Consider the following 72,089-nt stretch of genomic DNA (forward strand, 5'->3'; position numbering starts at 1 on the left):
GTTTCGGCAGCAAGTTGAATATTGCTCAATTTATGGTGATTACAGAGAACTCTTGCAGTACCTCATTATTGACTCTACTGAAGGGGACCAAAGACTATAAACCGACTACTATTATGTTTCTTATTATTGTTATGAATATCTTGAGAATAAGTAAACTTATGAATAAATAGATAAATAAATAAATACGTTTGTAAAAAATATTAAAGATGTTTTTAACACTGCTCTTAATTCTTCTGTTTCCTTTAATCAACAAAAACTTGTAAACAAAGCTAGTGGGGGGGGGGGGGGGGTGGCTTTTACAGTGGTGCTTTTACACAGTCACAATCTAATGTAATACCACTGAGAAAATAATGTAATGGTTTTCCTTGTAGGCTAAATTGTTTTTATTTACAAACGGATCCATGTACTTTAGGATGCATAAGAATGAATAAGCAATATGAAGTGTTACATCAGAAGCAGAATGAAAAACTAATTTTATAGAAATAGAAAAAGTTCATCTAATCACATAGGATGGATGAAGATATGTTATGACTGAGGCCTGTTGTGAAATTCATAAAGATGAGCTACAAAATTAATTATAGCTGCATAGAAACTACTGTGTAACAAACACATAACTCATTAAATATAATGTACATTTACAGTAGTGGCACTTGATGTACAGTACCAGTCAAAAGTTTGGACACACCTACTCATTCAAGGGTTTTTCTTTATTTTTTACTATTTTCTACATTGTAGAATAATAGTGAAGACATCAAAACTATGAAATAACACATATGGAATCATGTAGTAACCAAAAACGTGTTAAACAAATCAAAATATATTGTATATTTGAGATTCTTCAAAGTAGCCACTCTTTGCCTTGATGACAGCTTTGCACACTCTTGGCATTCTCTCAACCAGCTTCATGAGGTAGTGACCTGGAATGCATTTCAATTAACAGGTGTGCCTTGTTCAAAGTTAATTTGTGGAATTTATTTATTTCTTAATGCGTTTGAGACAATCAGTTGTGTTGTGACAAGGTAGGGATGGTATACAGAAGATAGCCCTATTTGGTAAAAGACCAAGTCCGTATTACGGCAAGAACAGCTCAAATAAGCAAATAGAAACGACAGTCCATCATTATTTTAAGACATGAAGGTCAGTCAATCGGAAAATTTCAAGAACTTTGAACGTTTCTTCAAGTGCAGTCGCAAAAACCATCAAACGCTATGATGAAACTGGATCTCATGAGGACCGCCACAGAAAAGGAAGACCCAGAGTTACCTCTGCTGCAGAGGATAAGTTCATTAGAGTTACCAGCCTCAGAAATTGCTGCCAAAGTTCAAGGAACAGACACATCTCAACATCAACTGTTCAGAGGAGACTGAATCAGGCCTTCATGGTCAAATTGCTGCAAAGAAACCACTACTAAAGGACACAAATAAGAAGAAGAGACTAGCTTGGGCCAAGAAACAAGAGCAATGGACATTAGACTGGTGGAAATCTGTCCTTTGGTCTAAATGTGAGATTTCTGGTTCCAACCGCCGTGTTTTTGTGAGATGCACAGTAGGTGAACAGATTATCTCCGAATGTGTGGCTCCCACCATGAAGCATGGAGGAGGAGGTGTGATGGTGTCGGGGTACTTTGCTGGTGACACTGTCTGTGATTTATTTAGAATTCAAGGCACATTTAACCAGCATGGCTACCACAGCATTCTGCAACGATACGCCATCCCATCTGGTTTGGGCTTAGTGGGACTATAATTTGTTTTTCAACAGGACAATGACCCAACACACCTCCAGGCTGTGTAAGGGCTATTTGACCAAGAAGGAGAGTGATGGAGTGCTGCATCAGATGACCTGGCCTCCACAATCACCCGACCTCAACCCAACTGAGATGGTTTGGGATGAGTTGGACCGCAGGTGAAACTGGTTGAGAGAATGCCAAAAGTGTGCACAGCTGTCATCAAGGCAAAGGGTGGCTACTTTGAAGAATCTAAAATAGAAAATATATTTTGATTTGTTTAACACTTTTTTGGTTACTAGATTATTCCATATGTGTTATTTCATAGTTTTGATGTCTTCACTATTATTCTACAATGTAGAAAATCCCTAGAATGTATCAGTGTCCTAACTTTTGACTGGTCCTGTACAATATATGAATTTATGAAATGATGTAGTCCATTTGAACAAAACATGAGCATTAACAGTGCCCTCTACTTGGAGCCTAATGAACAGAAAGACCTTAATGTTTCCAGTTTAAAGGCCAGTAGCAGGATTAGCACGTTCTTTCCACCAACTGCTTACAAATGTGAAATTAACAGAAAAAGTTAAGAATGCATGCCGTTTTGACTACTTCTACAAAAGGTCTCTATATACAGAATCTTTACACTGACAGCCATGTGGTGCTTTCCTAAGCAGAAAGCTGGCGAGGGAGGGAGCATGTTGTGGATGCTGCCTTTCACTAACACTGGGCCTGCTGCATCCCCCAGTAAGCATACTTGCTGCAGCACAGACAAAACTACTGATGAGTGTATACAACAAACAAGAAAGAGAGCAATGTTCACCCCCCAAAAAGAGATCAAACAGGATATTTTCCATGTGTAGAGAGGGATGTAAAGGGGGAATGCTACAGATCATTATGTAAAATCAACACTACAAGAGCAAAGCCAAGCTGTTCATGACCTTATTACCTAACATAATATGGCAAAAGCTGGGCTGCATTAGACACAAAAAGCCCCTGTAAGGCCAGAGGGCTGTTTCAAAAATACAGAACACATGTCGCCAGATCAATTCAACACTCAGGAAAGACAGCACAAAGGCTCTGTGAGATGTTACTCATACTGCAAGTGAGAGAGATAAGTCAGTGTCACCATGCTAGCAGCTAATGTACAGTGTGCAGGAAAGACGATTGCTGGGAGTGAAGGAGGTCATAGAAGGGAGGTGGCTAACCCTGCTCATCCCCAGCTTCAGCTGCTGGTTGGAGGGGAGTCGGGGCCTCTCCGTTACACCGTGACAACGGATCAACCTGCTCCGGGGCAGGGGCTTCCACTGGGGCCTCCACTGGGCTGGCCTCCTCAGGGGGCGGGGGTAGAGCTGTGACCTCTGCTGCAGCCTGGGGAGTGGCATCACATGTCACGGCCTCCATGCCAGCAGGGGGCTCTGTGACGGCAGCAGGCTCCCCCTCTGGGGCTGCAGCAGCGGTGGCTGCTGAGGGGTCACTGGGAGCCTGGGGGTCTGCTGGGGCTGGGGCTGGTTCTCCTGCTGCAGGGCTGGTTGCTACTGCTGGGATGGTTGCCCCCGAGTCAGCACTCTGCTCTGGAGCTCTCAGTCGCTTCATGATGGTAGTGACCCGCACCGCTTTCTGTGGGAGGCAGTCGCAGAACACACTCAACCCAAGGCACCTAGTTACTATATATTTTAACACTTTTACAGAATATGTAGCCAATTCTAAAGCCTTATACTTGCACTGTTACAAATAATTTATCCCATTTCAAATTCTCAAGGCCCATAAAACGTATATAAAAAATGTGTGATAGTTTCCGCCAATCTCTCCTTCAGTGATGAAGAAATGGAACAGATAAAAATAGAGGCTTACCTTCCACTTAGCTTTGGCAAAGTTCTTCTCTATCTGTGCACAGACATTATCCTTAATATTCTTATTTGAGGCTGCATTTCCAGAAATCCTGAAGAGATAAATGGGGAAAAGGGAACTTCACTATAATGGGGCTTTGTAATCTTCTCTTGACATTTACAAGTGACAGCTCAGTAGATGGGGGTGAGTAATACTAATAAAACAGCATCACTAACAACCTTTTTTAATGTATTTATTTTTAAGAACACACGGACACATCATACTTACACATCAATAATCTAGATTAATCTGGTTTATTTTCACTTCACTGTGGACATCTGGTATATCTCCATAGTACTGTGGCCTTGTGGTATATCCCTATAGTACTGTGGCCTTGTGGTATATCCCTATAGTACTGTGGCCTTGTGGTATATCTCCATAGTACTGTGGCCTTGTGGTATATCCTATAGTACTGTGGCCTTGTGGTATATCCCTATAGTACTGTGGCCTTGTGGTATATCCCTATAGTACTGTGGCCTTGTGGTATATCCCTATAGTACTGTGGCCTTGTGGTATATCCCTATAGTACTGTGGCCTTGTGGTATATCCCTATAGTACTGTGGCCTTGTGGTATATCCCTATAGTACTGTGGCCTTGTGGTATATCCCTATAGTACTGTGGCCTTGTGGTATATCCCTATAGTACTGTGGCCTTGTGGTATATCCCTATAGTACTGTGGCCTTGTGGTATATCCCTATAGTACTGTGGCCTTGTGGTATATCCCTATAGTAGGCTACTGTGTTAATGTGTATTTCCATACCACTCATGGTTGATGGCCTCCTGAGCAGTCAGCCTCTGATCCTGGTCTACCTCCATCAAACGGGCTACCAAGCCTTTTGCTTCAACACAATAAAAGCAATATCTCAACAAACAGCAGTTAATACTCCTGATGGAATCAGAAAACAAACAGGATATGGTTTTGAACGTGAAAAGTGAACAGATAAAATCCTCCCTTTTGAATTTCTGTTTATCCAGTAAGCTGTTGTTTATACAGTCTACTGTGTATCTACTTCATCTTAAAAGTACCTGACTCTGAGATGTCGTCCCAGTATGGAGAGTCAAACTCATAGTCCCCTGCCAAGATCTTCCTGAACAGGTTCTTGTCGTGGTTTTCATAATCATCATCATCAGTTTCCTCATAGAAAGGAGGGTTGCCTGAAAGCCTGAGGACCACAAGACAAAAGGAGCTCTTTATCAGCTTGCATTGTCATGTGCACAAATGTGATGTAAAGATTTGATGTATTGCAGCAGGCAATACCCTATAAATAAGATACCCGTACTGCTTTTGAGCATACCATGTGGAGTAGAGTGAAGATGGTCTCTTTCAGTAAAGTACAGTCAATATTCTTGTTGCCCGTCTGTATAATTTCAAATCCCCCATCCTCTGAGCAGACTCACAACCCACCCCTCTTGTAGTAGTACAGTTGAAGTCGGAAGTTTACATACACCTTAGCCAAATACATTTAAACTCAGTTTTTCACAATTACTGACATTTAATCCTAGTAAAAATTCCCTGTCTTAGGTCAGTTAGGATCACCACTTTATTTTAAGAATGTGAAATGTCAGAATAATAGTAGAGAGAATGATTTATTTCAGCTTTTATTTCTTTCATCACATTCCCAGTGGGTCAGAGGTTTACATACACTCAATTAGTATTTGGTAGCATTGCCTTTAAATTGTTTAACTTGGGTCAAACGTTTCGGGTAGCATTCCACAAGCTTTCCACAATAAGTTGGGTGACTTTTGGCCCATTCCTCCTGACAAAGCTGGTGTAACTGAGTCAGGTTTGTAGGCCTCCTTGCTCGCACACGCTTTTTCAGTTCTGCCCACACATTTTCTACAGGATTGAGGTCAGGGCTTTGTAATAGCCACTCCAATACCTTGACTTTGTTGTCCTTAAACCATTTTGCCACAACTTTGGAAGTAGGCTTGGGGTCATTGTCCATTTGGAAGACCCATTTGCGACCAAGCTTTAACTTCCTCACTGATGTCTTGCGATGTTGCTTCAATATATCCACATTATTTTCCTTCCTGATGATGCCATCTATTTTGTGAAGTGCACCAGTCCCTCCTGCAGCAAAGCACCCCCACAGCATGATGCTGCCACCCCCGTGCTTCACGTTTGGGATGGTGTTCTTCGGCTTGCAATTCCCCCTTTTTCCTCCAAACATAACGATGGTCATTATGGCCAAACAGTTATATTTTTGTTTCATCAGAACAGAGGACATTTCTCCAAAAAGTACGAACTTTGTCCCCATGTGCAGTTGCAAACCGTAGTCTGGCTTTTTTATGGCGGTTTTGGAGCAGTGGCTTCTTCCTTGCTGAGCGGCCTTTCAGGTTATGTCGATATAGCACTCATTTTACCGTGGATATAGATACTTTTGTACCTGTTTCCTCCAGCATCTTCACAAGGTCCTTTGCTGTTGTTCTGGGATTGATTTGCACTTTTCGCACCAAAGTACGTTAATTTCTAGGAGACAGAATGCGTCTCCTTCCTGAGCGGTATGATGGCTGCGTGGTCCCATGGTGTTTATACTCGCGTACTATTGTTTGTACAGATGAACGTGGTACCTTCAGGCGTTTGGAAATTGCTCCCAAGGATGAACCAGACTTGTGGAGGTCTACAATTATTTTTCTGAGGTCTTGGCTGATTTATTTAGATTTTCCCATGATGTCAAGCAAATAGGCACTGAGTTTGAAGGTAGGCCTTGAAATACATCCACAGGTACACCTCCAATTGACTCAAATTATGTCAATTAGCCTATCAGAAGCTTCTAAAGTCATGACATCATTTTCTGGAATTTTCCAAGCTGTTTAAAGGCACAGTCAACTTAGTGTATGTAAACGTTTGACCCACTTGAATTGTGATACAGTGAAATAATCTGTCTGTAAACAATTGTTGGAAAAAGTAGATGTCCTAACTAACCTACCAAAACTATAGTTTGTTAACAAGAAATGTGTGGAGTGGTTGAAAAACTAGTTTTAATGACTCCAACCTAAGTGTATGTAAACTTCCGACTTCAACTGTATATAATGGGCTCCCTATGCTGATAATCAAACCACTCACAGTATGTACATGATGACACCCAGGGCCCAGCAGTCCACTGGCCTGCCGTATCTCTGTCTCCCAACCACCTCTGGTGCTGCAGGGACACAAACACAGTTAAAGATTCTTCTCACATATGCTTTCCTGCACTCCCATAAACTGCTCCCCAAAACCTACTCTCGAAGATACCCACAAGTCCAAGTGAGCATCCTGTGTTGTGCTCCCTCTCCCAGGCAGTCTGTACTCCCCCTTAATCAGGTACTAATCCCTCCCCCACTCCTTCCCCAGTCCTTACCAAGGTACTCTGGGGTTCCACAGGGGTCTTTGATGAGCCCGGTCTCCAGCTTTGCCAGGTGGAAGTCACTGATCACTATTTTGGAGTGCTTCAGGCGGTTAAAGTATACCAAGTTCTCCAGCTGAGAAAAGGAACAGGACGACAGTCCAAGTTTGCTAAAGTTTTGCTAAAGTAATCTCATTCAAAACTTACACAGACTTAGAACAGACTTCATCATTGGTCAATATTGAAGCAGTCAAACTCTTACTTTAGCGTCACACAAGTGTCTAAAAATGACAGTCCAATTGTTTTAGTTCAAACAAAGCAAGATCAGTGTGGTGTCAATCTGATCAACCACATTTGCATAAAACATTTGTATAATAACATGTGCCTTTTCAGAAATGTTTGCTTAAATATATATATATATACTTCAACCCAATTAAACAAGTCAAAAATTACTTTAAAAGACCCAGTGGCGTTTAAAATAAGCAGTGGTGCTCAACATTCAGGCATTTACAGTGTATTGTAGTCCTCCTCTTGACCATCAAAGGGCCTAGGGCTAAGTACCTTGAGGTTCCTGTGGACAATGTGCAGGGAGTGAAGATAGGCCACAGCCTCCAGCACCTGACGGACCACATTACTGGTGTCACGCTCTGAATAGTAGCCCTGGTCCAGGATCCAATCAAATACCTCTCTGCCTGTAGCACTGTGGGGAGAACGTGAGTGGCATGAAGCATGGTGCTGACGTACAGTAGGTGCTTTGAGCCTGACAATGTCTCTGGTTCAAAGAATCCACAGATCCTTTTCAATAATACAACTTTATTTGAAGTCTCTGACACAGACACTTTGAATGTTTGAAAAAAAAACTGTTTGCATTACTATGCAATTACCATAAAATGACACCCTTGCCAAGAGCGAAGACATTAAAACGTGACAAAATCACAGAATCCACCAAACCTGCTTAATTTGATGATTTCAATCATTTCAACATTCGTTTCTCCTCTGATCTCTGATGGTTTACCTCATGATCAGAATAAAAGACCCACAAATCAATGCAATCCTGGAGGAGATGAGTATTATATATTTGGTGAATTTGTGAATCAGTCATATTGACCCCAAAACACATTTATAGTTTTATACACTGCTGGAAAGAGGAGATTCTTAGCTTCAAAACGATTTAGAATTTGTGTATTAACTGTTCAAATTGAGCGCAGCATAGCTAGTTACAACAGAGGTCTCCCTGATCAGCTGTTTAGAGAAAATCACCCCCAAAGTTTGTTGTTGGTTTTCATCACAGTGCCGATTGTAATCTGCACTTTGCAACGCAAGTCCCACTGTACAAAACATATTATTTGGCATCCCTTGTAGCTGGCTTGCTACTCATTTAACAGTTTGACAAGATAATGTGCTACTAGCTAGTTAATATGTTAAAACATTAGTTTGTGGTTGTATTAGCCAGCTAAACAGCTAGATAGCTAGCTTGTCAGTTGACTGTTAGCTAGCCAATGACTCGTTTTGAATGGTGGATTTTCTTATCATCTGAGGCTTTAAAAGTGTACTGAAACTATGATTTCGACATTCAAATGAATTGAGTTGGCTAGAAAACATGTTGTTCTAGTGAATTCTGTTTTAATCCAACAACAGGCCATGCCAATATTTTTTACGAAATATGCATGTTTTATGCTAATGAGCTAGCACGACTTACAACTGATTATGATAGAGCACGTCACATTTAATGTATCTATGGTAATGCATCAAATCCCCAAGAACACAGACTGATGAAAAACTGGAGCACGCAGAAATGAATCATATCTGAATACCAAATGAAGGCTGCAGAAGGGTAGTTCAGAGCAGTGCTCATATTTACAGGGCCTTAGGCTACTACAGCTCATTCCCTATGAGTGCATAATCAACACATAGACCCCTGCTGCCACAATGACAGGAACGCAATCTCAACCAATCAGATTACTCAACTCACAGTTCAAGGAAGAGGAAGTACTCTTTTCTGGTCTCATAGAAATCCACCAGCTGAAGAATATTGGGGTGCTTCACCCTGGAGAGAGCAGGCCACAGGGGGAGAGAGGAGAGTTAGAAGGAGTGTAGAGGTGGAGAGAGATGGGAATGCCTTCATTGAGACACACAGTACGGTATAACGGTACATTAATGCTCATGAATAAAACACAACAACAGTCAGCCATGCCGAGAGGAACAGCAACCATGTGCAGGAACAAATGCAGCAATAAATATAATCAATTTAATTCAAAAAGAACTGTGAGATCTGCATGCTTAAACATATGTTGCGACAGCCTGGGTTAATAAAGGAAAAATGTCTATCCATAAATAATGTACTGTACTTTATGCATGAGTTGAATTGATGAGGGCATTTATGTGCAAGGACGACCACGCGGCAGAACAGTATGGTGTGTTTGATCGTGACCATGGTAACGTTCACACCAGCTAAGAAACTTCATGGTGAGTTTTTTTGTCAGCGAGGCAATGAGTAATGAAGACTTTAACGCTACACATAAGGTGTTAGACAACATGGAAACCATTGGCCGTATGTGGTATGTGTGCTGCTGGCTTTCAATGGTGCTTCAGGGGATTGGACTGATGGAATGGTATCTTTTCCATTCACTGAATATTTATCAAATCCTCCAGTTCCAGAGCTCAAAGAAACCAATTGAAATAGCAAGCCCTATGAAGGTCATGCTTTTGTGTATCGGGAGAAAAGACTCCACGTATTAGATAACCCTTCAAGAAATGACACTTTCATCTTCCATTTCGTGCATTGGCTTTTTCATCTGTATTCTTTGAGTTCCCTTCTGCCTGTAACAAATTGTTTGATAATGCTCAGGTTATGCTAATGTTTACTGGAGAGGGAGGTAATGAAAGGGAGCCTGCCACACACTGATGATGAATAAGAAGCCTAATGTGAGAAAAATATTTGGAGATAAACAAAGTTGGAGTAAATGATGCTAGCTCTAATGGATGTCCACAGATTCACATAGCCTACTAGAACAATACACCATCTCTTATAAAACAAAAAGTATTTACAGAGAATAGTTTTGTGAACGCAGATGTAAAATGACAGAAAGCTGAGTTTAAAGTTGATAACAAAAACTCACATCTTTAAAATGAGGATCTCGTTTTTTGCAGCCTTCCGAACTTTCTTGCCATCCTTTTTCAGGAACTTTTTACAAGTAAACATTTTCAGTGTATTTTTGTCCTTGGCCCTGAAGATCTCACAGAACTCCACTCTGAAAAGGAAATGCACAAAACCAAACATTTATAAAGATCAAAGGTAAACTTAAATGGATTTCTAAATTAATTTAGTAAAGCCCTTGATTACAATTTCATAATGATGGCCATGGTAAGAGCATCCCTAGGTGGACTTGAATAAAGCATTTGTCCTTATTTAAGTATTTTCTTTAAAGTTAATTCATTTTCTAATTATCTGGTACCATATCGGACAAAGAAAAAACTAAGACTAGAGGGCTGATATTGGGTTTCCTGTATTTCCTGTTGTTCAGTCAGGTGGACTACTAACAGAATACTTACGATTTAACAATCTGTCCCAGGTCATATTTATCGGTCACCTCTGAGGGATTGTTGTAATCCTTCTTTTCCCCGAGCGTCAAACAGCCAAATGGCATGGCAACTCCTGCCCTGAGGGAGAGTGAGAGAAAGACCTGGCATCATGTAATGTCACACACTATTAGCCATGACAGTACATTATTACACACCACATCAAACAGAATCCCTCAATCATGAAACATTGCACCGCGCCGGTGACGAGAAAGTCTTTCCAGAGTAGAGGGACTGATAATCAGCCAACGCCAGCTGATGCTATCACTGTTGAGCCGATGGTTTCACTTGAATACTGTAACAAGCCTTTGATAATCCTGTGTTAACAAACACCACCTTGATGAGCTGCAGAGCGTGATGTGAGGAGCTGCTAAGGGACTTAACTTTAAAAGCAGATCTAATTTACAGCAGGCAACTGACTGACAGGGGGAGGGGTGTCGGTCAGCACCAGGGTTCCTTTGAGGAGTCTGAACTGGGGAGCCGGGTGCTAATGAAGGCAGAGCAGGAGAAGATAAACACTAATGCAGTTGTGCTCCCTCAGCGAGGCTGCTAGCCTGCCACATCAACAAGTGAAGCATTTCCAATTAGGGAAGAGGAGCGCCCGTTTATGGGCAGAGCACCCGAAAACACAGAGACAAATTAAAGCACTTTATGAGCTCCGCATCACACTTATGGACCTAATTGCAGTGCTGCTTCACTCTCTCTAAGAGCTCTGAGTGAAACTGAAGAACAACCTATCTAAGTTTACTGCTGAGGAACAGGATTTTATGGTCAGCTTAATTGGCATGTTGTTGTTATGTTTGTTGGGTAGTTTCTATCCCCTCTTAAAGACAGGATCATAGAGTCTAAAGACCAGATGGTAACATAGTTGTTTTAATAGTCTGCAATGATGGGACGTTCATTATTTCCTCGAATAGTGATGCTACAGTATGCAGTCATGATAAGAAAGGAGTGTATGGACACATTTAGCCAGAGTTTCAATGCAGCAACATTTCGACATACTGTGACTCTTCACTGCAGCCTCTGCAGTATGCAGCTGTGAAGTGGTCAGTTTGGAGAGAATCTGGATAAGTGAATGACTTAATAGCTCTAGTTATAGTATTTCCCATTGTCTGAAATACATTACATTGTGTTCGATGTTAGAAAGCCCAATATATATCATCTTATCTACTGTATACCTTTGAATAGGGACAATTTGAATACAATTACCTTGGCTCATCTATCCCAATATTTCCCTGATCTGTCTGACATGGTTATGTGGCACACCAGGAGTGAATGTCTCTAAGCACACAATTATTGTCTGTGAGAATAACTTGGATGGAGGAAACCAGAGAGAGCGAGAGAGAGAGAGCAGCCAAGTGAGGGCAATCTGTTCATAAGAACCCTGTGAACTGACTGGAAAGTCAATCAGAGACATCTGAAATAAGGAGAGGAAACGGTGCTCTCTCTGAGATACGTTTTTCATTTGAGGAGAGAGCCTGTGTTGTGTAGCGCAGGCGAGGCAAAGCGTTTACCTTTCTCTGCACAATCTCTCCCTCCGTTAGAGAAAGAGACTCCTGCAGGAGCATCATTTAAATGAGAGCAGAGCTGGTCTGGCAGGCCACGCCATTAACAAACACATCAGGAAAAAATATATTCTACTAATGCACATACAAGACAATAACATGAACATTTTCATTCCCCAAGTGGCAATAACAGCCAAAAAGAGAGAGAAAATTGTAGCGAGAGAGAGAGAGAGAGAGAGAGAGAGAGAGAGAGAGAGAGAGAGAGAGAGAGAGAGAGAGAGAGAGAGAGAGAGAGAGAGAGAGAGAGAGAGAGAGAGAGAGAGAGAGAGAGAGAGAGAGAGATTAAATAAAAGCCTGTCTGTTACGGTTCTCTTTTTTATAGTTCTATCGGATGCTGCCAAGGTAAAACTCAGATCCATTAAAGTAACATATCTAAGCAAACATGAATCATAAAAATTGAAGTGATTTCAGATAAGCTTTCTACTCTCAGTCACTCTGAAGTCACTCAACACACAGGTTCACAGAGAGTGTTCTTTCTTTGATATCTAACTGCAGAGGCTGGGTTGCTTGGAATAGAGGTCAATTCGAGGAAAGAATACATTGTACTTATTCTTAGAATCTCTGAAAGAAAAGGCTGAGAATGAACCTAAAGCACCCAAAACTGCTTCCCTTTCATATTGATTAATTCACGTAGGAGACAGAGGCACAAGGCAGAGGTATGAAATATGCAATGAGACAATGTAATAGCACATTTGGATTGACCACCGTCAGCATTATCCAGCATTATCTTCCTGTGCTCCTACTGTAATCTTCCAACGGGGAGAAGAGATCGATTGTGTGAGACACTTTACAGCACTCGGAAGTGTGACCCTCACCCAGCCAGCAGCCCTGCAAGGGGCGGCTTTCTATATGCCTGATGGTTTCTGCAGACACAGCGAAGAATTATGGGAAGGATAATTGAGAACGATAAAGAGCGAGGGTTGTTAGAAGCAGCATGCTTTTTCCAATGAGGCAAGGTGATCAGCAAATTAGAATTGTTCTCCTGCCCATTGAAATCGACGTGAAACTCTCTTACTTCATGTGTCGGGATAAATTCTTTTACAACCCAGACAAATGGTATCTGAAGAGAACAGCCTTCCTGCCTAATCCCACCATGAAATATATTGTAGTCTACTTTTCCTTCTTTCTCTCACTTTTTCTCTCTGTCTCTATGTCTCTCTCTCATGCAATGGACGAAGTGTGTGCAATTGGTGCAGTGCTGTCTGTACTCTCTCCCTCTCTCTTTCCTCCCTCTTTCTTGCAAACATTCCCACAATTCTGAGATGAACAACCCTGACATTCATTTCTTTCATCCGTCCTGAACCCTGGGGATTGCTGTAGGGTCAGGATGACTCTGATATGGCTTTCCCTCCCTGGAATTGAGTGGCTATGATACGGTCAATATGGAGGGGCAGGACAACAACCGTATGGGCTGAGGAAAGACTGGTGTCACAAGGTCGCTGATGTTCTAATGTTTGCCATTTACTGTCTCGCACTCCGATGAGAGAGAGGGTCACCGAAAATAAAGGCTATGAGGACTTGGCATGTTATTACTCCACTTCATTCAACCTAACCATGACATTAAAATAAATGCTGTGATGGTGTGAGTGACTTTGAAAAGTATTCTTATAGCGTGCAAAACTGATATGCTTGTTCCAGTGTTAGCAAATTGAAATACAAAGAAGTAACTGATCAAGCATTAAGTGCAGTGGAGTCTAGTGCAAATTGAAGAGAGGCTACTATATTCTCTTGAATTGGCCTTTTGGATTAACGAGTAACGTGTGATGATTTCAGGAAAATTGCCACTGTGGAGACAGGCTAGAGAATGGTCTGTTGTTTCCTTATTGTGAGGCTTGAGAGTGTGGAGGAGAGGAGAGGGGAGGGGACTAGGCTAGGGGCTGGCTGGCTGGCTGGTTAAGTGTTGGCTGAATGTCAGTGCTGTCAGAGGCAAAGCAGGCCCAGCCAAAGGTCACCCCTGGCAAACACTTTGAAATGAAATGCTGCAACTAGCCATAAGGAAGTAAACAAAAAGGGTACCATATTTTCTGATTCACATCTATGACATCTTCCGGATGGCTCTTTATGCTCCCTGATATGTTTTGTGTGTTCAGTCATAATCATTGTGGCTTGAATAAGTGCACTGCTAGCAATAGAGTATGGCAACAAAACAATAAATGACGTAACCTGATTAGGGCATCCACCCACGGTTCTCAGAATGACAGAAATCACATTTAGTTTATGGTAATTAATCTTAAGAGAACATGCAACTCGGACTCAACGGTGTGCATCATTCTTACCGAATTCCGATGAGCAATTTGAAGATGTTAGAATATATAGGCAGCGCGTCCATAAGGCTAGGGGAAGCTTTCCCGAAAGTACATTTTATTACATTTCCAAAATGATATAGACTAATTAGCTTACTCCTGTCTATACAGAAAGAAAGAAATAATTCAAAATAGGCTACTACACCAGAAAGCATGATTTGGCCACAGAGGATCGATCATTAGCTTCTTTTAAAAAAAGCTGTGGATTGTTTTAAATTGCATAACCTACAGTCGGAAGGGCCTGCAGGTTGGGCAGAGCGCGCCGCAAATACCAAATAGATGATTGTTGAGTTGCGACTGTCAGTGAAAGGCAGAGCGACCCAGTCAGGCATATCGCAATATAAAAAAATACAATTGCGGAAAAACAGTTTTGAAAACAAATGGCTATTGCTGTAAAGACTCCAATCTGTCTTTTAGTCATCAAAATGCTCAACAGCGGAGAACATTGGTCATATCCCCAGTGAGTGTGCATATTCACTCTCTTTATCATTGGGTCAGTGCCACTTTTGTTTGTTTTTGGACAATAATTTCCTCCTCCAGGTTAGATGGACGTCATATTGTATTTGTGTCTCCCCTTTTCGTAGGCCGATTATATGGATCAGACAAAGTCGTTTTTATTGATCTGTTTGTCAGTGTCAGCAGAGTAGCCTACTCTGTAATTTTTGTCTTATTAAAAAATATTCTGCTAATGTCTCCAGTCATATAAAGTGTAGTAGAATTGCATGAAATGTGTTTATAAAAGGCCATCATTTTCCTTAGAGTAGGCCTATCTGATAGTCTAGGCCTACTCTAAGCAACTACACGCTGCATTGAACAGTCTTTTTTGCGAACAGTGATTGAGTTATATTATTAGCCTAAATTATGACTATCCAATCTAATCATCACATTAGGAATAGTTGGCTATCTTACATAAGTCTGCAAATGCGAGGATGCATGGAATGCTTTATTATAAAGGTGCATTGTTATGGTGAAAATTAGCTTCCCCAAACTTGAAACCCACACGCCACCTATGTTAGAATAACTATCCATTACTAACCATAGTAGAAAAGTTTACCTATTCTATTTGTCAGCTTGCCGTTCTGTGTGAGAAAGAAAAAACGTTTTGTGCAAGAAAAAACGTTTCGTGCACAGTCATGGGAGATTTTTACAAATGGACCTGAACATAATTAGAAACAAAGCAAGCAAAGTAGTAAACATTGAAGCCTTTATATGGGTTAGGGGGGAAACAAGCCCTTATACATAGTTTAAGGGTTATTTCCTAGTAGGTACAAAACTGCATTACTCAAGTAGTGAGTTCAAAGACAGCGCTTCCTTGAAAAGGCTAGATGGGGAAGAACAACGTTCTGCAGCATCATCACACTGCCTCATTACTGCACCTCCAAAAGGATTATGCCTTCTTAAACTTGACTTGGCCTCTTCGAAAGCGTTGGTCCCATGTTTCATCAGCTGAGATAAAAGATCCCAGAAATTTTCCAATTTTCCAAGTTTATTTATCTCAAATTGTGTGCACAAATTTGTTTACATCCATGTTAGTGAGCATTTCTCCTTTGCCAAGATAATCCATCCACCTGACAAGTGTGGCATATCAAGAAGCTGATTAAACAGCATTATCATTACACAGGTGCACCTTGTGCTGGGGACAATAAAAGGCCACTCTAAAATGTGGTGTTTTGTGACACAACACAATGCCACAGATGTCTCAAGTTGAGGGAGCTTGCAATTGGCATGCTGACTGCAGGAATGCCCACCAGAGCTGTTGCCAGATAATTTAATGTTCATTTCTCTATCATAAACCACCTCCAACGTCATTTTAGAGAATTTGGCAGTACGTCCAATCGGCGTCATAACCGTATGGCGTCGAGTGGATGAGAGGTTTGCTGATGTCAACGTTGTGAACAGAGTGCCCCATGGTGGTGGTGGGGTTATGGTATGGGCAGGCAGGCAGGCATTAGCTACGGACAACGAACACAATTGCATTTTATCGATGGCAATTTGAATGCACAGAAATACCGTGATGAGATCCTGAGGCCCTTTTCTTTTAAGGTATATGTGACCAACAGATGCATATCTGTAATCCCAGTCATGTGAAGTCCATAGATTAGGGCCTAATTTATTTATTTCAATTGACTGATTTCCTCAAATGAACTGTAACTCAGTAAGATCTTTGAAATTCTTGCATGTTGCGTTTATATTTTTGTTCAGTATATTTTGAATAAATCATTTTTTCCCTGCACAGTCCCGCGGGCTGTTAGCCTACTAATGAAAGTTGCAATGCAGCATATTAGAATTGCTGTTTCAACCATTGCATCCCAGGGAGGAATGTTGAGCTGAGAGAGAATAAAGAGTATAACGAGGAAAAAGGAGCAGGATAACAACCCCGGATTGGGAATAAACGGAGTGAGGGGAATAGGCATCAGTCATCAGTCATCAGTCTAAAGGAAGGAGGATTAGAATGAAGACTGAGGGAGAAATGGAGAGAGAGGAGAGAGGGATACAATCAGATGAATTATTGACGCCTGGCGGCCTCATCTCCCTTGGCCTGTAGTGGTTGATGTCTCTTGTATCTGAGAATCAGTGTGTCCCGCGGCATTTGCTCAACAGTCGGCTCAGCGCACAAGAAAGCAGGCAGTTCTCTCTCTCTCTCTGTGTGTCATAATTACCATCCTCCCCTCTCTCTCTCTATCTACTCCTAGCTCAGATTGTGTGTCTTTCTGCCCCGTCTGTGTCTGTCTGTACCTCACATAGGTGGCCTCTCTGATGAATACATTACATCTTCATTTGCTCACCTGACAGTGCCTGGTGACTGACGGTTTTGCAAAGCAGCCAAACATACTTTATTTCCTGGAGCTGATTCAAAATCCATGACCCGATGTTCAGAGCTTTTCCCTGTACAGCTGCTTTGTATCCAGTCAGACAAACATGTCACAACTCCACTGTAGTCATGCATTTTCACAGATTCTTCCTCTCACCAATTCATAGAGTTCTATATCTGTGTGACTCTTTTTCTTTTCTGTGAATCTCCAATTGTTGTTACTCCACTTGGAGTCTTCATTCGTATATAGAATATCCTGGCGTTGACTTCTCCTGCAGCCATTCCTCCTATATACCACTTTCTGTGCCTCCTATGCACACCCTCTTCACTTACTTCACTCATCCCGTGTCACCTCTATTATTGTAACTTTAGTCCTGCTAGGACTCCATGACTAATCATTTACAGTGACTGAACTGAAGACTTCATCTACAGTAGGGTTCCCCAACTGGCGGCCTCCGTGCCGAATTTGGCCTGCGGGTGATTTTATTTGCCCCCTCCAAGATTTCTAAGCAAAAAATACAAGACTGTAAAAACACCAGCCAATCAGCTCCAAGTGATTTTAATTGAAGTATTCCCACGCATAATCGAGTGATGTGATCGTATACAAATGTAAGCAAGGTTTGAAATGATTATGTTTTAGTGAAATATTATATCTGTTTGAGCATCTTGCAGTCAATTTACAGTCTACAAATTATTTGTAATTATGTTCCGGCCCCCTGACCAATAGATCACATGAAGAGGCTACTACAGCAATGCAAGGGCTTCTTGTTGTTGTGTGGAATACAGTATAGCTCCGTCCACTTTGCTAGTGCTAAAGTGCCTAAATGACATCGAACCCCATCATGAGATATATTCTAAACCACGTCAAACCTTCTCAGGTCTGAGAGACCGCCACTGCTGCTGATGCTGCTGCTCCTCTGTGCATTTGCATGTCGGGGGGAAAACAGAGGCACAGAGAGATATAATGAGAGGCTAAAATAAGAGGGCTTCTCTATCAATTATTCCCGTCTGTCAGAGGCAGCTCGCTGACTAGTGATGTGCAGTTCGCGAACGATTCGTTCTTTTTGAACAACTCTTTTTAATGACTTGAGAGTCATGATTTGTTTTTCTGAGTGACTCGTTCATTTGAGTCATTAGTTTGACCTGCTGGCTGGCTGCCATAATTCTACAGCAGGATGAATATGTGCTCCTCCAGCTCAGCGGCTCCGGAGACATGCTCCGACCAACAGCTGTCTGTCATATATGAGCGCAGAAAAAATGGATCATGCTGCAGGCAGCATAGAGAAGAAAAATACATGTTTATAACTGATAATTGATCGCATGGTGCAACAATGAATGCAATTAAGTGATTATTGAATATGATGATGGACACAGCTTTGTAGAACCAAAACATACAAAATGAGTCAAAAGATTTGTTCTTTTGACTGAACGAGTCGAAAAGATCTGATTCAGTAAAAAGAGACGAACTTCCCATCACTATCGCTGACAGCTCCTCGAAGCCTGTGTGCATTATACAGCCTTTGGAACTGCTGCTTCTTACAGTTTCTCAAATGCAGCTTTGCCACAGTAGCATTGTCAGTCATTCCCTCTGAGCTGAGCTGTGCTGCCTTCTCAACCCTCCCCACTGTCCAGGCTGGTCTCATAGACTAGATGTAACATATCATATGAATTGTAATTCGTTACAGTCAGAGCCAGAGGCATTAATCTGACTATTCCTGTTTCATAACAGAGATAACCAGAGATCGATGTATGCCAGCAGCTCCTCTCTGCATCCTGTAAGCTGCCAGGGTGAACAGAAGAAATCCATTTTTGCCACCCTCTCCTTTTTAACCATGGCAGAGCCCGGGTAATAAAGTCACAGAGAGACAGTGAATGTGAGACACTACGGGAGTGTTATATTCAGTGTTGGTAGCTGATCCGTCAATATGTTTTAACCTATATATTCACTACATGACCAAAAGTATGTCGACACCTGCTCGTCTAACATCTCATTCCAAAATCATGGGCATTAAACATGGTGTTGGTCCCCCTTTGCTGCTATAACATCATCCACTCTTCTGGGAAGGCTTTGCACAAGATGTTGGAACATTGGGACTTGCTTCTATTCATTTGGGCAGGTAGCGTTCTCCTGGCATCCGCCAAACCCAGATTCGTCTGTCGGACTGCCAGTTGGTGAAGCGTGATTAATCACTCCAGAGAACGTGTTTCCACTGCTCCAGAGTCCAATGGCGGCGAGCTTTACACCACTGCAGCCGACGCTTGGCATTGTGCATGGTGATCTTAGGCTTGTGTGTGCCTGCTCGGCCATGGAAACCCATTTCATGAAACTCCCGACAAACAGTTACTTGGCTGACATTGCTTCCAGAGTCAGTTTGGAACTCGGTAGTGAGTGTTGCAACCGATGACAGGCGATTTTTACGTTCTACGCGCTTCATCACTCGGCGGTCCCGTTCTGTGAGCTTGTTTGGCCTACCACTTTGCGGCTGAGCCGTTGTTGCTCTTAAATGTTTCTACTTCACAATAACAGCACTTACTGTTGACCGGGGCAGCTCTAGCAGGGCAGAAATATGACAAACTGACTTGTTGGAAAGGTGGCATCCTATGACGGTGCCACGTTGAAAGTCACTGAGCTCTTCAGTACGGGCCATTATACTGCCAATGTTTGTTTATGGAGATTGCATGGCTGTGTGCTCGATTTTATACACCTGTCAACAACGAGTGTGGCTGAAATAGCCGAATTCACTAAGGGGTGTCCACATTCTTTTGTATATATAGTGTATATATGATTCACACTCAATGATCATGATACTGTATCATAAATGTAAAATGCACATGCAAGTTAATTCCTGCAAAAATGTATAGATCATATTAACATTGTATTAGTTGCTAGCAAAGGTTGTAGGTTATACCTCAGGTTCTAGACTGTACTCATCCTTTGTCACGATGAGAGCTGCTAGACAATATTCTACATTTTAAACTGGGTGGTATATCAGATCGTATACCACGGGTATGACAAAACATTTATTTTTACTGCTCTAAATACGTTGGTAACCAGTTTATAATAGCAATAAGGCACCTCGGGGGTTTGTGATATATTGCCCATATACCACAGCTAAGGACTGTATCCAGGTACTCCGCGTTGCGTTGTGCATAAAAACAGCCCTTAGCTGTGGTATAGTGGCCACATACCACACCCCCCGTGTCTTATTACTAAAATGTTACGAGTACAATGTAGATCTGTGTTGATGATAATACAGTTAGAGACCATACTTCCTAAGTGACAGTGTGTGTGTGACAATACTATGCACTGCACAGTATGTCTGAGTGAGTGCATGCATGCAAATGTGCATTTAAGTGTGAAGTGTGTCCTGAACGTGTATGTATTTTCAGAACTGCATAGGAAACAAATACCTTGTCTAAATTTAGCTGCACAAGTGTGTCTGTCTGAGGTTATTTAGTAGTACTGTGTCAACTCTACAGTGCAGTGGAAGATGAAAGGGTGTGGGTGTGTGTAGATATCAATGTGAGGTGACGGTAGTGCATTTTGGACACATTATTACTTTAAAAAACACAGCTCTCTTCCGAAGGAGATCAATATCACAGCAAATTATTCATGATGAAGGGTGGCCCATGGAGGCTGAGCGATTAACGAGCATGACTGGTATAACTCAGGGCCCGACGGAGATATCTGACTCTCCAGCAAAAAAACATTAGAGATATTGCTCTCCTGTGGCTTCGCTTTTACTCCGCCTGACAACCTTGGAGGAACTGTACACTCACACACACACACACACAAAAGCTTTTTGCTTGATAACTTGTAACTGTTTTCTTCTTTCTTTGAAGTTTACAATGATTAATCAGAAACATAATCAAATTAATTTACACAGACATACTGTACATGATGTTGACAGTAATGTAGTGACTTCTGGGGAGACAGAATGGCAGCAATATACACTGCATGTCGAAAAGTATACTGGTTACCAACGTATTTAGAGCAGTAAAAATAAATGTTTTGTCATACCCGTGGTATACGATCTGATATACCACCCAGTTTATAATGTAGAATATTGTCTAGCAGCTCTCATCGTGACAAAGGATGAGTACAGTCTAGAACCTGAGGTATAACCTACAACCTTTGCTAGCAACTAATACAATGTTAATATGATCTATACATTTTTGCAGGAATTAACTTGCATGTGCATTTTACATTTATGATACAGTATCATGATCATTGAGTGTGAATCATATATACACTATATATATATACAAAAGAATGTGGACACCCCTTAGTGAATTCGGCTATTTCAGCCACACTCGTTGCTGACAGGTGTATAAAATCGAGCACACAGCCATGCAATCTCTATAGACAAACATTGGCAGTATAATGGCCCGTACTGAAGAGCTCAGTGACTTTCAACGTGGCACCGTCATAGGATGCCACCTTTCCAACAAGTCAGTTCGTCAAATTTATGCCCTGCTAGAGCTGCCCCAGTCAACTGTAAGTGCTGTTATTGTGAAGTTGAAACGTCTAGGAGCAACAATGGCTCAGCCACAAAGTGGTAGGCCACACAAGCTCACAGAACGGGACTGCCGAGTGCTAAAGAGCGTAGCATGTAAAAATCGTCTGTCCTCGGTTTCAACACTCACTACCGAGTTCCAAACTGCCTCTGGAAGCAACGTCAGCACAAGAACTGTTCGTCGGGAGCTTCATGAGATGGGTTTCCATGGCCGAGCAGCCACACACAAGCCTAAGATCACCATGCACAATGCCAAGCGTCGGCTGGAATGGTGTAAAGCTCACCGCCATTGGACTCTGAAGCAGTGGAAAGACGTTCTCTGGAGTGATTAATCACGCTTCACCATTTGGCAGTCCGACAGATAAATCTGGGTTTGGTGGATGCCAGGAGAACGCTACCTGCCCCAATGCATAGTGCCAACTGTAAAGTTTGGTGGGCTAGGCCCCTTAGTTCCAGTGAAGGGAAATCCTAACGCTACAGCATACAATGACATTCTAGACGATTCTGTGCTTCCAACTTTGTGGCAACAGTTTGGGGAAGGCCCTTTCCTGATTCAGCATGATACTGCACAAAGCGAGGTACATACAGAAATGGTATTAACCCCTTTTTCTCCCCAATTTTGTGATATCCAATTGGTAGTAACAGTCTAGTCCCATCGCTGCAACTCCCGTACGGACTTGGGAGAGGCGAAGGTCGAGAGCCATGTGTCCTCCGAAACACGACCCTGCCAAGCCGCACTGCTTCTCGACACACTGCTCGCTTACCCCGGAAGCCAGCCGCACCAATGTGTTGGAGGAAACACTGTACAACTGGCGACCGAAGTCAGATTGCAGGCACCCGGCCTGCCACAAGGAGTCGCTAGAGTGCGATGGGACAAGGACATCCCGGTCGGCCAAACCCTCCCCTAACCTGGACGACGCTGGGCCAATTGTGCACTGCCTCATGGGTCTCCCGGTCACGGCTGGCTGTGACACAACCTGGGATCAAACCTGGGGCTGTAGTGATGCCTCAAGCACTGCGATGCAGTGCCTTAGACCGCTGCGCCACTCGGGAGGCCCCAGTGAAGGGACATTTTAACGCTATAGCATACAATTACATTGTAGACAATTCTGTGCTTCCAACTTTGTGGCAACAGTTTGGGGAAGGCCTTTTCCTGTTTCAGCATGACAATGCCCCCGTGCACAAAGCGAGGTCCATACAGAAATGGTTTGTTGAGATGGTGTGGAAGAACTTGACTGGCCTGCACAGAGCCCTGACCTCAACCCTCTCGAACACCTTTGGGATGAATTGGAAGGTTGCTGAGGGGAGGACGGCTCATAATAATGGCTGGAATGGAGTAAATGGAATGGTATCAAAAATGGTTTTCACTTGTTTGATATTTACATTTACATTTACATTTTAGTCATTTAGCAGACGCTCTTATCCAGAGCGACTTACAGTTATTTATACACATACGACCAGCCTGGTCTCATAGCCTAGATGTAACATAGTAAATGTACATCCGGGATATTCAGTAACATATAGACCCTTTCTGTGTTTGCAAACATTGCCGCACAAGGGCATGTGCGCAAGTTGGTGGCAGAACAAGGGGGAGTTCTTATAGAATACCAGCAAAAAAAAAGCTCTATTTACATGTTGCTTATGAGTGCATTTCACACTACTTTTGGATAATAATTGGACGTTAAGGCTCTTATAACTGTCCTGCTTAATATAATGTTTGTGTCATCATCGCAAATCAACTGCATTATACTTCAAAACACTTCAACTTCAACTTCAACCAGTAAAATGGTTATTTGCCTAGCTTTTGCTACAGCCTATATAAATGAGTGTTAGCATACAGCTAACAACTGTTACATCCAAAATAGTTATTTTGCAAAGATCACAAACAAATATAATCTTAGCGACTGTTCAAGCAAGAATCAAGAAACATCATTGTAAGCCTATGAGAACCCCAAAAAGTTATTTTGTTTAACGTAAATCTAAGCTATGTTGAATGGGCGCAGATGGCAATGGCTTTCTTACTGCCGCCAAGAGTCGCGCACATCTCTACGTGACGTTTGTGTGTCATGTATGGGAAATTGGTCAATACTAATATGGGGTGTTCAGATTTATGTACAAAATCATACAAAATTGACCTGAGACCAGGTTGCAGCCCAGCCAGCAACAGGTCACAGTCACACAATCTATGTACCTATAGATCTCAGACAATGCAAAAACAACATAAAGAATATGGGATATGTAAAGAATGCTGATGAATGAACAGATTTTAGCTGTGAAATAGGCAGCTGATCACATATTGACCATACAATGTTATTGATGTTTCATGCAAACAAACAATTGAATTCCCAGAATGAAAAATGATCTCTTAAGACTGTTATGTACTGTCACCTACTGTATGTGCGACTGAACTCTCTGTTTGAGCCTATGGCTTGGGGGTTAATGTGAGGGCAGTAATTTAGTGATGATGAAAGCAGAACATGGTGTGTTATTACCATCTGTAAGTGAGGACTTGGTGGACTGTATATTCTTTAGGGTTAGGTTTAACTTTATGTGTTCGCTCACTTAGTGGTCTGGCAACTTGCTTCAACCAAAGTGTGTGTGTGTGTAGTCTGCAAGTAAAGAGATAAATAAAGATACAATAATGAATGACAGAATACAATCTCCAATTCACATCTCCTATAAACTATAACATGGCTATAACATTTACGTTTACATTTTAGTCATTTAGCAGACGCTCTTATCCAAAGCGACTTACAGTTAGTGAGTGCATACATTTTCATACTGGACCCCCGTGGGAAACGAACCCACAACCCTGGCGTTGCAAGCGCCATGCTCTACCAACTGAGCTACAGGGGAGCAGGAACGGGCCGGACCGGGCTGACGACACGCACCACTGGCTTGGTGCGGGGAGCAGGAACGGGCCGGACCAGGCTGGCGACGCGCACCACTGGCTTGGTGCGGGGAGCAGGAACGGGCCGGACCGGGCTGACGACGCGCACCACTGGCTTTTTGCGGGGAGCAGTAACAGGCCGGACCGGGCTGGCGACGCGCACCACCGGCTTGGTGCGGGGAGCAGGAACAGGCCGGACCGGGCTGGCGACGCGCACCACTGGCTTGGTGCGGGGAGCAGGAACAGGCCGGACCGGGCTGGCGACGCGCACCACTGGCTTGGTGCGAGGGACAGGAATAGGCCGGACCGGGCTGGCGACGTGCATCACTGGCTTGGTGCGGGGAGCAGGAACAGGCCGGGCTGGACTGGGAACACGCACCATTGGCTTGGTGCGGGGAGCCGGAACGGGCCGGGCCAGACTGTGGAGGCGGACTGGAGGTCTGGAGCGGAGAGCTGACACAACCGGTCCTGGCTGAATGCCTATTTCCACACAATCTGTGTGAGGCATCAGCACAGGACGTACAGGGCTGTGCACTCGTACTGGCGCAACAGCACGTGGCACTGGCGCAGGATATCCGGGACCGAGGAGGGGTACTGGAGGCCACGAGCGTTGAGCCGGCACACTCCGTCCTGGCTGCATGCCCACCTTAGCACGACACGTGTGTGGTGCTAGCACAGGACGTACAGGACTGTGCCGGAACACTCGCGGCACAGTACGTGGCTCCGCCAACCACCCTTTTAGCCCCCCCAAAAACCTTGGCCGGTACCCTCTGTGTTGCCGCTGCTCCTCTCTGTAGCGCGCCTCCACAGTCTCCTCTCCTGCCTGGGCATACACCTTTGCCCATGGCCCTCTGCCCGCGAATATCTCCTCCCATGACCACCATTCGCCCACCTGAGCCATCGCCCTCTTCTCCTCCTGGGCACGCTGCTTGGTCCTCTGGTGGTGGGATCTTCTGTCACGATCGTTGACTGATGAAGCGGACCAAGGCGCAGCGTGATAAACGTACATACTTTATTCAGTACTTAACACGAACAAAACAACAAACGAAAAGTCCTAGGTTAACACAAAACCTTAACGGAACAAGATCCCACAACCGAACATGCCACAAGGCTGCCTAAGTATTGTCCCCAATCAGAGACAACGAGCTACAGCTGTCTCTGATTGGGAACCACCCTGGCCAACATAGAAACTAAACGATCTAGAACAAAAACCAATGAAAACTAAACATAGAAAATCCACACCCTGGCTCAACAATTAAGAGTCCCCAGAGCCAGGGCGTGACAGACTGTATAAAATAAATAATTTGGGGGGTAATTCTATTATTTTATACTAATAAAAATAGATTGTTTTTAAAACAAGTAATAAAAAAAAATGTCTCTAAAAGGTAGGGTTCAAAATAGCCAAAAGTTTAGTGTTTGGTCCCATATTCCTAGCACGCAATGACTTCATCAAGCTTGTCACTCTGCACACTTGTTGGATGTATTTGCAGTTCGTTTTGGTTGTGTTTCAGATAATTTTGTGCCAAATAGAAATTAATGGTAAATAATGTACTGTGTCATTTCGAAGCCACTTCCATTATAAATAAGAACAGAATATCCATCAAAATATTTAGCAGATGTTATTGACGGTGTAGCGAAATACTTGTGTTCCTAGCTCCAACAGTGCAGTAATATCTAACAATACACACAAATCTAAAAAAGTAAAAGAATGGAATTAAGAAATATATAAATATTAGGACGAGCAATGTCGGAACCCGGAGTAAAATATATATGGACAGCTGGACTACTGTCATTATGGACAGTATATGGATAGAATATGTAGTATATCTGAAGAATACGTGGATAGAATAGTATATGTACAGCAATAGTTGAATAGGATGGCCTTGACTAGAATACAGTATATACATATGAAGTGGGTAAAACAGTATGTAAACATTAAAGTGACCAGTGTTCTATGTATATGTTGTACCTTGGCTGCAAAGGGAAGGAGAGCTTGAATCTGATATCATTCCATTCACTCCATTCTTGCCATTATTATGAGCCATACTCCCCTCAGCAGCCTCCACTGATTGGAACGCTGACTGCGAGCCAGGCCTAAGCGTCCAACATCAGTGCCCGACCTCACTAATGCTCTTGTGGCTGAATGGAAGCAAGTCCCCACAGCAATATTCCAACATCTAGTGGAAAGCCTTCCACATACTCATGTAGTGTATGTCTCTAGTTTTTGGGGGACAATTGCATTCATTGGTTGGACCCGTCCTCTCGCCTCTTCCTAACACAGCCACCTGCACATCTAATCTCATTAGATTGCTATTCTTCATTGCTGCTTCAGCAACACACACTTTAATTGTCTCATGCCACTGATAAATAATAGCAGACTCAGTTTTAATGTGGGCTCCACACTAATTGAAGGTCCTTCAAAGCGCTGGCTGCAGTGTTGAGAGTGCAAAATAGAGACACATTTAGTGCAGTAAATTCAAGAAAGCACATTATGAAAAAAGATGCCAAGCAATGAAGGATGCTTCCCATTGAAGTGGTGGGGATGAACCGCTTCCTATTGCTGAACTGATCGAAATAGATACAGTTGAAGTCGGAAGTTTACATACACTTAGGTTGGAGTCATTAAAACTTGTATTTCAACCAATACACACATTTCTTGTTAACAAACTATAGTTTTGGCAAGTCGGTTAGGACATCTACTTTGTTCATGACACAAGTAATTTTTCCAACAATTGTTTACAGACAGATTATTTCCCTTATAATTCACTGTATCACAATTCCAGTGGGTCAGAAGTTTACATACACTAAGTTGACTGTGCCTTTAAACAGCTTGGAAAATTCCAGAAAATGATGTCATGGCTTTAGAAGCTTCTGATAGGCTAATTGACATAATTTGAGTCAATTGGAGGTGTACCTGTGGATGTATTTCAAGGCCTACCTTCAAACTCAGTGCCTCTTTGCTTGACATCATGGGAAAATCTTTTTTTTAAATGGTAGACCCCCACAAGTCATGGAACAATTTCCCAACGCCTGAAGGTACCATGTTCAGTTGTACAAACAATAGTACGCAAGTATAAACACCATGGGACCACGCAGCCGTCATACTGCTCAGGAAGGAGACGCGTTCTGTCTCCTAGAGATGAACGTACTTTGGTGAGAAAAGTGCAAATCAATCCCAGAACAACAGCAAAGGACCTTGTGAAGATACTGGAGGAAACAGGTACAAAAGTATCTATATCCACAGTAAAACGAGTCCTATATCGACATAACCTGAAAGGCCGCTCAGCAAGGAAGAAGCCACTGCTCCAAAACCACCATAAAAAAGCCAGACTACGGTTTGCAACTCCACATGGGGACAAAGATCGTACTTCTTGGAGAAATGTCCTCTGGTCTGATGAAACAAAAATAGAACTGTTTGGCCATAATGACCATCGTTATGTTTGGAAGAAAAAGGGGGAATTGCAAGCCGAAAAACACCATCCCAACCGTGAAGCACGTGGGTGGCAGCATCATGCTGTGGGGGTGCTTTGCTGCGGGAGGGACTGGTGCACTTCAGAAAATAGATGGCATCATGAGGAAGGAAAATTATGTGGATATATTAAAGCAACATCTCAAGGCATCAGTCAGGAAATTAAAGCTTGGTCGCAAAAGGGTCTTCCAAATGGACAATGACCCCAAGCATACTTCCAAAGTTGTGGCAAAATGGCTTAAGGACAACAAAGTCAAGGTATTGGAGTGGCCATCACAAAGCCCTGACCTCAATCCTATAGAAAATGTGTGGCCAGAACTGAAAAAGTGTGTGCGAGCAAGGAGGCCTACAAACCTGACTCAGTTACACCAGCTCTGTCAGGAGGAATGGGCCGAAATTCACCCAACTTATTGTGGGAAGCTTGTGGAAGGCTACCCGAAACGTTTGACCCAAGTTAAACAATTTCAAGGCAATGCTACCAAATACTAATTGAGTGTATGTAAACTTCTGACCCACTGGGAATGTGATGAAAGAAATAAAAGCTTAAATAAATCATTCTCTCTACTATTATTCTGACATTTCACATTCTTAAAATAAAGTGGTGATCCTAACTGACCTAAGACAGGGAATCTTTACTAGGATTAAATGTCAGGAATTGTGAAAAACTGAGTAAATGTATTTGGCTAAGGTGTATGTAAACTTCCGACTTCAACTGTACTGCTGTACTGTTGTTGAACTTACTGGAATCGCAATTTTTGAATTAGCTAAAATGTGGCCCAAAATAAATATTTTTCCATTTACAAAGCAGTGCATTGAGTTACAGGCATACTATGCTTTGATTGTAAGCGACGGAAACACAAAATTAATAGCATTTTCACCATAAACAACATAAAAGTCACTGTCACATACAGCTAGCTTATAATGCTCCCAATGTTTAAGTAGGCCTACTCCCTCTTATCAATGTTCTTGAAGTTTAACACTTGTGCACAGCACACACACACACACTCCCTCTCTCTCTTTCCCACACACACACACACACACACCCAATCACACGCACGCACACACAAACACATAACCACACACACACACACACAGCGTTTAGTACTTTTAAAGCTTTAGGCATTCTAAATGAGTGTGACCATAGGACAAAGAACTGGCTCTATGGAAACAAAGAGCTTTAAAACTTGTCCAACAATGTTATGAAACCACTGTCACCATATGTACTGTTCAGATAACTTTACATACATAGTCCTACACACTCTCCCTCCCTCCCACACCTTTTCTCTCTCTCTTACCTCCGCTCTCACACACATCCTCTCTCTCTCTCTCTCTCTCTCTCTCTCTCTCTCTCTCTCTCTCTCTCTCTCTCTCTCTCTCTCTCTCTCTCTCTCTCTCTCTCTCTCTCTCTCTCTCTCTCTCTCTCTCTCTCTCTCTCTCTCTCTCTCTCTCTCTCTCTCTCTCTCTCTCTCACACACACACACACACCCCACTCTTGCATATATGCAGCCTACCTTTGAAGCATCTCTTTCAGTATTCCTATTCCTTTTCAGTTCTTCCTGTGCCATCCAAATGTGTGCATAGCCTAGTCAGTGGTCAAGTTATCAGGTACCCCATTCATTAACGCTAACTGCTTTAGCGCCTATTGATGATAGTATCTTATGACCGGAGGACTTTTGTTAAGAGCCCCGACGCTTGCTCTAACATTAACACGCATCGCTTGTGGTACAGTTTTGGAACCATAAGAAACGTATCTTTCATATCAGCGAGAAATACTTTTCACAAAAAAATAGGATAAATTACTACACACATTTATAGGGTTAGGGTTCCCACGCGGCCATCTCTCCATGTTACATTGCTTGTTAACGGAAGACAGAAGGAAGACATAGGCGGCCACCTGTGCTAATTAGCTATCTAGCATGCTCGGAACACCTGTGTGTTATCGTAACTGGGGAGGAAGTGTAGTTTGTCAACTGGAGGCACACCATTTGTGGATCTGTGCAAAACTGTTACAGTAGCCTAAGTGTATATTTCTTATTTGAAATAATCTTTCTCGACGATATGAAAGATAAGGGGCATATCAGTATAAGTTTCAAAAACCGGTTTGAAAGCGATGATTAAAAAGGCCTGCGACGTGCACGAATCCGAAAAATAGCTCCGGTAATATTGGGCCTAACTTTTACATGATTTTGGCTAGAGGCACACAGTCTTCAGAGATGTAAAGGCGCAAGCATTGCCTGTAGCTTTGTTCCGTGTTGTGTTCTGCGTTTAAAGGGGCTGTGCGGAAACACGTGTGCTTATAAGGTTATGTGCGTTGAAGAAATGGAGATGCAATTAAATGCATCACTTTTTTTTGTTGCTAGAAACATATCACGCGTTAGTTAACGCATTATTAACGCATTCACTTTGACAGCCCTACTACATAATCAATTTAATATGTACAGTTTTCCCTACAGTTTCCCCCATGTTTCACACTTCAACTGGATTTGCAAATAAGGTAGTCCTCCTTCAGCACCTATTTAGTTCTGGGGCAGTGTTACATCAGAGCACAGTAAGTGTGAACCAAACAGACACCCAGTCTTTTCTCTGACAGATAACTCATAGCTGAGCTCTTAAGACGACTGTCACAAAACACAGTCCCGTCACTGCTACCCATCTTACACCCCCCACCCTTCAAGAATGTTATTCTGGAAACAAATTATTTGAACCAAGTAGACAGTGCAACAAAAGAAAAAGTGTTTCTGCTACCCATCTGCTCACTACACTGTCACTATTTTGGATCAAAGAGAAAGTGCAGTCGAAACTATAGCTAAGGTCTCATTACTGTAGAAAAAAATTAGACTGGAGTATGTGATTTACATAATTTCTCTGGTGAGAAGAACATTTTTGTATTTTCTGCTGTTTATCTCTTGCAGACAAACACGTATATGCCCTTTCTTAACTTGCAGACAAAACACGATCTCTGAGCTCTATCTCCCATCCCCCTCCTATCTCTTGTATTTCCCTACCTCTCTGTGAATTCAACCTGGAATCAGGGACAGACATAACATAGTAAACGAAAATCAGTATAATATGTTATGTTTGGTATAGCGTGCATTAATTTGTGGATGTACATTATCTATTTTGTATGATACACTAAATATGCAAAAGTATGTGGACTCCCCTTCAAATTAGTGGATGTGGCTATTTTAGCAAAACACCCGTTGCTGTTGAGCACACAGCCTTGGAATCTCCATAGACAAACATTGGCAGTAGAATGGCCTTACTGAAGAGCTCAGTGACTTTCAACGTGGCACCGTCATAGGATGCCACCTTTCCAACAAGTCAGTTTGTCAAATTTCTGCCCTGCTAAAGCTTCCCCGGTCAACTGTAAGTACTGTTATTGTGAAGTGGAAACGTCTAGGAGCAACAGCGGCTCAGCCGCGAAGTCATAGGCCACACAAGCTCACAGAATGGGACCGCCAAGTGCAGAAGCGCGTAAAAATCGTCTGTCCTCGGTTGCAACGCTCACTACTGAGTTCCAAACTGCCTCTGGGAGCAACATCAGCACAAGAACTGTTCGTCGGGAGCTCCATGCGCAATGCCAAGCGTCGGTTGGAGTGGTGTAAAGCTCCATTGGATTCTGGAGCAGTGGATCACGCTTCACCATCTGGCAGTCCGACAGACAAATCTGGGTTTGGCGGATGCCAGGAGAACGCGACCTGTCCCAATGCATAGTGCCAACTGTAAAGTTTGGTGGAAGAGGAATAATGGTCTGGGGCTGTTTTTCATGGTTCGGGCTAGGTCCCTTAGTTCCAGTGAAGGGAAATCTTAACACTACAGCATACAATGACATTCTAGACGATTATGTGCTTCCAACTTTGTGGCAACAGTTTGGGGAAGGTCCTTTCCTGTTTCAGCATGACAATGCCCCCGTGCACAAAGCAAGGTCCATACAGAAATCGTTTGTTGAGATCAGTGTGGAAGAACTTGACTGGCCTGCACAGAGCCCTGACCTCAACCCCATCGAACACCTTTGTTCACCCGCACCCGCTAGCAATTGTTAATAACATTTCAACAACCGCCTGAGGCCTGCACCCGAGGCCTGCACCAGATCTGAGGCCGGCACCCGACCCTTACACGCAAACATAGAAAATGCGCTGTAGGCTACAGTCAGAGACGGAGGAAAGATTTTTGGAGAGGTGGTGCAGGATTTTTTTTGCCTAATTTATATATATTTCTGCTTCGAATTTCCGTCATTTTGGTAGGCTATTTGTTAGTCAACTTGTCTATAATTAGATACATGCAGCTTCTCTTCTATCATTATATGTTGCTCTAGAAGACAAAATAAATCCTTGCTCACCAGAATAATGTCATAAATGATAGAATGAATGCTTCAATCTAGTTGATGTTGGTAAGGTTCTCTGTCATCTCTGCTTCTTTCGAGGAGCAAAGCCATTTAGGGACCCTGGAAAAAATGAAATAACTCCACAAAAAATAAATGGGAAAGATTGTCTGTGCAAAATTTCCAAATGACATCAGTTTGACCGGTTGTAAGGAAATAGAAAGCTGTGAAAACAACCCAACATGTTTCTGATAAGATTTCAGATCGGCTTGTATGACGATTTTATGTGGTTGAAATACTATCAGCTTTTATGATGCTGATAAAGCTAGCACCTCTACAGATGGTCCCTAACTGCATTCGCATTCTCTTAAGATGCTGAAAGAAAGAAATACAATTTGTTCCCAAGTCAAAATGTACATTTGATGTATAATTTTACTGCAAGAAATGCTTATTTCTGACAGTGGCGTGTATTCATGGATGCCAAGGGAAGCCAGGCTTCCTCCAAAGAATTGCCAAAAATAATAGTAAAAAATACATACAATTATGTATCTTTCATCTCTCTGTGTTTCATAATTGTCCTTCAATTCGCAAGAGGCTGAATGTATCTCACATTAGAAAGCATCCGAGCGAGTGAAACAGCGCCCTTCTGTCTCTCTACGTGTAGACCATTTATCTGAGGCTGTCTGGTCCAAACGAGTATGACATTGTTACCGTCCGTAGCGTTGAAGGCCAGGGAAGCCAGCGAGCATCTGGCCTCCCTTGACAAAAAAAGTATACAAAATTAGCCAATCTGCGTTGAGCTCAACTGTGAATGGTCCTGGCACACCAAAAAAAGTGTAAAGTGAAACCAGCTTGGATTTGGCATCACTCCTATCAAATCCCATTGAGAGCATACATCATTGACAGAAAAACTTGAATTGTTGCATCTCGTTGTGTTGTTGTCCTTCTCGTTGTGTTGTTGTCCTCCAGTGGCTAGCTAGCCAGCTAGCTAAAATTGGCCCTTTCCTAAATTAGCCATGGATGGAGATAGGGATTTGGACTTGTGGTTTTACTTAATTCTCCGTACTGGCCAATGATTATAACAGCCATTCTGATCCAACCATTTATTCATACATTGTTGTGGCCCTGGCCTGAGAGGATGGAAGTTGAATATGTAGCTAGATGTAGAAGGCTAATGTTAACTAGCTAATGTTGCCCATGAATGGAAGTTAGGCTAGCGAGCAAGCGTTTTAGCTAGGTAGCCTAGGACAACAAAAAATAAAAGCGTGTACTGTATGACAGAGTGATAGACTGTTTCATCAACATGACAGAGAGGAGGATGGCATTGGCATTTCTCTACAAGTAGGGTGAGTCAACATGTTTTTCTACTTGCACGAACGCGTACGGACACACACACACACACAGAAATCAGAACCATGGACAGTCACATCATATTTAGCTTACGTTGATTGGACTAAATTGTTTTTGGTATCTTTAGTTGTCAATGTATTAGACTAAGCAGAGGTAATTTGATGATGTTGAAATGTTGATTGAAATGGTGCATTTAACACATAACATAACATAGGCTATCATCCTCTTTTACCACTTCACCAAATCTTTCCCAAACATTACTTTTCTGACCCTCCCTTCTCTTTATTTTCAACTCTTCATTTCGCAGATTTTGTCTCATTGAATTAAACTCAGACATTGTCCTTTTTGCCTCAGTGGATCAAAGTTAAAGTTTTCTGCACATTCCCAAAATGTCACGCCCTGGCTCTGGGGACACTGTTATGTTGAGCCAGGGTGTGTAGATAATGTGTTTTGTTTCTATGGGTGCTATTTCTATGTTGGCCAGAGTGGCTCCCAATCAGAGGCAACGAGTGTCAGGTGTTGCTGGCTGTCTCTGATTGGGAGCCATATTTATACAGTCTGTTTTTCATTCGTGTTTGTGGGATTTTGTTTCTAGTCGGTTTGTGTTAGACCGTGAACTGTCACGTTTTCGTTTTGTTGTTTTTGATTGTGTCTCTAATAAAGAGTATGTTTGCCTGCAACGCTGCGCCTTGGTCCTCATCTATTCCTGACGATCGTGACAGAAAATCCCACCACAACTGGACCAAGCAGCGAGTCGAGGAGCCATCGCCAGGGAAATCCCTAGCAGATCTCCGTGGCAGCCTCGACTGGGTCAAGCCGAGTGAAGAGCAGAGAGAGTTGACTTGGGAACAATGGAGGAAGAGCTTCGACTGGGTCAAGCCAATTGAGGAGATGAATAGCGGGAGTTGGAGGCAGAAGAGCGAGAGTTGGGCGAGAACTATAGAGGCCTGGCCCACGGGGAGGAGAGACCCCCAGAAAATTTTTAGGGGGGGGCTCACGACGTCGGGGCAGCAGGAGGCCGCGATAGAGCGGTCCAGCGGGTTGGCAGAGGAGGCCGCCAGGTTACGGGTGCCACTGGTAGAAGAGGGGATGGAAGGTGTAGAGGCACGGCGAGAGGTACTGGGGTGTGTTACCAGTCCGGTCCGGCCCGTTCCAGATCCCGGTGTAGGGCCAGTGGTGTGTGTCCCCAGTACGGTCCGGTCTGTTCCTGCTCCCCGCACCAAGTCAGTGGTGCGCTTCGTCAGCCCGGCTCGGCCCGTTCCTGCTCCCCGCACCAAGTCAGTGGTGCGCTTCGTCAGCCCGGCTCGGCCCGTTCCTGCTCCCCGCACCAAGTCAGTGGTGCGCTTCGTCAGCCCGGCTCGGCCCGTTCCTGCTCCCCGCACCAAGTCAGTGGTGCGCTTCGTCAGCCCGGCTCGGCCCGTTCCTGCTCCCCGCACCAAGTCAGTGGTGCGCTTCGTCAGCCCTGCTCGGCCCGTTCCTGCTCCCCGCACCAAGTCAGTGGTGCGCTTCGTCAGCCCGGCTCGGCCCGTTCCTGCTCCCCGCACCAAGTCAGTGGTGCGCTTCGTCAGCCCGGATCGGCCCGTTCCTGCTCCCCGCACCAAGTCAGTGGTGCGTTTCGTCAGCCCGGTTCGGCTCACTCCGGCTCCTCACACCAAGCCAGTGGTGTGCGTTGTCAGTCCAGCACGGCCCGTGCCTGTTCTCCACACCAAGCCAGTGGTGGGCGTCGTCAGTCCGGCACGGCCCGTGCCTGTTCCACTGGTGCCTGGTTCGGCACTGGTCAGATGTTTTACGCCGGAGCTAGAGCAATCCGCTCCATCAGTGTGCAGTCCAGCTCCGGTCAGCGGGGCCAGACCGGACCAGGGGTACTTTGGGGGGTTGGAGAGGGATCGGGGATCTGGCCCGGAGCCGGATCCGCCGCCTAGGCGGAGTGCCCACCCGGTCCCTCCCCTGTGGTATTTGGTTGACGCGGTCGGAGTCCGCGCCTTTAGGGGGGGGGTACTGTCACGCCCTGGCTCTGGGGACACTGTTATGTTGAGCCAGGGTGTGTAGATAATGTGTTTTGTTTCTATGGGTGCTATTTCTATGTTGGCCAGAGTGGCTCCCAATCAGAGGCAACGAGTGTCAGGTGTTGCTGGCTGTCTCTGATTGGGAGCCATATTTATACAGTCTGTTTTTCATTCGTGTTTGTGGGATTTTGTTTCTAGTCGGTTTGTGTTAGACCGTGAACTGTCACGTTTTCGTTTTGTTGTTTTTGATCGTGTCTCTAATAAAGAGTATGTTTGCCTGCAACGCTGCGCCTTGGTCCTCATCTAATCCTGACGATCGTGACACAAAAGCATTTGGTGATTGGCGTGTAGGCTATTTGGCGCATTAAAATTAAGGCTTACGCACTAATAGCCTACAAATAATGAAAGAAAAACCTCAATGTAGCCTATAGATATAAATTACACAAGAATCATACATTTATGCATTGTTTCTCTTTATACAACCCAACCGCCACACACCCACGCTTCATCCATACAATATTTCATAACCGTAAACCCACCCTCCCCGCGGACTTAACCACAGGGACTGCGGGTAATGAGTTAACCCTCGCATCACTACGTCCCTCCACTGAACTGGAAAAGAAAAGTGCAGAGTGTGAAACACGCCAGAGGAGGCCGGAAAAAACAGAACTGTGCCCAAATGCTGATGTTTTTTTTTTTATGGGGGTAGATCAGCTTAATATTGCAGATTGTAACTTCTATCAATGTAATTGTCTGCATCACCTCCAATCCCCCATGTTTTTATATATACTCCCCTTTATTACTTTACAACCCCGCCATCCTTTCCCTACTTGGGGTAAATTAGTGAACAACAATGCCCAGGCCTCTACTTCCAGCCTACACTTACTATATACACCTTATGGACACAGTCAATTTTACAATAATTCTACTTGTATTTATTTTTTATTATTTTTTGCTCCTGAACTACTTCTACTCTCAACCTCTCCGATCATTTTCATGATGTCCATCCGGTTTGCTTCTATATGCCATATCTTTCTAACTGTGCTCTTTCCCAAAAGCTCCCAACATACAACCTATATACTTATTAGAGAAGCATACAAAACTAGGGTTCCCGAGTGGCGCAGTGGTCTAAGGCACTGCATCGTAGCCGGCCGCGACCGGGAGACCCATGAGGCGGCGCACAATTGGCCCAGGGTAGGGTAGGGGAGGGAATGGCCGGCAGGGATGTAGCTCAGTTGGTAGAGCATGGCGTTTGCAACGCCAGGGTTGTGGGTTCGATTCCCACGGGGGGTATGATAAAAAAAAAAAAAAAAATGTATGCACTTACTAACTGTAAGCCGCTCTGGATAAGAGCGTCTGCTAAATGACTAAAATGTAAATGTAAAAATGTTATTATGGACACAGTATGCTTACATTATTAGTTGCTGATGTTTTAATCAAGGAAGACCTGCAGGGTTTTGTCTAAACTTCAAGATGACCAAAACATGAATTGAATATGATAAATAAATTGCTCAAAGCTGTAGATGTGGCATGAATATGATGGTCATTGCATTATATAGTTTGGCTATGATGTCCTTATCCTGAATAACCCAAAATCCAAAAGGGAGGATACTTTATGAATATGTTAAAAAGGCCACAGAGCTGTTCATTGCAAAGGTGTGTTGTTTCTTATACTGCGTTCATAACCACGTGGGAAAGTGGAAATTACCAGTTGTGAAGTCATAAATACCAGTTGAATGCATTCAAGTGCCGATTGGCTAATGGCCAACAAGCTGTGTCAACCATAAACTAAAAGGACAGCGATCATGCTTGTAAACAAATTATATTGTTCAAAAACAATATGAATAGATTTCTTTTTATTAAGAATGTTATGTTGTTGCATTTAACTGACGAAAATGTTGATATCGAGGTAGGTGACGTCAGAGGTCAGCATGTGGGAGAAGTCGGAGCTACGGGATGATAGGCAGGTTTCCCACTAGTAATTGACAGTTGGAGGGGTTTTCAAGTGGATTCTTCCCAGTATGTGGTAAATACCACCTTCCCACCTGGTTATGAACGAAGGGTAAGCCACTAAAGACCTAAACAAGCGTTTCTGAGATCAAAACCAAATCTGTTCAAAGAGTGTGTGGCGTGCACCACTTCAAGACACAACACTTCAGTGTTTTACTCATTGAACTTGCTTTGATCTCCTCTGTCAGTCTGTCATGCGTCTGCTGTAGTTGATAAAGAGCATGTTATAGTAGAGCAGAAGTGTAGTGGAGGATACAGTGCATTGTAGTGAGTCAGCAAGAGGGAGTAGCTTTCTGCAGTGGAATCATACACACATAACCTGTACATGATAAGGCCTAGCATAAAGGCAAAGAGCGACTCCCCAACTATTGATGTGGAAATGGGTTGAACACAAAATAACATATAAATCTATGTGAATTAAGATCGCTATACACACATTCATAAATAATTATATGAAAATAAAATATGTATAATAATGATACAAATATAATATGGCCACCAATCATTTGTTTTGATCAGTGGTGCCCCCTATTGGTCAAACATTGTCGGAAGGCTAGTAAGGACTCTTTTCATCACTGTGAATTATCCTATTTAAGGGTTTTTTAGTCTTCCCCCGTTCAAAAAGAAAATCAAAGGGCCATCTGGTCCATTTCCACAATTTAATCTTGAAAGCCTTGCAGTGTTCATTTGGATTCTCTTTCAATTGGCAAGATCAGTGCTCTTCTACACTGCATGTGAGGACAGGGCCGGAGCACCATGGAGAGACTTATTAAGAGCGTTGCACTGGATGTAGAGGGGAGATAGATGCAGGTGGATCTATGTGGTATGGAGCCGCTGTTGTTTTTAGGGGCCTCAGCATGAAATCAAATTGAAAATTCTTAACGTTATTGCGTTCTTCGGAGAATGGACGAGCTACGAAAATGGAGCAACTCATTCCAATTCTGCCTTCCAGGTTTTCTGAGTGTATTGTTCTTCCAACAGCTGGAATAACAATTACAATGATTCCATGTAATGTATGATTCTGAACATACTCTGGATGAGACCCATAAGATTAGGATAATTGACAATTACTACATCCCTCTAAAAGTAGCTCAAGTCTCTTGTTAAGTCAGATAACTGGGAATTAAACTGGGAGTGATACTGCTTTCACTTGTTTTCCCACATCCTGTGAAAAACAACAACCCATGAATATGAAGAGATCCAACCCAGAGAGTAAGAGTTATAGGTAACACTTTACTTGACACCCAGCGTAATAACACATTATGACACAGTCATAACCATGTCATAACAGCTGACATAATTTGTCATAACCTGTCATAATATGGTCATAACACTGTCAAGACACATATATTTAGACCTGTTGTGACATATATTGCTTTACTTTATGGCTGGTTATGACACCTACATAAGAGTGTCAAAACCCACAAAACCTACCACAGTAGTTATTTTATGGCTGATTATGACACCTATTTCTAGTAATCCATTGTTATTGATTATTGCATTACTGGGTTTTGAGTTTGCAAGAAAGGCATTTCACTGTACTTGTGCATGTGACATTAAAACTTGAATCTTGAAACATAAGAGTGTCAAAACCCACAAAACCTACCACACAGGGCAAAACATTCCATTACACCATAGCCTACTTGTCAACAGTATGTTTATGTTATATCAAATGTTCTGAAATTGACCATATTAAATTATCATTGTAATTGTGCACACATTGATGTCAGACATGTACCTATCCCAATGCTCTGTTTCTGATGACTGGGATGAATGTAGGAGCAGATTTCAGGAGCAGGACAAGACACCCTCTTTTTGACTGATGACTGATATAAGGGCATGTACCTAATAGGCCTATCTGGCTTATATGATTCTGATGGTCATAATGCTTCCAGACAGTGTCATAAAATAACACAATATATGTCACAACAGGTGTAAATATATGGGTCATGACACTTATAACTATATTATGACAGGTTATGACTATATTGGTCCTCTGTAGCTCAGCTGGTAGAGCACGGCGCTTGTAACGCCAAGGTAGTGGGTTCGATCCCCGGGACCACCCATACACAAAAAAAATGTATGCACGCACGACTGTAAGTCGCTTTGGATAAAAGCGTCTGCTAAATGGCATATTATATTATTATTATTATTATTATATTATGACAAGTTATGACAAGTTATGTCGGCTGTTAAGACATATTATGACATGGTTAAGACCGGGGTGTCAAGTAAAGTGTTACCGAGTTATACTTTAGGTTACTACATATTAACACATGGACTACTGGGGGTTAATTACATTCATACTGCTCTAGCTTTATCTCTTAAATATGTGCTCACAAAGCACTCCCTCTCACCCCACACATCAGTGGTAGCATTAGCTGGATGAGGAAAGCGTTTTTCCTGAAAATCACAGTTGCTCTTACAATAGGAGAGGAGTTTTTCTATCCAAAGCTAAAATAATAAAGAGACTTAGTGGGGTGTTTTGTAAGCTTTGGGGGCTGAAAAAGCAATCTCCTCACAGCACAAGCTGAAATGCTGCATTGTAGTGTCCTTCATCACTAAATCCAGGCTTCATAACTACAAGGTAAGCACAGAACCACAATACACTGCAACAGTTCAAGAGACTCTCTGCTGCTGAATCTGCTGCCGCTGGTTGGTTGAACGATAAGTAAAACAGCCTCTTTACATGACCAGTCTCCCTTAAAATGACCTGTTCCCTTAAATAGCCAAGCTATGTGCAAAGCCCATTACTGAACTGGTGGAGACTTGTTCATTGGATTGGGCACAGCTTGGTGGCTCATTACCAAATGCTAATAAAGCTAAAAGGCATTAATATACAGTACCAGTCAAAAGTTTGGACACACCTACTCATTCCAGGGTTTTTCTTTATTTGTACTATTTTCTACATTGTAGAATAATAGTGAAGACATCAACACTATGAAATAACACATATGGAATCATGTAGTAACCAAAAAAGTGTTAAACAAATCAAAATATATTTTATATTTGAGATTCTTCAAATAGCCACCCTTTGCCTTGATGACAGCTTTGCACACTCTTGGCATTCTCTCAACCAGCTTCATGAGGTAAAAGTTAATTTGTGTAATTTCTTTCCTTTTTAATGCATTTGAGCCATTCAGTTGTGTTGTGACAAGGTAGGGGGGGTATACAGAAGATAGCCCTATTGGGTAAAAGACCAAGTCCATATTATGGCAAGAACAGCTCAAATAAGCAAAGAGAAACGACAGTCCATCCTTACTTTAAGACATGAAGGTCAGTCAATATGGAAAATGTAAAGAACTTTGAAAGGTTCATCAAGTGCAGTCGCAAAAACCATCAAGCGCTATGATGAAACTGGCTCTCATGAGGACTGCCACAGGAATGGAAGACCCAGAGTTACCTCTGCTGCAGAGGATAAGTTCATTAGAGTTACCAGCCTCAGAAATTGCAGCCCAAATAAATGCTTCACAGAGTTCAAGTAACAGACACATCTCAACATCAACTGTTCAGAGGGGACTGTTTGAATCAGGCCTTCATGGTCAAATTGCTGAAAAGAAACCACTACTAAAGGACACAAATAAGAAGAAGAGACCTGCTTGGTCCAAAAAACACAAGCAATGGACATTAGACCGGTGGAAATCTGTCCCTTTGGTCTGGAGTCCAAATTAGAGATTTTTGGTTCCAACCACCATGTCTTTGTGAGACGTGGTGTGGGTGAACGGATGATCTCTGCATGTGTATGTCCCACCATAAAGCATGGAGGAGGAGGTGTTATGGTGTGGGGGTGCTTTGCTGGTGACACTGTCTGTGATTTATTTAGAATTCAAGGCACACTTAACCAGCATTGCTACCACAGCATTCTGCAGCCATACACCATCCCATATGGTTTGCGCTTAGTGTGACTATCATTTGTTTTTCAACAGGACAATGACCCAACACACCTCCAGGCTGTGTAAGGGCTATTTTACCAAAAAGGAGAGTGATGGAGTGCTGCATCAGATGACCTGGCCTCCACAATCCCCCGACCTCAACCCAATTGAGATGGTTTGGGATGAGTCGGACCGCAGAGTGAAGGAAAAGCAGCCAACAAGTGCTCAGCATATGTGGGAACTCCTTCAAGACTGTTGGAAAAGCATTCCAGGTGAAGCTGGTTGAGAGAATGCCAAGAGTGTGCAAAGCTGTCATCAAGGCAAAGGGTGGCTATTTGAAGAATCTCAAATATAAAATATATTTTGATTTGTTTAACACTTTTTTGTTTACTACATGATTCCATATGTGTTATTTCATAGTTTTGATGTCTTCACTATTATTCTACAATGTAAAAAAAAGTAAAAATAAAGAAAAACCCTTGAATGAGTAGGTGTGTCCAAACTTTTGACTGGTAGAGTACATCCAGGGATGTACACTATATATATATATATATATTTATATTCCTCCACCGATGATTTCAGGTGGCGTGAGTTGTGCCAGCAGCCAACAGGTTAATATGGCCATTGTGACACGTTCCAAGATTCCAATTACATTCATCTTTGTCCCTCTTAAATCTGTATCTTGCCTGACAAAGGACATAAAGCATTGAACAAAGGCAGGGACAATCCAAAGGGTCTATGAAACCAGATAAAGGCATTAAAACATGAGGCAATGTTATTGTACTGTAGGACTATAGTGTATGCTAATGGTACGTACGTCATTGCCTGAACCATATTGATCAAAACTGTGTATTGTATGAACACTTAGTATTTATATGAAAAACACGTGTTACCAACGGAAATAAGGCAACAGGGTTAGATGGTGGATGGCGTATGTGTTGAGCCCAGGGCCAGGGGAAAGACACAAGAAGGGGTTACGAGCTGCTCTGCATATTGCCTGGAGAAATCATGTTACCCCTTGCTCACCAGCTCCCCTTCAGAGCCAACCAAACCCTGTCCTCACGCTGAGCGCACTTCCTGACTAATACACTTAGGGACACACACACACACACACAGTATGTCAATGTGTTTGGCACACAAAGAAACATTTAAATCATTATGGGCACTGATGCGTGTCTCACACACACAGTGAGATCACATTTGTTCTGTCCCTAGAGATATGCACCAAGGTCTAAGAGGGCTTGGCCCAACCAACAGCCAGCCTCCCCCTCCTTGCCTCTCTGCTGCCTTGTTTCTCCCCCTCAGACCAAGGCAGTTTATTGAGCACTCTACACTGGGATGGTTGCTGAAGTGTGTCTTCATCCCTGCACCAAAAGCTCAGGCTTTAATGTTTAACTTAAAAGTTGTGGATGGGCCATCTTCCCTTGGGTGACAGTAGTTTAGAGTAGTGAAGACTAAATGTGTCTTTATCGGCTATGTCCAAAAGGGCATAATCCTGTCAATGATGCATATAAGATCCACACTGCAGCCAAAAATCCACTATTTCATAAACATTCAGCATGCTCACATTGTAATTTGAAGTGGACTACAACTGGCAATGCAGGCGCAATAGATTCAACAGATTGAAAAATGAGTCAGGCTCATTTCAAATTACAGCAGAAAAAGGGCACAGCACAAATGTGAGCTGAGAGAATTGGGGCCAGGGAAATGAAAGCCCATGGGTCAGTGTTCTGAGCAACAGGCTTGCCCTTTACAGTGTATGTTAATGGAGCTGGGAGAGAAGCCTCACTGGCACTGCTCTACAAAACGTTCTATCCACCATAAAGCTGAAACATTGCTTCCTTACTCCCACGTGGATGACAAAGCACACCTCTGAGGCCTTTCTCCAGTCAATTGTAACAGTCAACATAAAAAAATAAATCCTTTGTGATTCGTACTGTCTAGAGGCACTGATACAGTTAATCCTTTCTGGGTACTGTAGTGCTGCTCAGTGCAGAGCAGCGAGAGTATGGCCGGACCTAGCCTTTTGGGGGCCCTTAGCAAAACATTTGATGGGGGAGAGAAATAAATATGTTTTAAAGTTAATTTCCTACAATTCTACACATTTTGCCATGGGGTGGAGAGAAAATGTTACAATTTCATAACAAATTTCATGCAATTCTACTCATTTTGCAGAGGGGGAGAGAGAACATTTTTGCAGTTTTACAGCTAATTTACTGCAAACTCAACCCATTTTGCCATGCGGTGGAGATTAATATTTGTAGCTATAAAGCTAATTTCCTGCAATTCTACACATTTTGCCAAGACTTATCCCATGTTAATGGGCCCCGTGTAGCTCAGTTGGTAGAGCATGGCACTTGCAACGCCAGGGTTGTGGGTTCGATTCCCACGGGGGGGGCAGTATGAAAAAAATATATATATATACACTGCTCAAAAAAATAAAGGGAACACTTAAACAACACAATGTAACTCCAAGTCAATCACACTTCTGTGAAATCAAACTGTCCACTTAGGAAGCAACACTGATTGACAATACATTGCAAATGCTGTTGTGCAAATGGAATAGACAACAGGTGGAAATTATAGGCAATTAGCAAGACACCCCCAATAAAGGACTGGTTTTGCATGTGGTGACCACAGACCACTTCTCAGTTCCTATGCTTCCTGGCTGATGTTTTGCCTGGACTATTATAGCATGTCAGCTAACAATTTTTGGTTTGGTGAGTTAGTCTAGCCACCTATCTAAACTTGCATTAATCTTACTCCCCAACGGGCTCGGGAGAGGCGAAGGTCAAGTCATGCGTCCTCCGAAACATGACCTGCTAAACCGCGCTTCTTAACACTTCTTAATCCGTTAGAGTCACTAGTTACCTGTCCAAAATTGTAATCAGTAACATCACTTTTGAATTACTTTCCCCTCAAGAGCCATTAGAAGAAGACAAAAATGAATATTACCAATTAAATGACATCTATTGAAGGATAAATCAATGTTAGAGTTTACAAAGATGGCCATACATGGATAACGCATTTTACTTTATGGGAGGGTTACGTAGGCTTATTCTAACCCATTGCTTTCTACTACAGATAATAATACGATTAGGCTATATCTTTAAATAAAAAACCAAAGTAATTCCAATTAATTTAATACCCCTTGATCTTCAAGAATAGGACTTGGAAATAGGGATATATACAGTGCTTTCAGAAAGTATTCACCCCGCTTGACTTTTTCCAAATGTAGTTGATTTTGTGTCACTAGCATACACACAATACCCCATAATGTCAAAGTGGAATTATGTTTTTCAGAATTTGTACAAATTAATTAAAAATGAAAAGCTGAAATGTCTTGAGTCAGTAAGTATTCAACCCCTTTGTTATGGCATGCCTAAATAAGTTCAGGGGTAAAAATGTGCTTAACAAGTCACATAACCCGCTGTGCAGACAGTGCAGACTGGCCGATAATAGTCCGGGCTAGAGCTGGCTGGTAGGTAGTGCAGGCCACGGACAATGGTGAAAAACCGCTAACGGTGGCTAGTAGCTAGTAGCAAGTAGCTAGTTAGCTGGCTACTCCCGTCCGGTAGACAAAGCGGTAGATAGCCGGGATATGGGCCTGGCTCAAGGCTAACTGGTGCTTGCTTCGGGGGGCAGTGGTGATTAGCCTACAGCAACGTCCATTCGGTTGCGGCTAGCTAGTTGCGATCCGGTGTTAGGGTCCAGTGATTCAGTTATTCCGGCAGAAAATCTGATGTTCTGGGTGAAAACTGCTAACGGTGGCTAATAGCAAGTAGCTAGTTAGCTAATTAGCTGGCTAGCTGGCTAGCTAGTTTCAACTGGAGATTCTAGATAAAGGTGAGTAAATAATAGAATCCGTTCCACATTGAGTGAGGCGGGTTGCAGGAAAGTATATTTAGTAGAAGGATGAAAATGATAGGGAAATATGTACGAAAAATACAAAAAACTGACTATTTACTCGGACACACAACAAAGAACACGACCACACTGCTACGCCATCTTGGTCTACACCTGTTGTATTCGGCGCATGTGACAAATAAAATGTGATTTTATTTGAAATTGCCATAGAAAAAATGCAATTGTGTTCATTGTCTGTAGCTTATGCCTGCCCATACCATAACCCCACCGCCACAATGGAGCACTCTGTTCACAATGTTGACCTCAGTAAACCGCTCGCCCACACGACGCCATACACGTGGTACTGCAGTTGTGAGGCCGGTTGGACGTACTGCCAAATTCTCTAAAACAACGCTTATGATACAGAAATGACCATTAAATTCTCTGGCAACAGCTCTGGACATTCCTGCAGTCAGCATGCAAATTTCACGCTCCCTCAAAACTTGAGACATCTGTGGCATTGTGTTGTGTCACAACTGCACATTTTAGAGTGGCCTTTTATTGGCCCCAGCACAAGGTGCATCTGTGTAATGATCATGCTGTTTAATCAGCTTCTTGATATGCCACACCTGTCAGGTGGATGGATTATCTTGGCAAAGGAGAGAAATGCTCACTAACAGGGATGTAAACAAATTTGTGTACAAAATTTGAGAGAAATAAGCTTTTTGTGCGCATGGACAATTTCTGGGATCTTTAATTTTAGCTCATGAAACATGGGACTAACACTTTACATGTTGCGTTTATAATTTTGTTCAGTGTAAAAAATGCTGTGCAACTAGTTACACACAAACAAACAGCACTTTAAACATAAGAATGTTTTTATTTTATTAGTTTTTTTAAGAATGCAACTATTTTACAACCAAGATATTTGATATGGCTTTGAGGTATGGAGCGGCGCGTGCGCAAAATGTGCACCTAACATTGTGAGGACATAGGCCTCATTGGGTAGTAGGCTAAAACTGAAGAATAAAATGAGGACATAACATTTACTGTTGGATGAATACATGGCTACTAGTGGTGGGTATTTATTTAGAGTTAGCAATCTAGGTAATATGTTTTGAGTTTTCCCTCCCTCAGGTGTTGACCCCCAAATGAATAAGCCTACGATATTAGTTAGTGCACATAATGATATGTGTAATTCATCATTCAAACTTTTCTGGAAATTCTGGAGTCCTATTTTGATAGTAAAATATTGCAACTATAGTCAACCCAAAATGAATGATATCACTGGATTAGGTTGCATATAAAAATATATTGAATCACGCATTCCTGCTTGGACATGTTAGATAAAACAAAATGTATTGAATACCTCTGAAGTCTATTTATTATACCTCTTAATAAAGCACTATGAATGACTTCATAAGATGATTACTCATGATTTCGGTCCAACCAAATCATGGGCTGGTGCCACCAACTGCAAAGGTTAGTGGCACCAGGGAATTTTTTTTGCCTACAGCTCTGTATAGTGGCTTGTGAAAGTATTCACCCCCCTTGGCATTTTGTTGCCTTACAACCTGAAATTAAAATGATTTTTTGGGGGGTTTGTATCATTTGATTTACACAACATGCCTACCACTTTGAAGATGCAAAATATTTTTTCTTGTGAAACAAACAAGAAATAAGACAAAAAAAACAGAAAACTTAAGCATGCATAACTATTCACCCCTGGTCTGGGCTTTGTCTAGGCCATTCCAAGACATTTAAATGTTTCCCCTTAAACCACTCGAGAATTGCTTTAGCAGTATGCTTAGGGTCATTGTCCTGCTGGAAGGTGAACCTCCGTCCCAGTCTCAAATCTCTGGAAGACTGAAACAGGTTTCCCTCAAGAATTTCCCTGTATTTAGCGCCATCCATCATTCCTTCAATTCTGACCAGTTTCCTAGTCCCTGCTGATGAAAATCATCCCCACAGCATGATGCTGTCACCACCATGCTTCACTGTGGGGATGGTGTTCTTGGGGTGATGAGAGGTGTTGTGTTTGCGCCAGACATAGCGTTTTCCTCGACGGCCAAAAAGCTCAATTTTTGTCTCATCTGACCAGAGTACCTTCTTCCATATGTTTGGGGAGTCTCCCATATAGCTTTTGGCGAACATCAAAACGTGTTAGCTTTTTTTTTTCTTTTTTCTTTTTCTGGCCACTCTTCTGTAAAACCCAGCTCTGTGGAGTGTACGGCTTAAAGTGGTCCTATGGACAGATACTCCAATCTCCGCTGTGGAGCTTTGCAGCTCACAGGGTTATCTTTGGTCTTCAGGGTTATCTTTGGTCTCTTTGTTGCCTCTCTGATTAATGCCCTCCTTGCCTGGTCCGTGAGTTTTGGTGGGCGGCCCTCTCTTGGCAGGTTTGTTGTGGTGCCATAGTCTTTCATGTTTTAAATAATGGATTTAATGGTGCTCTGTGGGATGTTGAAAGTGTCAGATATTTTTTTATAACCCAACCCTGATCTGTACGTCTCCACAACTTTGTCCCTGACCTGTTTGGAGAGCTCGTTGGTCTTCATGGTGCCGCTTGCTTGGTGGTGCCCCTTGCTTAGTGGTGTTGCAGACTCTGGGGCTTTTCACAACAGGTGTATATATACTGAGATCATGTGACAGATCATGTGACACTTAGATTGCACACAGGTGGACTTTATTTCACTAATTATGTGACTTCTGAAGGTAATTGGTTTCACCAGATCTTATTTAGGGGCTTCATAGCAAAGGGGGTGAATACATATGCACGCACCACTTTTCCGTTATTTATTTTGTAAAATGTTTTGAAACAAGTTATGTTTTTCATTTCACTTCACCAATTTGGACTATTTTGTGTATGTCCATTACCTGAAATCCAAATAAAAATCCATTTAAATTACAGGTTGTAATGCAACAAAATAGGAAAAACGCCAAGGGGGGTGAATACTTTTGCAAGGCACTGTAATAGTAATTCAAATCAAATCAAATGTATTGGTCACATACACATGGTTAGCAGATGTTTTTGCGAGTGTAGCGAAATGCTTGTGCTTCTAGATCCGACAGTGCAGTAATATCTAGCAAGTAATATCTAACAGTTCCACAACAAATATCTAATACACACAAATCTAAGTAAAGGAATGTAATAGGAATATATAAATATATGGATGAGCAATGTCATTGTCAGAGCGGCATAGGCTAAGATGCAATAGATTGTATAGAATACAGTATATACATGTGAGATGGGTAATGCAAGATATGTAATCATTATTTAGATAGTGGGTAGGTGTTGATTCAGGGGAACACGTATGACAGGCACTATAGCCTTAGTCATTAGCTTGGCTTTTATAATGTATAAAAAGAGGGGGTGAGTGGGCGACGCACGCAGTGATGTGGGCTGGAGTGGATCAAATACCAGGGCCAAATTATTGTCCCAGTCCGACCCTGACAGGTAGATTGGGAAATAATTTGCTTTTTGAAAAATGTCATTAGAAATGCCCTCAAGATTAATGGGAATCTATGTCAGAAGAGTTAACCACACTTAGGCTCAGAATGGATTTTAAGAATGTCACCTTCAAATTAACTTCCTTTGCCTATTATCATGGAAAATTGTCACACTTTTTGACTGCAGGAAGCCTACAAACATCACCGGATGGTTTCTCAGAATCAATAATAATACCATCATCCATTTATCATCCTGTTTATCTTTTCAGCCCCAACAATTCACACTACTGCTTTGAATAAGAAAATTACTGTGGAGGGGTTATGTTGACAAGCTGAGTGGCGATAACAAAGAAATGGCAGCAGCACTGTGCACATCGGGCCCATTATTTCTGATGCACAGTGGAAAGAAGAGAATGCAGCAGATCAAGAAGGCAGTAACGTCATCACTCCTCTTTGCATAAGCGACTCACTGGAAGATGAAAATGTCTACAGTGGCAGCATGAATCAATACCGAGGTGAAATATTAATCAATTTCCATTTAAAATTCTCCTTTAAATTTACTATTTGTGGATGCTAACTGGGGTGGCTCTTTGAAGCCACATGGCGCCACAAGTAACCCTTTCAATAAAGAAGAGCTCTGAGGGCAGAAAAAGCGCTGTACTGGTACTGTATCTTCCAATTCACTCTTCTCCTCTGCTCTCCCCTTCCTCTGTCCTCTCTCCAATTGATGGAATAAATCTATATAAAACACAGGGATACCACTCCACTCCCTCTCAAAAGGAAAAATCTAATCAAATTACATTTGTCATATGCTTTGTAAACAACATGTGTAGACTAACAGTGAAATGCTTACATACCGGCCCATCCTAACAATGCAGAAAGAAAGAAAATAGAGAAATAATAGAGAAGTAATAACACGTAATAATACATACACAATGAGTAACAATAACTTACATTTTTGTCATTTAGCAGACGCTCTTATCCAGAGTGAGCCACAGGAACAATTAGGGTTAAGTGCCTTGCTCAAGGGCACATCGACAGATTTTTCACCTAGTCGGCTCGGGGATTAGAACCAGCGACCTTTCGGTTACTGGCACAACGCTCTTAACCACTAAGCTACTTGGCTATATACGCTTGGTACCAGTACTGAGTCGATGTGGAAGGGTTCGAGGTAATTGAGGTAGTTCATAGAGTGCATTCGGAAAGTATTCAGACCCTTTGACTTTTTCCACATTTTGTTACGTTACAGCCTTATTCTAAAATGGATTAAATCGTTTTTTCCCCACTCATCAATCTGCACACATTACCCCATAATGACAAAACAAAAAGAGGTTTTTAGACGTTTTTGCAAATGCACACTACCGCTCAAAAGTTTGGGGTCACTTAGAAATGTCCTTGTTTTCGAAGGAAAAGCAATTTTTTTGTCCATTAAAATAACATAAAATTGATCAGAAATACAGTGTAGACATTGCCACACAGCCAGGTCAATCAAGGTGTGGATGGAGGACCACCAGATCAAGACCCTGTCATGGCCAGCCCAATCTCCAGACCTGAACCCCATTGAAAATGTCTCTATTTTTACAATTTTCTACATTGTAGAATAATAGTGAAGAAATCAAAACTATGAAATAACACATATAGAATCATGTAGGAACCCAAAAAGTGTTAAACAAATCAAAATATATTTTATATTTGAGATTCTTCAAAGTAGCCACCCTTTGCCTTGATGACAGCTTTGCACTCTTGCCATTTTATCAAACAGCTTTATGAGGTAGTCACCTGGAATACATTTCAATTAACAGGTGTGCCTTCTTAAAAGTTAATTTGTGGAATTTATTTCCTTCTTAATGCGTTTGAGCCAATCAGTTGTGTTGTGACAAGGTAGGGGTGGTATACAGAAGATAGCCCTATTTGGTAAAAGACCAAGTCCATATTATGTCAAGAACTGCTCAAATAAGCAAAGATATACGACAGTCCATCATTACTTTCAGACATGAAGGTCAGTCAATATGGAACATTTCAAGAACTTTGAAAGTTTCTTCAAGTGCAGTCGCAAAAACCATCAAGCACTATGATGAAACTGGCTCTCATGAGGACCGACACAGGAAAAGAAGACCCAGAGTTACCTCTGCTGCAGAGAATAACTTAATTATAGTTAACTGCACCTCAGATTGCAGCCCAAATAAATGCTTCACAAAGTTCAAGGAACAGACACATCTCAACATCAACTGTTCAGTGGAGACTGCGTGAATCAGGCTTTCATGGTCGAATTGCTGCAAAGAAACCACTACAAAATGACACCAATAAGAAGAAGAGACTTGCTTGGGTCAAGAAACATGAGCAATGGACATTAGACCGGTGGAAATCTGTCCTTTGGTCTGGAGTCCAAATTTGAGATTTTTGGTTTCAACCGCCGTGTCTTTGTGAGACACAGCGTAGGTGAACGGATGATCTCCGCATGTGTAGTTCCCACCATGAAGCACAGAGGAGGAGGTGTGATGGTGTGGGGTTGCTTTGCTGGTGACACTGTTTTATGTAGAAGGCATACTTAACCAGCATGGCTACCACAGCATTCTGCAGCGATACGCCATCCCATCTGGTTTGCGCTTAGTGGGACTATCATTTGTTTTTCAACAGGACAATGACCCAACACACATCCAGGCTGTGTAAGGGTTATTTTACCAAGAAGGAGAGTGATGGAGTGCTGTATCAGATGACCTGGCCTCCACAATCACCCGACCTCATTACTTGGCTCATCGCGCTCTAGCAACTCCTTGTGGCGGGCTGGGCACCTGCAGGCTGACTTCGTCGTCAGTTGAACTGTGTTTCCTCCGACACATTGGTTCAGCTGGCTTCTGGGTTAAGCGGGCGAGTGTTAAGGAGCGCTGTTTGGCGGGTCATGTTTCGGAGGACGCTTAATTCGACCTTCGGCTCTCCCGAGCCCTTTAGGGAGTTGCAGCGTTGAGACAAGATCTCAATTGGATTTCATGAAATTGGGGAGAAAAAGGGGAGTAAAATACAAAAAAAACTAAAAAGGAAATACTCCTCAGTGACATAATACAGAACATTAATAGACAACAGCTCAAGGACAGAACTACATGTAACATATTTTTTTTACAAAAGGCACACGTAGCCTACATATCAATACATACACACAAACTATCTAGGTCAAATAGGGGAGAGGTGTTGTGCCGTGAGGTGCTGCTTTATCTGTTTTTTTAAACAAGGTTTGCTGTTCACTTGAGCAATATGAGATGGAACGGAGTTCCATGCAATAATGGCTCTATATAATACTGAACGCTTTCTTGAATTTGTTCTGGATTTGGGGACTGAGAAAAGATCCCTGGTGGCATGTCTGGTGGGGTAAGTGTGTGTGTCAGAGCTGTGTGTAAGTCGACTATGAAAAACAATTGGGGATTCTCAACACAATGTTTCTTATAAAAAGAAGAAGTGATGCAGTCAGTCTCTCCTCAACTCTTAACCAAGAGAGACTGGCATGCATCGTATTTATATCATCCCTCTGATTACAATGAAGAGCAAGACATGCCGCTCTGTTCTGGGCCCTTGCAGCACTCGACCACACGACTGGACAATAATCAAGATAAAACCAAACTAGAGCCTGCAGAAGTTGCTTTTTGGAGTGTGGTGTCAAAAAAGCAGAGCATCTCTTTATTACAGACAGACCTCTCCCCATCTTTACAACCATTGAATCTATATGTTTTGACCATGACAGTTTAGTCTCCTCAACTTGTTCAACAGCCACACCATTCATTACCAGAATCAGCTGAGGTCTAGAACTTAGGGAATGATTTGTACCAAATACAATGCTCTTAGTTTTAGAGATGTTCAGGACCAGTTTTTTACTGGCCACCCATTCCAAAACAGCTCATGAAACATGGGACCAACACTTTAAATGTTGCGTTTATATTTTTGTTCAGTATAATAAACAATAGCAGCAGCGTATGTGATGAGTCCAAAAAGTTAGTTAACTATTTAATTAACTATTTAGCAATCTTATGTCTTGAGGGTAAAAGCTGTTTTGGGTTTTGTTGGTTCCAGACTTGGTGCATCGGCACCACTTGCCATGCGGTAGCAGAGAGAACAGTCTATGACTTGAGTGGCTGGAGTCTTTGACATGTTTAGGGCCTTCCTCTGATACCGCCTGGTATGGATGGCAGGGAGCTCGGCCCCAGTGACGTACTGGGCCATACGCACTACCCTATGTAGCGCCTTACGGTCATATGCCAAGCAGTTGCCATACCAAATGGAGTTGCAGCCAGTCAAGATGCTCTCAATGGTGCAGCTGTATAACTTTTTGAGGCTCTGAGGGCCCATGCCAAAAAAGGAGGGGACTAAGCACACACCCTGAGGGGCTCCCGTGTTGAAGGTCAACTCTGCAGAAGTGTTCTTGCCTACCCTCACCACCTGGGGACGGCCCGTCAGGAAGTCCAGGATCCAGTTGCAGATGGAGATGTTCAGTCCAGCTTGGAGGGCACTATAGTGTTGAACACTGACCTGTAGTCAATGAACAGCATTCTCACATAGGTGTTCCTCTTGTCCAGGTGGGAGAGGGCAGTGTGGAGTGCACTAGAGATTGCGTCATCTGTGGATCTGTTGGGGCGGTATGCGAATTTAGTGGGTCCAAGGTGTCTGGGAAACCAACACTCAACACATCTGATGTCAAAAACTATAGACCTGTATCCCTTCTTTCTTTTCTTTCCAAAACACTTGAGCGTGCTGTCTCTGATCAATTTTCTCGTTATCTCTCTCAGAACGAGCTTCTTAACCCTAACCAGTCAGGCTTCAAGACGGGTCACTCAACCGAGACTGCTCTTCTCTGTGTCACGGAGGCCCTCCACACTGCCAAAGCTGACTCTCCCTCTGTTCTCATCCTCCTAGATCTATCCGCTGCCTTCGACACTGTGAACCATCAGATCATCCTTTCCACCCTCTCAGGGCTGGGCGTCGCAAGCTCTGCACACTCTTGGATTGCATCCTACTTGGCAGGCAGCTCCTGTTAGGTGACATGGAGAGGATCTGTGTCTGCACCACGTACTCTCAATACTGGTGGCCCCCAGGGTTCGGTTCTAGGCCCTCTCCTCTTCTCTCTATACACCAAGTCACTTGGCTCCGTCATATCCTCACATGGTCTCTCCTATCACTGCTATGCGGATGACACTCAACTACTTTTCTCCTTCCCCCCTTCTGACACCCAGGTGGTGACACGCATCTCTGCGTGCCTGGCAGATATCTCAACTTGTCGGCCCACCACCTCAACCTCGACAAGACGGAACTGCTCTTTCTTCCGGAGAAGGCCTGCCCGCTCAAAGACCTCTCCATCCCGGTTAACTCCACAGTGTCGCCCTCCCAGAGTGCAAAGAACCTTGACATGACCCTGGATAACACCCTGTTGTTCTCTGCAAACATCACAGCGGTGACCTACTCATCCATAGAGTACGACCCTACCTCACACAGGAAGCGGCGCAGGTCCTAATCCAGGCACTTGTCCTCTCCCGTCTGGACTACTGCAACTCGCTGTTGGCTGGACTCACCGCTTGTGGAACCCCTGCAACATATCCAGAACGCTACAGCCCGCCTGGTTTTCAACATTCCCAAGTTCTCTCATGTCACCCCGCTCCTCCGCACACTCCACTGGCTTCCAATCGAAGCTCGCATCCACTACAATACCATGGTGCTTACCTACAGAACAGCAAGAGGAACTGCCCCTCCCTACCTTTAGGCTATGCTCAAACCCTACACCCCAATCCGAGCACTCTCTTCTGCCACCTCAGGTCTCTTGGCGCTCCCACCCCTACGGGAGGGCAGCTCCTGCTTATCCCAGTCCAAGCTCTTCTCTGTGCTGGCATCCCAATGGTGGAACTAGCTTCCCCCTGAAGCTAGGACAGCAGAGTCCCTGCCCATCTTCCGAAAACATCTGAAACCCTACCTCTTCAAACAGTATCTTAAATAATCCTCATCCTCACCTCGTGGTGGTAAATTGACAGCTACAAAAAATATAGATGAAAACTCTCTAGGTAAATAGTATGGTCTACAGCTAATCATGAGTTATTTTATCTCAGGCGAACATAACCTTGAGACTACCTTAATATTAGAGATCGAGTACCAGCTGTTGTTAACAAAGAGACACACAACTCCCTCTTAAGCTTAGCCAATGCTGTCGTTTGATCCTGCCGAAAACCAGCTAGATGTACAGTGTATTATCCATGTCCTTGTTCAGCCACGACTCCGAGAAACATAGGATATTACAATTCTTCATGTCCCGTTGATAGGATAGTCTCGAACGGAGCTCGTCCAGTTTGTTCTCCAGTGATTGTACGTTCGCCAATAGAACGGAGGGTAGAGGCGGATCAGGGGCGGTGTGTTCATTAGGGCGATATGGGCGACGCACTGCCAAACGGGAAAAGGAAGGGATTTTTTTTCTAATCAATTATATTACGGCAACAGTAGTTATCAGTGTTCTAATCTAGACGTCTCATCTGCCACTAAATGTCCAATCAGGCTAAAGTCGTGCTTCAAATGGCCCCGCCCCTTTTGGGGCGATTTCAGTCAGGTTGAAAATCGCCCCAGAAGTCTCTCATAGACTCTCATGTAAAATCTTTTTTTTTCAAATATCAGAGCTTTCAATAAAATCTCTATGGGTTCCGGGAGGGCTTGCACTTACGCGCTTTCATCATACGTAACATAACCATGAACGTAACTAAGAAAAGAGCGGGTAGCAGCGTCAATCAATTCACGTACTACTGTCAAGATGGCTAGCGTTCAGTGCAACTCGATTGTCTCTTTGAAAGAAGTTCCTTTTTGTCGGCGAACAAATCAAGATAAATTGGCAACGAAACAATTAGGACCTCCCAGACCAAATTTAATAATTCAACAGGTTTCTACTAAAGGGGGAAAGTCCTACACCCGAGGATTTTCCAAAGATTGGTACGAATGAAAAACCTGGCTAGCAGGCTGCGATGTAGCTAATGCAGTCTTCTGCTACCCCTGCTTACTCTTTCACCCTGAAGGCGGCACGGCAGACAGCACCGCTTGGACAGCGACTGGTGTAACGGACATGCACCATCTTTCAGAAAAGATTAAGAAACATGAGCTGTCAAAGACCCACATGGATAGCTGTTTGAGATTGTCTGCTTTGGGGAGAGTGAACATTGCCACTCAACTGGATGAGGGATACAGGCTAGCTGTCCGCCGCCACAACGATGAGGTTAGCAAGAACCGCCACATCCTCAGCCGGCTAATCCAGTGTGTGAAGTTTTGCGGAGTGTTTGAGTTAGCTTTGCGAGGCAAAGATGAAACTGAGGGCTCCACCAACCCTGGTATTTTTCTTGGACTTGTCAAGTTTGTGGCACAATTAGATGAGGTGTTTTATGGAAATGCATATTGTTTATGCAGTGTTGAGGAATGTGAAAGAACACCCTTGATAATTTTTACTGTGATAACTTATTTTGCTTTTGTAAGCCAACACTTTTGAGATCAGTCAATAAATGCTTCTGGTATTGACTTATATGCTGCCCCTGTCTTCATGTTGTTGCTGGACATATCTTTTTTTTAAATGTGTGTAGGTCACCTAAATCATCAGAAAAATTGCCCCCCCTGAGAATTTTTTCAGGAGCCGCCACTGAGGCGGATTATTTATTCGCCAGCGTAGTTTCGTCTGGGATTATTGCCTGGTCCGGGGTGAGGGGTATGTCCTGCGCCGAGGTTAGTGATCACTGTTCTGATGTCCAGAAGCTCTTTTCAGTCATAGGAAACAATGGCGGAAACATTATGTACAAACAAAGTTACGATCAGTGCAAAAAAACACACAAAATAGCAGAATTGGTCAGGAGCCCGTAAAACGGCAGCTATCCTTTGCTGCTCCATTCTCTACCCAGAAGTATTGGAGCTGAGAAAACGGATTGGGACATCGTGTCAGCGGTGATCTATCATCCTAGCTTTTCTCCACATCAGTCTGAATTCATCCACAGCTTATTGCCACTCTCTCCACCTGATAATAAGCATTGTGAAATGTGACCGAGGTGAACTGTGACTGTGTTCCCCAGCCTTGATCTGCTTGGCCTTGTGTGACTGATGCACCAACGCTGACAGACTTCAGTATCAGATAGCAAGAGGTAGAGACAGAGAGTAAAGGAACTTAATGTTACATGGACCAGTGAAAAGAGCATAGAAAAGGCATCAATGATGCAACACAGTAGCTGAGGACTCTCTCTGTTCATCCAACACTGCTCGAAACAACCAATACAATGACATTGGTAGTGAGCCCCAAATACTGTACAGTAGTAGTAGTACTATAGTAATAGTATAGTAAAATATTTTGTATCAATGTAAACTAACTCAATGAACACCCCTGGTATTGAAATAGAGATGACATAATGCTGCTCCATTTTCAGCCTTCTATCCTCCACTAACATAACTATCTTCATACAGATGCTGCCTGGATGACAGCCTATATGCGTGATGCTGTATGTGACCACTTAGAGCCAGTGACATTTACTGACACGTATGGTAAATAATTAACTGGCAGACCAAGATTACATTTGTCACTATGTGCACTGATGGGCACTTAAAACCTAAAGCTCTCCACATGATCATCTCTAGGACGGACCTCATTGACAGTATGTCCTACTGTGTATGAAGAAATTGGCATCATAAGTGCTAATAATAATATACAACATGGATTAATGTGTTTAAACATTTCTACAATATTGTTTTGGTTATTTCTTGTGGTGTGGAATTTATAATGCTGTGGATGGACTTTCTCACCTTGACAAATCAATAGGTTCTTATATGACATTTTAACACAAATCACTCATTGACATTAACACATCTGAGTTATGTGTGCGAATCACAAATTAGAATTTGGCCCTAAGGGATTATTCATTCAGATCTATCATCTACAGCTTCCTTTTTGGGGGTTAAGGGTTAAGAGGGAAACAAGGCAAATATGTTGCTGCTCCAAACAGCCTATTGACTCCAATCAACATAAGATAGAGGGAGGAGAAAATAACACTAATGATGAGAGTAATGGAACATGACGCGAGCCATGTATCCATCTCTAGGAGGCAGTTACACATTCAACAGCGGAAAGATAACCTTTCCTCCTTTTCTCTTTATTGTCCAGGGCAAATGAGGACAGCAGATACTTTACATTTGGTCAGTCAATAACAGCAATGAAACACAATGCATTATAAAATGGGGGCCATTAACTAACAATATTACACATCGACTCAGACATGGAGAGTTGGATAACATTAAAGGGGAGAACAGGGTAACAGACAAGTTTCCATTTCCTATCACTATGGCAGGGGAAAGACATGCCCTTGTTGTGCTTAGCTGTCACATATTTGAAAAAAGATAGACACGTGTTTGCTATAATAGAATAGAAAATATGTATAAGTTAGATTGAGGCTAATGACTTAAGTCAATATAACCGTGTCAGACTGCAGAAGTTGAATATCTTTGACTCTACACATCAAAGGAAGACTATACTCTCAATACTGTTCTTGTGAAATAACTTTAGTCTTATTACTTTAATAGATCTAACGCTTTCAAACTCTTTAGATGTTATCTCTGCCGTCAATCATTAAACACTCTCACTCTTATTTACACAGACACTCTTGTCTGTGGAAATATATACATTTTACTCCATCCAAAAGCCTGCTCTTCTCACTTTCACAACAGTCCAATCACTCACACTTCAATCTAATGAAAGACCACAGTGAAACGTTCCGCTGCACTCTAATGCTGTTGTCATCGCCTCCCCACACTGTCAATGTCTAAGCTGTGTGTCAAGACGTAATTCATCTTCTTGAGTAGAAGAGTGAATGACCTTGCTGCCATCAGACAGGAAGGCAGGCAGGGAGGCAGCCCACTGGGCGGTAGTTGCCTGCTGTGGAGAAAGACACTCGCACTCCCAGTCTCAACTCCATCCATTTGGAATTAAATAAATCAGAGAGCTGCATGCCGTGAACTACAACTACCATTACAGTTGAGAGGACTACGTACAACCACATTACTTTTCTAGTCATCTTTCTTCTGTTGAATCTGACAATATGGGTTTGACAAAAATGTCACTGGAAATGAAGATGATGGAAGAAAACACACACTGCTAATATTTATGGGATCAAACTCCTCAAGATTCCTCAAGGACTCTCCCTCTGTCATAGCTTTTGTAGAACCACCATTACTTTAGCAACTGTTTTCACATCTCTCAAACATGCACATACACTGTGGACAGATGTGCACACACAAACAAGTCACACAAAGGCAAGAGGAAATTCAAGGTTACTTTCGTAACCCCGGTTCTCTAATAATATAGGTGAGATGTATCACTTATGGGAAGTCGCTCAGTCGGATTCACTACAGGAAGAACCAATCACACAGCATTTGTGTTGCATGGTATATAGTTTGGTACTATAATTTCTGTTACGTTCGATACTTCTGTCAAATGTGTCTCACATGATTGAGAGGATCTGTCTATCAGCGCAGGCCCTTTATAGCGTGAAGAGCAAAGTGCCTGCTCCACTTACTCATTCATTGCTAGAGCTGTCTGGGCTACATTAACTCCCCACTCATGCTGCACAGAACTTAACACACTTGAATAATGCAACACGGCATGTAGAAATGTTGAAACTGTTCATTACTGTTCGCAAAAACAATGTCCATACAACACTTTTACAATGCAAGACGATACCGGTAGCTTGTAGCTTTAATTGTAGGCTAACTTTCCTTGCTAGCTTACAGCTGAATTCACTACCCTAAATCATAATGCATAATATGCTGATTTCAAAGCTGATTGTCACCAAAAACTTTATTAAATCACTTCGTCTCCCTCGCTTCTTCGTCTCCCTCGCCTCCCGTCTGGTTTCCACTAGATTCCAAAGCCACAAAGTCAGATTCCACAGCCACATTCTGCCTTGCAAATGACGCACACTTTTATAAAAGAAGAGATTGCGTCTTCTATGCAAACGTTGTTGATCAGTACAATAAAATAATATTTTCTCCTAACAGTTGCCAATAAAATAAGTCCTAAATGGAAGGGATTGTTTGTCATCTCTAGGCCCTGAAATCAGCTAAAGCAAGCTCAATAACTCAATGCATGCACACACTCCTGTTGAATAATATAAATTCACCTGTAATGTGACTAGACCTAGGCTACATCTTGATTTACCCAGAATATCAATAGAGATTTACCTTTCAAATAAATGATTACCATTATGTTGTTTTGTAGTTAGATTGGTAAAAACAAAGTCAAATTGATTGTATGATTATATACACTGAACAAAAATATAAACGGAACATGTAAAGTGTTGGTCACCTGATCCATGAGCTGAAATAAAAGATCCCAGAAATGTTCCATACGCACAAAAAGCGTATTACTCTCAAATGTTGCGCACAAATTTGTTTACATCCCTGTTAGTGAGCATTTCTGCTTTGCCAAGATAATCCATCCACCTGACAGGTGTGGCATATCAAGAAGCTGATTAAACAGCATGATCATTACACAGGTGCACCTTGTGCTGGGGACAATAAAAGGCCACTCTAAAATGTGCAGTTTTGTCACACAACACAATGCCACAGATGTCTCAAATTGAGGGGAGCGTGTAATTGGCATGCTGACTGCAGGAATTTCCACCAAAGCTATCGCCAGAAAATTGAATTTTAATTTCTCTACCATAAGCCGCCTCCAACGTCATTTTAGAGAATTTGGCAGTACGTCCAACCAGCCTCACAGCCGCAGACCACGTGTAACCACGCCAGCCCAGGACCCCCACATCCGGCTTCTACACCTGCGGAATGGTCTGAGACCAGCCACCTGGACAGCTGATGAAACTGTGGTTTTGCACAACCGAAGAATATCTGCACAAACTGTCAGAAATGTCTCAGGGAAGCTCATCTGCATGCTCGTCGTCCTCACCAGGGTCTTGACCTGACTGCAATTTGGCATCGTAAACGACTTCAGTGGCCACTGGCACGCTGGAGAAGTGTGCTCTTTACGGATGAATCCTGGTTTCAAATGTACCGGGCAGATGGCAGACAGTGTGTATGGCAGTGTTGTGTTCGAGACCACCTAAAGCAAGACCAATTCAAGACCAAGATTGGAGGGGGGACGAGACCGAGTCAAGACTGAGACCGGGAGGGGGACAAGGGGTCCGAGACCGAGACCAGAAAAATGCGAGTCCAATTCAAGACCATGATTGCAATTTTGTCAAATCAAATACAAGTTGTTCCAACTACCTTCAGCCTCAGCCAGGCCTTCAGATCAGCAACCTGCCCTGTAGTAGTGACAGATCTTTCACCCTATCCAGACTGCATCCCATGGACAGCATAAAAGGATGCAACATGTGACAGTTCAGCAGAGTGTAACACTGCAACTACAGCAGAAACCCCAGTCTCTCCAACTCAAGCAAGATGGACATCAGTCCCACCATGCAGGCCCACTGTGGTTCAGTGGACTCAACAGCCAACCTAATAGACAGCTTCCCTCCACTCAAGTTCCAGCTGATCCACCAGACTGCACTCTCCCTCAGGCTCTACTTCTGCAGCTACAGAGTCCAAGCTCAAGGCCAACTGGTCCATTCCCAGCCTGTCCAAGCTCGAGGTCAACTGACCCATTCACAGCCAGTCCCTGCTCAAGGGCAGCCAGCGTTCTCACAGCCATGTCCTCAGCCAGTGCTCTCTCAACCAGTCCCGGCCCAAGGTCAGCCAGTGTGCTCTCATTAGGTCTCAGTACCAGTCTACCCAGCTCACCCGCAGCAAGTTCCATACCCTACTCCACAGCCTGAGTACCCAGCTTACCCATAGCAAGGTCCATCCCCCTCCTGGGGTCCAGCTCAGCAGATGGGTTCAACCTTCTATGTAAGTCAACCCCCTAACCCACCTTACCTAATTTTACCACTGACAGTGAGAAGGACTTCGCTCACCTAAAGCTGGCACTGGACAATCTCCTTGACTCACTTCCACAGCTGACTGAGAAATATAAGCACCAAGTCCTACTGGAACATCTCAAGCTCCCTGAAGAACAGATGAAAGGCCAGTCCTGCATTCATCACCCATCATCCGGGCGGCAGGTAGCTTAGTGGTTAAGAGCGTTGTGCCAGTAACCGAAAGGTCGCTGGTTCTAATCCCCGAGCCGACTAGGTGAAAAATCTGTCGATGTGCCCTTGAGCAAGGCACTTAACCCTAACTGCTCCTGTAAGTCGCTCTGGATAAGAGCGTCTGCTAAATGACTTAAATGTTAATGTTAAATGTTATCCTACACAGCTACTATTCAGGCACTCCATCTCCAGTATGGTCAATCTCATCAGCCACTCAGTAAGATTGCCGCCATCCTCACTGCCCCAGAATTGAAAGTTGGTGACTCTCAGGGGTTCCAGAGCTGCTATATATGTGTCCTTCTGCTGGTGAGCATGCTGCTATCCTTGAGAAGTCCTTATGGTTATGAGTTGAACTGCTGTTCCCATGTTGACAGACAAGTATCTCAGAGACAGTTTCATGGAGTTTCAGCAAGCCTCAATCCCTACAATATGCAAGATTTGTCAGGGGGGCTAAAAAAAGAGGCCCAGCAACAGAGACTCTCAACTAGGCTAGTCCAGCCCTACCATCAAGAACAAGTGCAGAGCATCTGCAGAGAAAGGCAGACCCCCAGGTCCAAGAGTCAGACCACCAACATCTACCATGGTGCGTTTTTTCAGAGTTCCCAGTTGTCTTGAACACACTGAAGTCGGAATTCTGAGATTTCTGAGTACCGAGTTGCCAGTTGTTTTGAAACTGGCATTACCTTCTGCAACTTTACTGTCAAAGAGGTAAAGAGCCATATCCCAGACGCTGCTGAGTATGCTTCTTGGAAGAAGCTAGTAGAGGCAAATTACCTGGACCTCCATGGGGCAGCGTTGCAGGATCCCATTCTTCCTAAGCCTTCTCACAGAGATATTGAATTGACTCTCCTAAGATACTGCCAGGCTACTAGCTTCTCAGAAGAGATCACTGCTCTAACGGCACAAAATCCTGTCCCTCGGAGCAGCCGGTGACCTTCGGCTGACCTTCCACAAGTTTGCCTCAGGATCCTCTGCCTCACTCCACTGGGATTGCCCACCGGACCCAGTGGCCCCTAACCTGGTCTTGAGGGGCAGCGGGATGCATCCCTGCCTCAAGTTGCCTATGCCCCTGACTCCATGGGCCGGTGGAGATGGCGCCACAGTCAAGAAGAGCAGTTACGGCACAAATTAGCTGCACTAATGTGGGGGCGGCTGATGCGGATTAACTCATGTTTAAAACCAGAAATGTGTATTGTTGAACTGTGTGAAACCAGGGTAATCAAAGCCTTCTTTTTATGTTCATTGTGCATTATGTTGATTATGATAACTGGCACTTGTTTCCTTTTGTTCTCAGAAACATCTGAGGACAATAGTTGAATGTACACTAACGTTCAAAAGTTTGGGGTCACTTAGAAATGTCCTTGTTTTCGAAAGAAAAGCTATTTTTACACTACCTTGGCGTTACAAGCGCCGTGCTCTACCAGCTGAGCTACAGAGGACCACAGTGTAGACATTGTTAATGTTGTAAATGTCTATTGTAGCTGGAAACGGCTGATTTTTAATGGAATATCTACATAGGCGTACAGAGGCCCATTATCAGCAACCATCAGTCCTGTGTTCCAATGACACATTGTGTTTGCTAATCCAAGTTGATCATTTTAAAAGGCTAATTGATCATTAGAAAACCCTTTTGCAATTATGTTAGCACAGCTGAAAACTGTTGTGCTGATTAAAGAAGCAATAAAACTGGCCTTCTTATTGTGGGAAGCTTGTGGAAGGCTACCCAAAATGTTTGACCCAAGTTAAACAATTTAAAGGCAATGCTACCAAATACTAATTGAGTGTATGTAAACTTCTGACCCACTGGGAATGTGATGAAAGAAATAAAACCTGAAATAAATAATTATCTCTACTATTATTCTGACATTTCACATTCTTAAAATAAAGTGGTGATCCTAACTGACCTAAGACAGGGAATTTTTACTAGGATTAAATGTCAGGAATTGTGAAAAACTTAGTTTAAATGTATTTGGCTAAGGTGTATGTAAACTTCCAACTTCAACTGTATATTAGCCCTACATTTGTTTTATGTGATTACGTTATTATTTCATTCCAAGTCATCATCTCATCTTTATAGTGCTGCTGCCTATGCTTTCTGAAAAAAATCACTATTTTAGTTGTTCATCAAAGTAAATAAGGCATACATTTATGACTGCTGAATACCAACTTTCAATCAGTTAGATCATGTATTTTCAGGCAGAAATACCTTGCGAAGCAACTGCTCTCTATCCCTCTCGATCGCGCGTCTTCTGTCGCATCTCTCATTCTCTGTGTCTGCTCCACACATATCAGACAAGTAGGCGTGTAATAGATTATCGTTATTGTAGTGAATTACCACGTTTTCTGCGCTAAACTATGTAGAATATTGGCCTGTTGGAAACGACAACTCCCTAACTACATCGCATAGTTCAGGCTTGATCTGATTTATCTAGAGAAACTGCACATTAAGCTCACAGAAAAAAACAGACCTAAATGGAATTCAAATAATTGCACTGATGTTGGTCAATTACTTTTTTATTTCATTATAAAAAATAACAGACATTTCGGTTAATCGCTCAGCACTATTGAACTGCCATAATAAAACTGATCAAAGAGAAGTCCTGAATCTGAGTCTCTCTGACAGGAGCCCTTTGGTGGATGGGGGTGAGCACGCCCCCATCCACATCAATTTGGATAAAAGCGTCTGCTAAATGGCATATTATTATATTATTATCAATGGGACTGTAGCGGAGTGGGTCGAGCGCTTCATGTTCGTCGGTGTTCACATCACTAAGGAATTAACATGGTCCACTAACACCACACAGTTGTGAAGAGGGCACGACAGCGCCTCTTCCCACTCAGGAGGCTGAAAAGATTTTGCAAATGCAAGGCACCTGACCGCAAGGTGCTTCAAAGGGTGGTGAGTACGGCCCAGTACATCACTGCGGCCGAGCTCCCTGCCATCCAGGGAGTCTATACCAGGCGGTGTCAGAGGAAGGCCCAAGAAATTGTCAAAGACTCCAGCCACTCATGCCATAGACTGTTTGGGGGTAGAACTGTTCTCTCTACTACCGCACAGCAAGCAGTACCAGTGCACCAAGTCTGGAACCAACAGGACTCTGAACAGCTTCTACCCCCAAGCCATAAGACTGCTAAAGAAGACTGCTAAATAGCTAAACAAATGGCTACCTGGACTACCTGCATTTACCCTTTTTTACACTAACTCTCTTGCTCACAAACTGGACTCTACCCACACACTCACACATACTTACACTGACACCACAACACACACAAACACGCACACACACACACTGCATACACCCACACACACATAACATATGCACACATGCATACTGACGCCACATTCACACACACACACTCACACTTTCACACTCACCACGAGTGCCACTGCTGCTACTGTCTATTATCTATCCTGTTGCCTAGTCACTTTAACCCTACCTATATGTACAAAGCTACCTCAATGACCTCATACCCCTGCACATCAATATATTTCTTATTCACTGTATATTTATTCCTTGTGTCACTATTTATATTTTATTTATTTTGTATCTTTATCTTTAACTCTGCATTGCTGGAAAAGGACCCGTAAGTAAGCATTTCACTGTTAGTCTACACCTGTTGTTTACAAAGCATGTGACAAATAACACCATTCACAAAACCAGCTATACAGTCCTTTCAAACACAGATCATTTTACAATGGTGTTAATGTGTCACGCCACAGTGTTTCACCAGCTGCAATAAAAAAAGCTCATCACATCCCCATTAGCTACCTCACAAGATTGTAGCAATTGATTGTGGGGCGTATTAGGTTAACTATTGAATTGGACATACATTAACAAGATTGAATGTGATATTAAGCACTTACACATTTGTAACACATTGTACGAATTGGAATTCGTAACATATGATACAATTGTGCTCAATTATCTTAACCGTTTTGACTTGTGTGCACTACTTTCAAAACTACTGTATGAAATTATACAAAACCCTTAGAATGCATCTTTAACTTGCTTCTCTAAGAATATGATAATGCAGAATTTCATAGTGGTTATGGGATCTGTCAACAACAACAAAATAGATAAGGACAAAGAAAATGTGTCAATGTATGTCAGTCCATGACTATATTGATTTTGGATTAGCAATTAGATGAAAAATGATATATAATGTATTACTGATATATTACTATATCAACTGGCATGTGTGCCCAGAAATAGTCAAGCACTATACAATACCAGTAATACAAATTAATAGCATGACTGATTGTAGGAGCCATTCTAAAACTCATCTGGCACTATCATGGCATATAAAGAAAGTGTCTGAGTCATTGGGATGACTGCTTGAAACTGCTCATCCTAACTATCAGCTTCTCAGTTGTTCTCACCAGGGGGACAAAGTTCTCCCTTGACTTTCCTATAGAAATTAGAAAAAATATACTATATACATATGCTATATAAACTTGAACTTGTTGAAGTTTATAGAGCATGGCGCTTGTAACGCCAGGGTAGTGGGTTCGATCCCCGGGACCACCCATACGTAAAAATGTATGCACACATGACTGTAAGTCGCTTTGGATAAAAGCGTCTGCTAAGTGGCATATTATTATTATTAAACTGTTACAGGGGTGTTGAACGCTGACCTATCATTTGATGAGCATGCATCAGCATCACTGACACACCCCGTTTTCTATTAAATAGCCAATGTCATGCAAAACTTGGTTTTGCAGATGAGATTAATGAAAACGTGAACGTAGAAAAACGGGTATGCGAATAGGCTACAAGATTCAAGATTACTTAGACTACTATCAACATGTTGGCACGCACAGTCCAACATCCCAAATGTACCAACTCAAAGTCAATCTCTTCAAAAAATTACCGAAGAGCTCAATTCTCACTCAAACTTTACATTTTATTCAATTCGTTTTGGAAACCGGTTAGGTGCGATGGTGTTTGAAATATATTTTTTTCAACAGAGATGTATCGAAGAAATAACTGTAGCCTTCAGATTTACGAAATTATAGGATAGGCCTACTACTTCACCATGTAAATAGGCATGGTAAAAATCTATTTGACTGCGAAGTTTCGAGCAGTCTAGTCCATCATAATGCGTAAATTCTGGTGCATCGTTCTCCTTCACTTTATCCGCGAAATGTGCAAGCATTACATACTTGATATTAAACGGCACAATTAACCTAATTCGATTTATGTTATTAACATGTAATGTGTTTGAGGAAAAAAAAAATAGGCCAAAGTTTCCCAAATAAAACAAAGTGAAAATTAATTAGTGAGCTCAACTCTTTGTGATAGCCTAGACAACTCAAATTGCGAGAACTTACCTTATCAGCAAATGTCTCAATAAACGTAGAATCCAATGACTTTTTCCACTCGACTGTTCTCCTGATTGTTACAGCAAATATAACGACCTTTCTACTTAGCTTTGAACGAAGTACTTTTTTCTAAAACAACACGAATAAATTCCAGCGCTCCTTTTTACCATGTGTTGTGCTTCTCGCGTCGAGTTCAATTCGGTGAAGGAACGAGGGGGGGAATTGACAGTAGGCTACGCACAATGAAGAGGATGGAACACACACGAGTGTGTGTAGGGGGGGGGGTTTGCGAATTACAACGAGTTAATCTGATATGCGTCTAATGTGTGCGGCAAAATAATGAACCCACACAATTTGCATGTATACAGTACCAATCAAAAGTTTGGACACACCTACTCATTCAAGGGTTTTTCTTTATTTTTACAATTTATAGTGAATAATATGTTATATTTGTGATTCTTCAAATAGCCACCCTTTGCCTTGACAGTTTGTCACACTATTGGCATTCTCTCAACCAGCTTCAACTGGAATGCTTTTCCAACAGTCTTGAAGGAGTTCCCACATATGCTGAGCATTTGTTGGCTGCTTTTCCTTCACTATGCCGTCCGACTCATCCCAAACCATCTCAATTGGGTTGAGGTCGGGGGATTGTGGAGGTCAGGTCATCTGATGCAGCACTCCATCACTCTGCTTCTTGGTAAAATAGCCCTTACACAGCCTGGAAGTATGTTGGGTCATTGTCCTGTTGAAAAACAAATGATAGTCCCACTAAGCCCAAACCAGATGGCATGGCATATCGCTGGAGAATGCTGTGGTAGCAATGCTGGTTAAGTGTGCCTTGAATTCTAAATAAATCACAGACATTGTCACCAGCAAAGCACCCCCACACCATCACACCTCCTCCTCCATGCTTTACGGTGGGAACTCACAAAGACATGGCGGTTGGAACCAAAAATCTAAACTTTGGGCTCCATACCAAAGGACACATTTCCACCGGTCTAATGTCCATTGCTCATGTTTTTTGGCCCAAGCAGGTCTCTTCTTCTGATTGGTGTCCTTTAGTAGTGGTTTCTTTGCAGCAATTCGACCTGCCCGCTTGACCCTATCCCCTCCTCTCTTCTCCAGACCATTTCCGGAGACCTTCTCCCTTACCTCACCTCGCTCATCAACTCATCCTTGAACGCTGGCTATGTCCCTTCCATCTTCAAGAGAGCGAGAGTTGCACCCCTCCTCAAAAAACCTACACTCAATCCCTCCGATGTCAACAACTACAGACCAGTATCCCTTCTTTATTTTCTCTCCAAAACTCTTGAGCGTGCCGTCTCTAGCCAACTCTCCTGCTATCTCTCTCAGAATGACCTTCTTGATCCAAACCAGTCAGGTTTCAAGACTGGTCATTCAACTGAGACTGCTCTTCTCTGTGTCACGGAGGCTCTCCGCACTGCTAAAGCTAACTCTCTCTCCTCTGCTCTCATCCTTCTAGACCTATCTGCTGCCTTTGATACTGTGAATCATCAGATCCTCCTCTCCACCCTCTCCGAGTTGGGCATGCTCACTCTTGAATTGCGTCCTACCTGACAGGTCGCTCCAACCAGGTGGCGTGGCGAGAATCTGTCTCCACACATTTTACATTACATTTTAGTCATTTAGCAGACGCTCTTATCCAGAGCGACTTACAGTTAGTGAATACATATATATATATATATATATATATATATATTTTTATACTGGCCCCCCGTGGGAAACGAACCCACAACCCTGGCGTTGCAAACGCCATGCTCTATCAACTGAGCTACATCCCTGCCGGCCATTCCCTCCCCTACCCTGGACGACGCTGGGCCAATTGTGCGCCGCCCATGAGTCTCCCGGTCGCGGCCGGCTGCGACAGAGCCTGGATTCGAACCAGGATCTCTAGTGGCACAGTTAGCACTGCGATGCAGTGCCTTAGACCACTGCGCCTTAGACCACTACACCACGTTCTCTCACCACTGGTGTCCCCCAGGGCTCAATTCTAGGCCCTCTCCTATTCTCTCTATACACCGTCACTTGGCTCTGTCATATCCTCACATGGTCTCACCTATCATTGCTACGCAGACGACACACAATTAATTTTCTCCTTTCCCCCTTCTGATAACCAGGTAACGAATCGCATCTCTGCATGTCTGGCAGACATATCAGTGTGGATGTCGGATCACCACCTCAAGCTGAACCTCGGCAAGACGGAGCTGCTCTTCCTCCCAGGGAAGGACTGCCCGCTCCATGATCTCGCCATCATGGTTGACAACTCCATTGTGTCCTCCTCCCAGAGTGCAAAGAACCTTGGCGTGACCCTGGACAACACCTTGTCATTCTCCGCTAACATCAAAGCGCTGACCCGATCCTGCAGGTTCATGCTCTACAACATTCGCAGAGTACGACCCTACCTTACACAGAAAGTGGCACAGGTCCTAATCCAGGCACTTGTCATCTCCAGTCTGTATTACTGCAACTCGCTGTTGGCTGGGCTCCCTGCCTGTGCCATTAAACCCCTACAACTTATCCAGAACGCTGCAGCCCGTCTGGTGTTAAACCTTCCCAAGTTCTCTCATGTCACCCCGCTACTCCGCACACTCCGCACACTCCACTGGCTTCCAGTTGAAGCTCGCATCTACTACAAAACCATGGTGCTTGCCTACAGAGCTGTGAGGGGAACGACACCTCCTCCACCTCTGATCCTACACCCAAACAAGGGCACTACCTACGTTCATCCACCTCTGGCCTGCTAGCCCCCCTACCACGACACCAGGACAGCGGAGTCACTGACCACCTTCTGGTGACACTTGAAACCCTACCTCTTTAAGGAATACCTGGAATAGTATAACAGTAATTTTACATTTACATTTTAGTCATTTAGCAGACGCTCTTATCCAGAGCGACTTACAGGAGCAATTAGGGTTAAGTGCCTTGCTCAAGGGCACATTTACGTCATTTAGCAGACGCTCTTATCCAGAGCGACTCACCAATTGGTGCGTTCACCCTATAGCCAGTGGGATAACCACTTTACAAATCCTTCTATGAAGTCATCCTCTAACATTTTGCTACTTAACCAAACCCCCTAGGGTCTCCATTTCCATGCTGATTGCAGATTAAGCATAAGAGAACATGTATATACAGTGGGGAGAACAAGTATTTGATACACTGCTGATTTTGCAGGTTTTCCTACTTACAAAGCATGTAGAGATCTGTAATTTTTATGATAGGTACACTTCAACTGTGAGAGACGGAATAATAATAATAATAATAATAATATAATATGCCATTTAGCAGACGCTTTTATCCAAAGCGACTTACAGTCATGCGTGCATACATTATTAATTTGTTTGTGTATGGGTGGTCCCAGGGATCGAACCCACTACCTTGGCGTTACAAGCGCCGTGCTCTACCAGCTGAGCTACAGAGGACCACGGAATCAAAAAAAGAAATCCAGAAAATCACATTGTTATTATTTTTAAGTAATTAATTTGCATTTTATTGCATGACATAAGTATTTGATCACCTACCAACCAGTAAGAATTCCGGCTCTCACAGACCTGTTAGTTTTTCTTTAAGAAGCCCTCCTGTTCTCCACTCATTACCTGTATTAACTGCACCTGTTTGAACTCGTTACCTGTATAAAAGACACCTGTCCACACACTCAATCAAACAGACTCCAACCTCTCCACAATGGCCAAGACCAGAGAGCTGTGTAAGGACATTAGGGATAAAATTGTAGACCTGCACAAGGCTGGGGTGGGCTACAGGACAATAGGCAAGCAGCTTGGTGAGAAGGCAACAACTGTTGGCGCAATTATTAGAAAATTGAAGAAGTTCAAGATGACGGTCAATCACCCTCGGTCTGGGGCTCCATGCAAGTTCTCACCTCGTGGGGCATCAATGATCATGAGGAAGGTGAGGGATCAGCCCAGAACTACACGGCAGGACCTGGTCAATGACCTGAAGAGAGCTGGGACCACAGTCTCAAAGAAAACCATTAGTAACACACTATGCCGTCATGGATTAAAATCCTGCAGCGCACGCAAGGTCCCCCTGCTCAAGCCAACGCATGTCCAGGCCCGTCTGAAGTTTGCCAATGACCATCTGGATGATCCAGAGGAGGAATGGGAGAAGGTCATGTGGTCCGATGAGACAAAAATAGAGCTTTTTGGTCTAACTCCACTCGCCGTGTTTGGAGGAAGAAGAAGGATGAGTACAACCCCAAGAACACCATCCCAACCGTGAAGCATGGAGGTGGAAACATCATTCTTTGGGGATGCTTTTCTGCAAAGGGGACATGATGACTGCACCATATTGAGGGGAGGATGGATGGGGCCATGTATTGCGAGATCTTGGCCAACAACCTTCTTCCCTGAGTAAGAGCATTGAAGATGGGTCGTGGCTGGGTCTTCCAGCATGACAATGACCCGAAACACACAGCCAGGGCAACTAAGGAGTGGCTCCGTAAGAGGCATCTCAAGGTCCTGGAGTGGCCTAGCCAGTCTCCAGACCTGAACCCAATAGAAAATCTTTGGAGGGAGCTGAAAGTCTGTATTGCCCAGCGACAGCCCCGAAACCTGAAGGATCTGGAGAAGGTCTGTATGGAAGGGTGGGCCAAAATCCCTATTGCAGTGTGTGCAAACCTCATCAAGACCTACAGGAAACATATGATCTCTGTAATTGCAAACAAAGGTTTCTGTACCAAAT

The 72,089-nt window shown here is 43.1% G+C and overlaps 1 protein-coding gene across 1 annotated transcript; it reads right to left on the reverse strand.

Moving 5' to 3' along the window:
- Nucleotides 1-2,926: 2,926 nt before the first annotated feature.
- LOC311133871 (caM kinase-like vesicle-associated protein) lies at nucleotides 2,927-10,592 on the reverse strand (the record flags this gene model as incomplete). Its single annotated transcript, XM_084167476.1, has 10 exons — nucleotides 10,492-10,592; nucleotides 10,059-10,190; nucleotides 8,912-8,986; nucleotides 7,501-7,639; nucleotides 6,955-7,075; nucleotides 6,681-6,756; nucleotides 4,640-4,776; nucleotides 4,374-4,452; nucleotides 3,578-3,665; nucleotides 2,927-3,343 (listed from the first exon to the last, which is right to left on the reverse strand). Exons 1-10 carry the CDS (start codon nucleotides 10,584-10,586, stop codon nucleotides 2,927-2,929), a joined length of 1,359 nt encoding a protein of 452 aa, XP_084023602.1. The 5' UTR covers nucleotides 10,587-10,592.
- Between the last annotated feature and the right edge of the window lie 61,497 nt (nucleotides 10,593-72,089).

This window comes from Coregonus lavaretus (genome assembly GCF_964263955.1).
Source record: "Coregonus lavaretus genome assembly, chromosome: 8".
In the NCBI taxonomy this organism is placed as follows: Eukaryota; Metazoa; Chordata; class Actinopteri; order Salmoniformes; family Salmonidae; genus Coregonus; species Coregonus lavaretus.